The 71,314-nt window shown below is 48.6% G+C and overlaps 1 protein-coding gene across 2 annotated transcripts; it reads left to right on the forward strand.

Annotated features, from left to right (window-relative positions):
• Positions 1 to 21,382: 21,382 nt before the first annotated feature.
• Positions 21,383 to 39,407, forward strand: MEOX1 (mesenchyme homeobox 1). Of its 2 annotated transcripts, XM_081576141.1 has the most exons (4): positions 21,383 to 21,878; positions 35,692 to 35,864; positions 37,313 to 37,431; positions 37,803 to 39,407. In XM_081576141.1, exons 1-4 carry the CDS (start codon positions 21,410 to 21,412, stop codon positions 37,837 to 37,839), a joined length of 798 nt encoding a protein of 265 aa, XP_081432267.1. In that variant the 5' UTR covers positions 21,383 to 21,409; the 3' UTR covers positions 37,840 to 39,407. The 2 variants fall into 2 exon arrangements, with proteins under 2 accessions (XP_081432267.1, XP_081432268.1); XM_081576142.1 differs by lacking the exon at positions 37,803 to 39,407 and having other exon boundaries at positions 37,313 to 37,435.
• Positions 39,408 to 71,314: the final 31,907 nt, after the last annotated feature.

Consider the following 71,314-nt stretch of genomic DNA (forward strand, 5'->3'; position numbering starts at 1 on the left):
TATGATTATTGTATCATTTCATCCTCCAAAACTACCTTGCTCACCCTTTAATATGAAGAAATAAAGGTTCAGGGAGATAAGCTTACCTGCCCAAAGTGATCAGATATCTAAGTGGCAGGGCCAGCTTGTCTGATGTGAGTTGTAGAGGATTTGAGCTAGTACAGATCAGGAAAAACTCCAGATCCTCCAGGAAAAATAATTAACATTCAGTGTGGCTTTCAAGTGCCCTCATAGTCCTTGGTTCTGAAGCCTGCCCAGTCTTCAGAGGCACTGCCAGGACCATGAGAATCCTATCAAGGCAGCTGGCACTGGCTGTGCTGTGCTTCCATGCAGGACAGAGAAGGCTGCAGACACTGAGATTTACGACGGCCATGGCCTTCGTGACTTAATGGTCAGGAGCTGAGCTATTTCATCTCATCACACCGTTTTGCCTAGAAATGGCTGCAAACCTGCATTCCAGGATGGCTTTCAGTCATGAGAGGGTGACCTGTGTATCTACTAAATCATATTAATACTCAGGGCAGCAGGGCTGCACTTCCTTCCCTCTGCAGTATCTTTCACCTTCTGCCAGCCATGTTCTTCTCTGAGGGAGAGTCTCTTTGGACCAGCAATGCTGAGAAATGCAGAGGAGGGGCAGTAAGGCCACTCTGGTGTGACCTAACCTTAGGCTATCAGCCTTCAACACACACAGAGCTAGGGAAACCCTCAAGGAGTAGCAAATTGGCTTGCAACACCCCCCCCCACCTCTCGACCCCCTCAACTCTCTGTCAAAGATTAACATAAATCCCCTCCCCCTTCCCTCCCTTTCCTCCCCCATCCTCCTTTCCCCCTCCCCCAGCCTCACCTAGCTCTTCCCCCTCCCCCTCCAGGCCCTCCCTGGGGTGGGACCACTTGTGGAGCAGTTCAAATGAAGGCATGACCCCTTCATCCCAGGGGGCTCAGTTCTTGAACAAGACCCTCCAGAAGATCTTGTGTATAAGGGGGTTCCCTGTGAAGTGAAACAAGTGAAAGTCGCTCAGTTGTGTCCGACTCTTTGCGATCCCACGGACTATACAGTCCATGGAATTCTCAAGGCCAGAAACTGGAGTGGGTAGCCCTTCCCTTCTCCAGGGGATCTTCCCAACCCAAGGATCGAACCAGGGTCTCCTGCATTGCAGGCAGATTCTTGTCAGGGGGTTCCCTATGTTCCCCTTAAACTCCCTCCCAGGTACTAGCATGAGAACTCTTCTCCACACCTGCCTAGGGGTCCAGAGACTTGCTTTAGCATTCCAGGGGTCCAGGTAATGGGGTGGAGATAGAGTAACTTCCCGTCCTGGGTGCAGCCTGGGAGATCCAATGGCAGGTCCCTGGGCACAGATTGTGAGGCTGTCTCTGCTGTGGACATTGGCTGATGATGACTCTGGTAAACAGTGTCCTCAATGACCCTTTTCACTGTCCACTCAGCAGCACCTCCTGACTCAGGAGGAGCTTCATGAACCCCTTCTCCAGATTTGTCCCTAAATCTGGGGTCCCCTAGCATCTCCTTGCTTATTCCTCCCCTCACTCTCCCCTGGGGTCCCATCTTACACTTGCTCTGTCCTTCACAGAAAAAACTCTCCTTCACTTTTCCTTCATGATATATCTTGATGGCCCATTAAAAGTCAAATCTAAATCAATGGCAACAGACAGCTGTTGTTTTTGTTTAGTTTTACTCAGTTTTGTCCGACCCTTTGCGACCCCATGGATTGTAACCTGCCAGGCTCCTCGGTCCATTGGATTCTCCAGACAAGAATACTGGAGTGAGTTGCCATTTCCTTCTCCAGGGGATCTTCCTGACCCAGGGATTGAACCCACCTCTCCTCCATCGCAGGCAGATTCTTTACTGCTGAGCCACCAGGGAAGACCTGAGACAGACAGTTGCCCTTCTAAAAATAGAGAGGACTGGTCTTCAAATCCTCCCTGGAAGGAGAGAAGCACTTGTAACCAACCTTGTTGGAGTCATGCCCTCCTCTCAACTTCAACCCCCAAAATAATCAGTAAATTAAAGGAAGGAAACTAAAACAGGCCAGTTTCCATAATGAGACAGAGGATGGTTCTCCTGGTACCGGTGGGCACTTCCCGCTGCTTTCTGAGGGGTTTGCACCCAGCAAAGCGTGGGGGAGGGGGTGTAGTTCTGGAGTTGGTCAGCAGGGGGAGGACGGAGCCCGTGGGCGGCCGGCGGGGCTGCAGTGGGACCAGGCGTAGGCTTTCAGCCCCCAGAGCCCCGGACCAATGGGACTCGCGGCTCCTCTCCCTTCAAGGCTCCTTGGAGCCAAAATTTGTGGGCAGGTGGGGGGCCAAACATTGCCAGGGCGTTTCTCTTGCTTCGGGGAACCTGGGAGTCCCTGGACAGCGCCATGGTGCTCAGGCCGACTGCGGAGAACGGGATACCTTCCCTGTGCCTGCCTGCAGAGATCTGGTCCCAGTTGGTGGTGGAAAGGCTGAGTATTTCCTGTTTCCTGATCTGTGAAATCGCAGGGTTAGCACACCTGAGATCCCTGAATCCCTGAAGGCGGTGTGTGTGGAGGGAAGGGTGTTGTCCTCAGCTATCTCAGAAAACCCAATGGAAGAGGTTCATCTACCCTCTAGACAGTTGCCCAGTGACCCACGTGCCAAGGGCTGACCACCTGGCAGACACTGGTGCTTTCTGTGATCCCGAAGTAGGAAAGGTCCCTGATGATCAATACGGGAGAAGAAATTAAATACGAGTACATGTAGCTCCTTTGATAAATGTCAACTCACAGAGTCCATGGGAGTTGGGGGGTGGTGTTAGTGGTCAGCCTTCCCTTCTAGCTCTCCCAGTCCTGCCAGTGTTTCCTGCCCGGCTTACTCCTCTCGCCCTAAGGAGAAATTGTCACGAGTCTCCCTTAGCCTGGTGTTCTGTGTCCTTCCCACTCCTCCCCTGCCAAAGCCATCAAACCTAATTACCAGAAACAGGGCTTTATTTTAAGAATGAAATGGGGCTGAAGGGTGAGGCCTCATAGGTTCTGCTTCCTCTGGAAAATAAAAGTCCGAGTGCTTGGGACACAGTCGCGAGGGCCCCCGTGGCTGTGACTTTGACCAGCCTCCCCTGGTCGAGGAGGGACTCTCTTCGGGGCAGGGACAGGGACCCAGGCCTGGAAGAGGCCAAGTGCACAGTAGTGGGAGCTGGAGGGACCTCGTTGTGGCCTGGGACCTGAGAGCAGTCACCGCAGTGCCCTCCTTTGGCAAGGAAAGAGGCGCAAACGTCCCCCACTGGGCCCTGGGGCAGCTCTGCACGGGCTGCCTGGGGCCTCAAAGCTTCCCTGGAGTTAGGAGGGTGGGGGTGCGACGGTGGGGGAAGCCGCCTGGGAATCCTGTTCACCCCAGGGAAGCAGCAGGTCTCATGACCTCTCACCTTGACCTTTCACCCCAGTCTGACCTCTCTGAGGTGAAAATGAGTGCAGGGGGACAAGGGGTGGGAGTCCCTGTCAGAGGAGAAAGGGTTTTAAACCAGATAAGTCAGAGCCCTGAAGGTAATGTTAGCAGCTGCCTCCTCGAATGGCGGGTGGGCTTACAGGAGCTAGGAGGCTCCGAGGTGACCCCCGTCCCAGAGCAGCAAGGGGGAAAAGCCAGGCCTCAAACCTTCTTTTCTGATCCCCAAGTGAAGAAAGAAAAGCAGGCACATTAGCTGCATCCAGAGAAGCACCAGGCAGACACCCATCCTTGGGGTGGTGGTGGAAGGAGGGTCTGCTCTGCCCTCCAGCCCCTCCTGCCTGAGATCTGACTGCTCTGCAAGTTCAGTGACCTGGTCAGTGACAAACGGCAAGGGGGGCTGGGCTGCTCCCCACAAACACAGGTGTGCCCCACCACTGAATTTATGAGACCCCCAGACTAGGGGGCGGGGGCCTGAGGCACTCATTCAAGGAGCTTTCTGAAGCCGGAGGAGCGTTCCAGCAGCAAATCCCAGAGATCCATTGAAGTCAGAGCTGCTTCCCGTGGGAGCGTGAAAGGACACTGGCCTCCCTGCTGCCATCCCCTCCTGCTCCTGCCACCACCCACCGCCTGGATTCCCCCGTAGCCCAGCCCCCCATCATGCCCCCCACTCTGCCACACACACACACACACACACACACATACACACACACACACACACACAACTTCAGCATCTTCTGCGCCCTCTGACTCCTCCTCCCACCCCCACCCCGAATTCTCCATTCCGACTCTCAGCGACTCTTCCACCATTCTCTCTCCTTGTTTTCCACCAGAACCTTCCCTTCCGGTTTGTTCCTGTTCCCTGTTGCCCTGACTCTAGGATGCCCAGTGCGTATTCTTGTTCTTTTCTGGCCCTCCTGACAGGCAGCCGCACCACTTCCTGCTCACATACTTGCCTCCCTCCTCTGAGCCTCCCTAGTCCTACCCCTGCCTCCTGTCCTGCTCCAACCTCAGCCTCCCTTCACCTTCCCAGGCCAGCCCTGCCCCTCTGAACAAGGGTCCCAGCACCCTTTCCTTCACCCCCTTGGCTCTTCTTCCTCAAGACCTGGCTGGGCCCCCCAAGAACCCCCTGCAGGAGCTCCCAGGCCACGTTCTCTTCTCTGATCTCCTAGGGAGGTGCTCAGCCCCTGTCTGTGGATTGACAAGTCTTCTCTCATTTACAGTCTTCTCTGAGCAGCGCAGGGAGAATGAGATAGGTTCTCTGAAATTTTCACTCTTGAATTTTTGAAAGCACAAGTCTGCTTTGAGAGTGTGTTTCAGGAGAGGCAGGCCCTGTCCTGAGTGTGGCCCCTAGCCCTGTCCTGCTGGGCCGTTTGTGCTTCCACAAGGCCCATTCTGCTCACCTATTCTTAGCAGCAAGTCTCAGTCTCCACCAGAGACTGAATTAAGGCATAATCTGCACTTAACAGAGCTTCCACCTTCCCTCCTCTGGACTATGAACTCCTTCCAGGCAAGCCTCCTTATCCCCACCACAACCCTTGGCCTGTCACTGTGGGCTGCATGTGTGCATTTGGCTTTGATGGTGGTGTAGCTACCATACTGCCTTAAGGTTCAGAGAGGTTTGGGGACTCGCCATGGGTCACCCACCCAGTAAGTGGCTCAACTGGGGAACAGTGCATGGCTCAATAAATACCTGCTAAATAAATGATCAAGACACCATTGCTCCTGAAACATGGCACATTTACTCTCAGAATGACACTTCCTAGCCCCTGCCATCCTTTGCCAGGACTGTAACCCGCTCCTGATTGCACTCTTCCCTGTCTTCCATACGGCCATGCCAGGCTCACACCTCCACAATGACTTCCAGGACCACTCCAGAACCAAATGACCTACCAGGCATCCAGTGCCTATGGATGCCACATGGCTTAGTGTGTGTCTTATATACTTGTGTGTCTTATATCCTTTGTTATTTCTTTAGGTGTATATGTCTCATCTCTGAAATCAGACTTTGTGACAGACAGATGGAGGGACCAGGCTAATCATTTTGTATCATCAAGCGTTCAGGGTGGTACTGAGTCCCGGGCAGCTTCTCCATGGAGAACACCCAGAGCAGCCTTGATTTCCATTTTGGAACAAGACAGGTAGCAGTGTCTAGTGGCCTGCCCTATGTGCTCCTTCTTTCCACCAGCTATGCCCCTGACTGCGTTTCTGGCAGCTCTCCACCTTGCTCACTCTGTTCCAGCCTTCTTACCATTCCTCTCTGTGAGCTCCTCTGCCTCAGGGCATTTGCACAGGCTGTTCTCTTGGCCCTGATTGCTCTTCTCCTGGATATCAAAACCCTCTCTCCCTCTCTCATTTCCATCAGGTCTCTGCTTATATGTCACCTTTTCGGAAAGAGCATCCCTGCCCACCCCTTTGTAAGACAATCAGTCAGTTCAGCCACTCAGTCATGTCTGACTCTTTGCAACCCCATGGACTACAGCACGCCAGGCCTCCCTGTCCATCACCAACTCCTGGAGCTTGCTCAAACTCATGTCCATCGAGTTGGTGATGCCATCCATCCTCTATCATCCCCTTCTCCTCCTGCCTTCAATATTTCCCAGCATCAGGATCTTTTCCAATGAGTCAGTTCTTTGCATCAAGTGGCCAAAGTATTGTAAAACAATACAAGCCCTCAAATGCCTTCCCGAGTAAAAGCAGAGCAAACCCAAAGTTCAGGAGATGCCCCATGGGCTTTCAGTTCAGTTCAGTTCAGTTCAGCCACTCAGTCATGTCCGACTCTTTTCGACCCCGTGAACCGCAGCACGCCAGGCCTCCCTGTCCATCACCAACTTCCAGAGTCCACCCAAACCCATGTCCATCGAGTCAGTGATGTGATCTAACCATCTTATCCTCTATTGTCCCCTTCTCCTCCTGCCCTCAATCTTTCCCAGCATCAGAGTCTCTTTGCATCAGGTGGCCAAAGTATTGGAGTTTCAGCTTCAACATCAGTCCTTCCAATGAACACCCAGGACTGATCTCCTTTAGGATGGACTGGTTGGATCTCCTTGCAATCCAAGGGACTCTCAAGAGTCTTCTCCAACACCACAGTTCAAAAGCATCAATTCTTCAGTGCTCAGCTTTCTTTATAGTCCAGCTCTCACATCCATACATGACCACTGGAAAAACCATAGCCTTGACTAGACGGACCTTTGTTGGCAAAGTAATGTCTCTGCTTTTGAATATGCTATCTAGGCTGGTCATAACTTTCCTTCCAAGAAGTAAGCGTCTTTTAATTTCATGGCTGCAATCACCATCTGCAGTGATTTTGGAGCCCAGAAAAATAAAGTCAGCCACTGTTTCCACTGTTTCCCCATCTATTTGCCATGAAGTGATGGGACTGGATGCCATGATCTTAGTTTTCTGAATGTTGAGCTTTAAGCAAACCTTTTCACTCTCCTCTTTCACTTTCATCAAGAGGCTCTTTAGTTCTTCTTCACTTTCTGCCATAAGGGTGGTGTCATCTGCATATCTGAGGTTATTGATATTTCTCCCGGCAATCTTGATTCCAGCTTGTGCTTCCTCCAGCCCAACGTTTCTCATGATGTACTCTGCATATAAGTAAAATAAGCAGGATGACAATATACAGCCTTGACGTACTCCTTTTCTTATTTGGAACCAGTCTGTTGTTCCATGTCCAGTTCGAACTGTTGCCTCCTGACCTGCATACAAGTTTCTCAAGAGGCAGGTCAGGTGGTCTGGTATGCCCATCTCTTTCAGAATTTTCCACAGTTTATTGTGATCCACACAGTCAAAGGCTTTGGCATAGTCAATAAAGCAGAAATAGATGTTTTTCTGGAACTCTCTTGCTTTTTCAATGATCCAGCGGATGTTGGCAATTTGATCTGTGGTTCCTCTGCCTTTTCTAAATCCAGCCTGAACATCTGGAAGTTCACGGTTCACGTATTGCTGAAGCCTGGCTTGGAGAATTTTGAGCATTACTTTACTAGCGTGTGAGATGAGTGCAATTGTCCAGTAGTTTGAGCATTCTTTGGCATTGCCTTTCTTTGGGATTGGAATGAAAACTGACCTTTTCCAGTCCTGTGGCCACTGTTGAGTTTTCCAGATTTGCTGGCATATTGAGTGCAGCACTTTCACAGCATCATCTTTCAGGATTTGAAATAGCTCACCTGGAATTCCATCACCTCCACTAGCTTTGTTCATAGTGATGCTTTCTAAGGCCCACTTGACTTCACATTCCAGGATGTCTGGCTCTAGGTGAGTGATCACACCATCGTGATTATCTGGGTCGTGAAGATCTTTTTTGTACAGTTCTTCTGTGTATTCTTGCCACCTCTTCTTAATATCTTCTGCTTCTGTTAGGTCCCTACCATTTCTGTCCTTTATCGAGCCCATCTTTGCATGAAATGTTCCCTTGGTATCTCTAATTTTGTTGAAGAGATCTCTAGTCTTTCCCATTCTATTGTTTTCCTCTATTTCTTCACATTGATCGCTGAGGAAGGCTTTCTTATCTCTCCTTGCTATTCTTTGGAACTCTGCATTCAAATGGATATATCTTTCCTTTTCTCCTTTGCTTTTCGCTTCCCTTCTTTTCACAGATATTTCAGGGACAGCTAGAGTGACACCCTGCCTGAAGCCTGTGTGGCCAGTGGGGACAGTGCCTGTGAAACATGGGGAGAAATTGTTCACTTAACCCATGTCTATACCTGCCAGTTGATAAGATCTAAGGAAAACTCTAGAAACAAATAAACACCTTTAAAAAGGAAAAAAACCTCCATAATTGTACACAGTTGGCAGAGCACTTTTACCCACATGATCTAATCTAGGTTTTAGCTGTTATCCCCTTCACTAGACAAGAAAACTGACCTTAAATAGACTAAACCACAAACCCAAGTTCACGTGGCTTGCCTGAGGCAGGCCAAGCACTCGAACACAGGTCGACCTGGCTCCCGGTCTGGTGGCCTGTGCACACTACCTGCGCTGCCCACATTTGCCCTGACGTGCTGACCATCGGGGTGATTAGTTATTTGATCATTTCCGATCCTTAGCTGAATCGGGTCCTGAGAATTCCACACCCTGACACAGAACACTGGACGTGTTGGCTCACAGCCACGTGATGGTTATCATCACCTTGCTGCATGGAAGTGCTCTCGGCAACAGCACCAAAAGGGGTTTTTCCAACACAGCGATCTGACCATGCCACTCCTGTCCTTACAGCCCCTCAGTGGCTCCCTGAGTCCTGCCTGTCCCCTGCCCCCACCCCACCTGGCCCTTGAACCTAGTAGGGTGGGAATTCTTTGCTCTGTATTAGAGACCCCACCTGAGGCAGGTGCTGTGCCAGGTGCTTTGTTGGGGCTGAGCAGGTGAATAAGGCAGACACAGGTCCTGAGAGCATCTGCCTCCCAGCTCTGCCACTGGAAGGGGACACTGTGGGCCTGTAGAGTGGACAACTGTACAGCCCACTGGCTTTCATATACCTTCCATTTAAAATCCAGAAAACAGAAGCTGGGACCTACACAAGCCTGGGGTGCTTTGAAGGGGAGAGGTTCGCTAACCCACGGGGAGCTCTCTTCCCATACTCTCTGTCTTTATGCAGCTGTGCGGCCACAGACACCACAGGGACCATAGACGCTTGACATCCCAACCCTCCCGCACCAATCTAGGGTCAAAAGCAGGTCCTCACACTCTGGAAGAGGTTGAAACTTAAGTTTGAGCTCATTGTAGAATGATCATCCCTCATAGTTCAGTCGGTAAAGAATCTGCGTGCAAGGCAGGAGACCCAGATTCAATTCCTGGGTTGGGAAGATCCCGTGGAGATGGAAATGGCAATCCACTCCAATATTCTTGCCTGGGGAATCCCATGGCCAGAGAAGCCTGGCAGGCTACAGTCCAGAGGGTCACAAGAGTCAGACACGACTAAACCACCATCACCATTGTAGAACGGGGCTTCCTTGGTCGCTCCAAGGTAAAGAATCCGCCTACAATACAGGAGATGCGGGTTCCATCCCTGGGTCAGGAAGATCCTCTGGAGGAGGAAATGGCGACCCACTCCATTATTCTTGCCCAGGAAATCCCATGGACAGAGAAGCCTGGCGGACTACAGCCCAGACTACAGCCCATAGCGTCTGACACGACTGAGCGAACCTTGTAGAATGCACTGCTGCTGCTGCTAAGTCGCTTCAGTCGCGTCCGACTCTGTGCGACCCCATAGACGGCAGCCCACCAAGCTCCGCCGTCCCTAGGATTCTCCAGGCAAGAATACTGGAGTGGGTTGCCATTTCCTTCTCCAATTTAAGCAGAATGAACTGCAGTTCTGCTTAAAACCAGCAGATGGCGCCATAATGACCAGAGTCCGTTCCTCTGCGAAAATGTTTCAACCTTATAAAGCCCTTGAACCAGTTTTTTTTACTTCCTTTCCTTACAGGTGTAAGCTCCTCTGGAGATTATAAGGCAGGACCCTTTGACCCGAGTGTGAGTTGTTCTGAAGGTCTAAGAACTGGGACATTAACTGTCTGCCGAACGTGAGAGTTGGGATGTGGGTTAAGCTGACAGAGGAGATGAGTAGTGTTACTGTCTGAAAATGAAACCAACAAAACTAATTCAAAGGCTGCGGACATGCATCACTGTGTGCTTGTGTGTGTGCACGTGTGTGTGTGTGTGTGACCAGAGAGCCCATGTACTGTGCATTGGAGTTTCAGAGCTCATCTCTGTGTCCAACCGTCTGAGAGCGTGGACTGATAAAACTGTTCCTTAGAGGGGTCGCGGAGGGCGAACATTCACATGTAGAAAGGGAAACAAATGTGGGGACACTTCCATCCTGATGTGCCTTCTAGTGCATCTAGTTGTGTGTGTGTGTGTGTGTGTGTCAGTGGGAGTATCTGGATCAAGTGTTTGTGGCTGCGCTGTGTGTGTCTGTCCCTGCTTTGGTATTTCTGCTCAGATGACGGGGGCTCTGCCCTAAGTGTATGTGTGTGTGTGTGTGTGTGTGTGTGTGTGTGTGTGTTCTCAGTCCCACGTGACTCTTTTTGACCCCATGGACTATAGCCCACCAGGCTCCTCTGTCCATGGGATTTCCCAGGCAAGAATACTGGAGTGGGTTGCCATTTCCTTCTCCAGGGGATCTTCCCGACCCAGGGATCGAACCTGCATCTCTTGTGTCTCCTGCATTGGCAGGTGGATTCTTTACCACTGCGATACCTGGGAAACCCCGTAAGGGCGAGTAGGTATGTCCACTAGCTGCTCTGAGAGCATCTGTCACGAACAAACACACATGCGCTGAGCCACTCTAGATTGGATGTTGTGTGGCAGGTAGCTGCATGTATGTGCTCCTGTCGGGACTCAGGGCCTGAGCAGGAGGTGTGCATGTGTGTCTGCATGTTCATATGTGTGGCGTACCCCCTGTGACCTACCTCTCTTGGGGCTCAGGCCAGGCCAGCTAGCTCTCTGGCCATTTGACTTCTTCATGACACTGTGTCCCCCCGGGCTGCCGCTGTCCTCAGGCAACGTTGCACCTGCCTTTCCCCTTGGCCAAGGATTCCTTAGGGGAGATTGTTTACTTCTTCAATTAAAAGAAGAAGGGCCCTGGGAGACTGCATACTTGAAATTACCAAATTTTAAAATGCTCTGACATTCATGAAACCATAAATCTCACAAGATGATGATGTCTCAGCTACCTCCCCAGCCTAGGTAACTCCCTGCCCTGAACTAAGGAGTTCACTGCCTCCCCAAACTGGGCTGGGGAGATCTGAACTTTTCCTCTCTGTGGCCAAAGAGACCTCATGTGTCTTTGTTTGCAAGTGTGATTAATCTTTCAGTTCCTATAGGTCTTTTCTGCCTCAGTGTGGTATTTGGGAAAGTCTAGGAAGCAGAGAAACCAGATTCCAACACCCCATCCCTGGCTGTGTGATCTTGGACCAGGCCGCTAACCTCTCTGGGTCTCATATTCCTTCATGGTAAAATGAAACTGATGTATCCTATGATAGGAAATGCTTTCCTGCTCTGATGCTGTGAGATCTGAGGTCCTTTCAGTGTGACCTATACAGTGAGTATAGGAGTCAGTATTATCCCCATTTTACAGGTGAAGGGCAGCAAGATCCTTCATGAGTCACTGCTCTTTCCACAAGGCCGCCCCAAAATGGGCAAAGATGAAACAGGAGCAACAGGAACACAGACACATGCTCACCACCATGGGCTGCAATCTTCTAGAACACCCCCAAATAGCCAGGAGGAAATTGATGAGAACTCATCTCACAGCCCTACACGATAATTATTGGTGTTCATAATGATGCCCCAAGGTATTACATTCCCCTGAAATACCTTTGGAATCATCAAAGAAAGATTAAACCTTGCTTGTGTAATTGCTCTCTGAAATATCTTCTGTTTTATTCGCTTGCTTGGAAAATTGATAACCTATGGATTTTCAATTAACTTTAAGTTACGAAGAATATTCCGTTTACCCAAGTATCCCATTCATTTATGGTTCCCTTTTAGGAGTTTATTTTCTATCTCAGGCTGAATTTCACAAATATGACAGAGTTTGGGGGTAGAAAAATCATAGAGGGGTTACTGGAGGCCCTAACCCCAGCCCTTTCTAAGACTGTTGACCTTGCAAGTCACTTAGCCTCTCCCAGCCTCAGTTTCCTCACCTGTAAAAGAAAATGGATTAATGCCAGCCCTGCTCCCTCATGGCCATTGCTAGAATCAAGTAGGTTATGAGTATGTTTGTAAACTTCTGTGCAAATGAGAGATACAAGGGAAGGACTTGAGAATTGCTTGTTAAGACCTCGGGCTCAGCCAACAAATCTGCTATCTTGGGCAAGGAGCACTGGACAGGCTTCCTGGACCCATGGTTTTCCCAACAGTGACCTGTGCAGCCCTGGGCAGGTCACTAGGCCTCTCTGAGCCTCTGCTTCACCATCTGTAAAATGGAGAGCAGGCAGACTTGGAGGAGACCACAGATTGCAAATTGGCAGTTTAAGAACCAAATTGTGCCCACAGGACTTTTTGTTTGTTTGTTTTTTGACCAAATTGCTCAGCTTGCGGGATCTTAGTTCCCCAGCCAGAAACTGAACCTGGGTCATGGCAGTGAAAGTGCTGAGTCCTAACCACTGGACTGCCAGGGAATTCCTGGACTAGGAGTGTTTTAAATTCATCACCAATATTTAAAAACTGAGAGATCATACAACTACCTCATCAAAAAACCCCGAACAACCTTCCCAAAAGTGAGAAGTGGACCTGAATAGACATTTTCCCAAAGAAGACATACAGATGGCAACAAACACATCAAAAGATGTTCAACATCATTAATCAGCAAAGAAATGCAAGTCAAAACCGCGATTAGATACCACTACACACCTGTCTTCCCTGGTGGCTCAGATGGTAAAGAATCCACCTGCAACGCAGGAGACCTGGGTTCAACCCCTGGGTTGGGAAGATCCCCTGGAGAAGGGAACAGCTACCCACTCCAGTGTTCTTGCCTGGAGAATTCCACGGACAGAGGAGGCTGGCAGGCTACAGTCTATGGGGCCGCAAAGAGTCGGACATGACTGAACGACTTTCGCTTCACACACCTGTCAGAATGGTTCTCAACAGGAAGATAAAAAATAACAAGTGCTGGTGAGGGTATGGAGAAAAGGGAACCCTCGTGCACAGTTGATGGAATTGTAAATAGGAACAGCCACTATGGAAAACATTATGGAGATTCCTCAAAAAATTAAAAATAGAACTGCCATATGATCCAGCAATTTCACTTCTGTGTATTTACCTGAAGAAAATGAAAACACTAATTCAAAAAGATATACGCACCCCAGTATTCATTGCAGCATTATTTACAACAGCCAACCTGTGGAAGCAACCAAAGTGTCCATTGATAGACGAATAGATATAGATGTGAAATATATATATACATATATATTCATTCATATAGCTCTTCCCTGGTGGCTCAGTGGTAAAAAATCTGTTTGCGATGCACGAGACACACGTTTGCTCCCTGGATCAGGAAGATCCTGGAGGAGGAAATGGCAACCCATTCCAGTATTCTTGCCTGGGAAATCCCATGGACAGAGGAGCCTGGCAGGCTACAGCCCATGGGGTTGGAAAGAGTTGGATACAACTTTGTGACTAAACAAGCAACAACAAAAACATACGTATATATATGTGTGTGTATACACACAGACAGAGAATATTACTCAGCCATTAAAAATGAAAGCTGGTTGTTTGTGACAACACAGATGGATCTAGAGGGTAAGTCAGACAGAGAAAGACAAAACAGAATCTGTATGCTCTCACCTATATGTAGAATCTAAAGAGCAAAACAAAGAAAACCAGATAAAAAGAACTCACAGATACAGAGAACAAACAGGTGTTTGCCATTTGTTTGAAATAAGTACAGGGGATTAAGAGCTACAAACTTTCAATTATAAAATAAATAAGCCATGGGGATGCAATGCACAGCATAAGGAATATAGTCAATAATATTGTAATAACTTTGTATGGGGCCAGATGGAGACTTATCATGGTGATCATTTCAGAATGTATACAAATGTCAACTCACTATGTAGTGCACCTGAAACTAACATGATATTGTACATCAACTATATTTCCATTCAGTTCAGTTCAGTTGCTCAGTCGTGTCCGACTCTTTGCGACCCCATGAATTGCAGCACGCCAGGCCTCTCTGTCCATCACCAACTCCCGGAGTCTACCCAAACCCATGTCCATCGAGTCGGTGATGCCATCCAACCATCTCATCCTCTGTCGTTCCCTTCTCCTCCCGCCCCCAATCCTACCCAGCATTAGGGTCTTTTCCAATGAGTCAACCCTTCGCATGAGGTGGCCAAAGTATTGGAGTTTCAGCTTCAACATCAGACCTTCCAATGAACACCCAGGATTGATCTCCTTTAGGATGGATTGATTGGATCTCCTTGCAGTCCAAGGGACTCTCAAGAGTCTTCTCCAACACCACAGTTCAAAAGCATCAATTCTGCGGCGCTCAGCTTTCTTCACCGTCCAACTCTCACAACCAAACATGACCACTGGAAAAACCATAGCCTTGACTAGACAGACCTTTATTGGCAAAGTAATGTCTCTGCTTTTAAATATGCTATCTAGGTTGGCCATAACCTTCCTTCAAAATAAATAAATATAGGGACTTCCCTGGTCCGGTGGCTAAGACTCCTCTCTCCCAATGCAGGGGGCCCAGGTTTAATTTCTGGTCAGGGAACTAGATCCCACACGTTGCAACTACAGCCTGGTGCATCCAGATAAATCAATAAGCATTTATAAATAAATAAATATCAATAAAAATTGAGAAATTATCTATAAAATTTAGAATCCTGACTTTAAAAAAAATAATGGAAAGATCTGGTAAAACTAAGCCCAAGTTCTTGCAAGGCAAAATTGGCCAGTGTCAAGCAGCTCTTCCCTGGAGAAAGAAATGGCAACCCACTCCAGTATTCTTGCCTGGAGAATCCCATGGACGGAGGAGCCTGGCGGGCCACTGTCTATGGGGTCGGAAGAGGCGGACATGACTTAGCAACTAAACTACTACTATTAAGCAGCTCTTGGGCCCCCTACATCTCTCATTGTAGCCTGGGTATCCCAGCTGGCTTCCCAAGCTTGTGTTTACTTGCCTGGCCCCTTGAGGGTTCATGACCCCTAGACCCAGAGGTCTCTAAGGCTTCAGGCCTTGACAGTCGCGGTTCCCCCAGGGATGCTGGCCTTTGTCCTAAGGAGAGAGAGTGATCTGGGGCCTGCCCAGGGCTACTCTTCTGCCTGGCCCCAGGCTCTTTAAGGACATATTCCTTTAGCAACTTCTAAGCCGATGCAGAGCAAAGCACCTTTGAGGAGACCCCCTCCACTCTCCTCAGCCCTCAAGGGCCTTGCAGCCAGAGCCAGTAACACAGCTGTGGTTACCCGCGCTGATTTCTGTTTTAAAAAATACTGCTGGATAAACAGTGAGGGAAACCCAAGCTGTTCCCACACCACATAAATCCCCGGTTTGCTGTCCTATCTAGTTAGCTGGTTTTTCCCCCAAATAATGGCCCGGCTGCCTTGCATCAGGGGCTGGAAAGGCGCGCCCAGGGAAGTGGGCCCGGGAGTCTCCCAGGCTGGCGCCCTGCCCAGGCCTCCCTCCTTCTCCCTTTCAGCACTTCCTGCCCAGGGGCACTCACCTTTGTCCTCACTCCTTCCACCTGCACGCCCTTCCTCCTCCTGCCTCCTGTCTGCTTTGTCTCACTCCCAAGGCCTCCACAGGAGAACTTCCTGGGGGACCCTGGGCTCCTCTTGCAACCAGAAAGCTCAAAGACAAAGTAAAACCTGCTCAACTACCACCCTCCCTCTGAAGTTCCCCTTGAGAGTGCCCTTCCAGAGCCTTCTGTCAAAGTGCAGATATCCAGGCTCAGAAAGGAAGGCCAGAGTCTTCTCCATCTTGAAGATTAGTTTTGCCTTGGATGACAGTTTCCAGACTTAGCGGGGGCGGGGGGATGCAGGACAGACACCCAGTTGAGTTTGAATTTCAGATAAATAAAAAATTCCTTTTTAGCTTAAGTGTGTCCTCAGTATTATATCTGAGCGGCTGCGTGGTAGGTGGTGTCTGACTCTTTGCAACCCGATGGACTGTAACCCTCCATGCTCCTCTATCCATGGGATCTTCCAGGCAAGAAGACTGGAGTGGGGTGCCATCTCCTTCTCCAGAGGATCTTCCCAACCCAGGGATCGAACCCACATCTCCTGTGTCTCCTGCATTGGCAGGCGGATTCTTTACCACTGAGCCACCAATATTACACAAATCACACTTAACTGGGCTCCCTGTATTTTTTTTTCCTGGCTGCTCTAACTTTGAGTCTGCCCTTGAGATCCACATGTGTCTACCTTTTTCAGGAACAGAAGCTCTAGAAAGGGCACCTTTACTGAGCACCTACTGAGTGTCTGCGGGTTGTCTATATAGTGAGCTTCTACTTTACAGTTGAGGAGACTGAGGTCAGGTGACCTTCAGGAGCTGGAGTTCAGAACCAGGTGACTCAGTTCCTTATTGTGTTTTCCTGTCTTCTGCCCACAGTCTCAGTGCAGACCAGTGATGGCTGCACCAAAAATTTACACACAAGAGAGGAAACTCATCTGAGGAAATTGTCTGTAATATTAACGCAGTGTTTTCCAGGATTTAAGGCAAGACCCTGTCATTGGGTCTTTGGCGTGGAATGTCCTGCAAGCTTCCTGGGAGCATCTGTCATGAGGACAGTATTCTGTGGCTTATTCAACTGCGATCTGTCCATCGAATTGATTGAGCCTCACAAAAGTCTTAGAGGTCAGTAGTGACCCTGGTACCTGAAGGCCTTCCAAGAAGCAAGGACATATACATTCCAAAAGAATCCCAGGACCAGCCACAAACGTTCTGGTCCAAAATGATTTCCATCCTTGGAAGACAGCTTGTCTGTCTCCCCTCTCATCCCTACATGGTCTTGCTGGAGATCAGGTGTCTTATCTGACTCTTGTTCTACTACGTGAGTGAATGCTAATGGTCTTCTCCCTCTCAAGTGGCCTTTTGAAGTTGTCTTCCAGGTAAAAACCTCAGGTATTTGCATCGTCATCATCCAGACATTACCACTAAACACTGTACACCAAGCTATGGCACGAGATTTCCTACAATACGTCATTCACTTCTCAGCAACCCAACTGAGAAAGAAGGGAAAGAAGAAAAAAATCATTCCCATTTTGCAGATGAAGAAACTGAGGCTCAGGAATTCGCTGGTGGCCCAGTGGTTAGGACTCAGAGCTTTCACTGCTGGGGCCCAGGTTCAATCCCTGGTCAGGGAACTAAGATCCTACCGGCTGCGTGGCACAGCCAAAAAAAGATTAAAAAAAAAAATGAGCCTCAAGCGATAAACTGAGTTACCCAAAGCCATTCAGTTTATTAGTGGCAGAGCCAAGTATGAACCCACACTCTCCTGATTCCCAAGGCCATGACCTTGACCCTCTGTTATGTTACCACAGAAGAAGGTATGGGAGTTAGGGGGCAGCTGGATGTGCTGTCTTCATCCTCTGTGGAGCCGTGACCTGCCCTGTAGTCCAGCAGAGTAAGGAAGGGGGAGATATACTAATTCCCCACATGCATCGCCCTTTATGGTCAGCCAGCTCTTTTCACAGACATCAGATCGTGGATCCTCTTAACAGCCACACGAGGTGAATACTGTCATCTCTGCTTCAACAGCAAGAAAACTGAGGCCCAGAAAAGGGATGTGTCATGCCTAAAGCCACATAGCAGAAGAAAGACAAGGCCACACGTTGAACTCGCGAATCTGCCTCCAGGCCCAGGTTCTCCAATGACACCCAGGCAGTTGCAGGCACAGGTCGGGGGGTGGGGGAGCGGTGGGGGATTCCGAAGCAGGTCTGCGGAAGCCAAGGACTCGCCCACGTGCTGAGCACAATGGGGGAAATTCCGAAAGTTCCTTGGGATGGCTCAGGTGTGGCCAAGCCCACCGTCCTCCTCAGGGACCCTCCTCCTCACGCAGGCTTTTCCTCTTCCTTCTCCAACTCCCTCAACAACCAGAAACGGGGTCCCCTCCCTTCCTGGAAACCCTGCTCCCCTTGGCCGCTCAGGGCTTTTTTCCACAAACAGCCACGTCCATCCATCTCTGTCTTGCGGGCCTTGGGGCCTTGGCGGGGACACGCTGACTTTGAGGAGGTTAAAGGTGCCGGTGCCCGGCCTTCATCTAACAAATGGGTCCCCATGAGGAGAGGACCGTTGTTGTTCTTTCCCGGCCTCAGAAGAGGAGCCTGTCAGGAAGATGGAGAGGCCAGCAGGCCCCCGGCCGCGCCCCGCGGGAGGCTGACAGACGCCGGCAGCTGTGGGGGCACCAGGGTGCCAGGGCCCTGTCTTCTCAGTGCAGAGGGCCCCTGCACCCCTCCCCGAACCCCTCCTGACCTCTCAGCCCCCCTCCACGACCCAGGACCCACCCTTCCAGGGGCAAAGGGCCAGGCCCTGGGCCTCCCTGGGATGGGGTCTCTGGCCAGATGGGGAGGACAGAGCTGGAGTCCGGTTACAGCCTGCGGGCCAGACCCCGGGAAGGTTCCTCTCCCCCCCAGCCTCCTGTGGATTCCTTCCAGAGCCCCCACAGCCTGCAGCCCCTCGAGGGACCTCCATAGGCTGTTCTCTGTGGATTTCCCTCAGTGCCCACCTCCCCAGTCCCATTTGGAATCATCCAGGTACAGGAAAACAAGATGGACTGGGAAGGGAGCCACTTTTATCCATTACCTACTACGCACTTTGCATAAACAATTTCATTTCAAATTCTCCAACGTCTGTGGGGCAGGCATTCTGAGGCAGTGGGGCCAGGCTGCCTGGGTTTAAATCCTGGATCCTCCACTTCCCAGCTGTGTGACCTGGTACAGGTTACGTAGTCTCTCTGTGCTTCCTCCTATAAAAGATGGAGAAGCATTATAAAAGCACTTGCTTCAGTGAGCTTTTGTAGCATCCACTGGGAAACGTGGTGGAGGCGCTAAGATCAGTGGCTGAGTGGAAGCTGTAAGGACCATCCCAGGTTAGGGGAAATGGAAGCTCGGAGAGATGAAGTGACTTGTCCCAGGGCACACAGCTGGGAAGTGGCGGATTTCGGATTTGAACTTTGAACTGTCTAACCCCAAAGTCTGTGCCCCTTCCTCGGCATCAGAGTACTCCAGACTGGACAGCCGGCCACCTGAGGGCGATACCTGCTTCTGCTATTTCTTAGTTGTGTGATTCCGAGCAGCTTACATAATCGGTCTGAGCCTCTGTTTCTTCATGTGTATAAATGTGGAGTGTAATTCTGTCTTTACCCAAAATAGGAGGGTTGTAAGGTTCAGAGGAGAGATGTACATGCAATGGGTTAAGTCCTGGACAAAGTGGAGAAGGCAGTCTGGTTTGTGGCTTTGACCCCATCTCCTCCACCAGCCTGCAACACCCTGGCTGCCTGTTCTGGAAGATGAGATGTCTGTTTAATTAACAGCACGTGTGCCGCCTCCAGGCTTCAGACTTCAGATCTGAGACCCATGGCCCCTCCTCGGGGAACCTTGGGCATCTTTGGAACCAGCCAGCATATACACTGTTCTTACCGTCCATTCCCATTTCAGCCGCAATCCTGCTGCACTAGACCATATAAATAATTCATTCAGTGGGCAAGGAGCTCTGACCCTATGTGCTTGGAATGTCATTCTCCAAGAAATTATATTAACCCTCCAGAGAGACCAGCAGGCCATGGGGACTGAGTAGACTGGCCAGTTGAAATGGCAATGGATCCTCCTGGGATGGGCACCAGCCTGTAAGACCATGAGAAAGTGAAAGTCCCTCAGTTGTGTCCTACTCTTTGTGACCCCATGGACTTTAGCCTGCCAGGCTCCTCTGTCCATGGAATTCTCCAGGCAAGAAAACTGGAGTGGGTTGCCATTTCCTTCTCCAGGGGATCTTCCCAACCTGGGGATGGAACCCTGGTCTCCTGCTTTCATTGCAGGCGGATTCTTTACCCTCTGAGCCACCAGGGAAGCTCTTAGACCATGAGACTGTTTGCCAAAGAGAACCCTTTGGGGACTTCCCTGGTGGTCCAGTGGCTAAGACTCCAACGCTCCCAATGCAGGGGCCCCGGGGTTCAATCCCTGGTCAAGGAACTAGATCCCATGTGCTGCAATGAAAATCGAAGATCTCCCGTGCTGCAGCTAAGATTCGGTGCAGCCAAGTAAATAAATATTTTTAAAAAGAGAGAGAGAACTCTTTGGGGAACGAGAAGCTCCTGATTCCTATTTCCATGCACAGACTCCATGGAAAACTTGGCCCCTGGGGGTGGGGAAGACAAAGCAGGTGGGCGAAGGTTACAGGGCCAGAGAGCAGGTGGGGGAAGCCTGGAGAAACTTCAAGGAACCTACCTAAGTGTCTTTCCTTTGCCTTGGAGAAAAATGACTTGAAACCCCACTAGCCAAGAGTGTGGCTAATTGACATGTAAGTTGGGGGTTAAAGAGCGGAAGGAAGAATCTGATTGTTTTTTTAAGTTACTGAGAAAGTGAGAATGTCACTGTGGGCCGGGAGAAATAATTTTTTTTCTGGAGTGTGTCTCTCTTTCTATTACAGACTGTAGTGGGCCACTGAGACTTGCAAAAAAAGATTTAATCCACCCTCCTTTTTGCAAGCAGCAGTAGAAGGGCTTTTAAATCAAATGCAATCAGCAAACTTGTCTCTTGCACTTATTCCTCGCTTCACTCCCTGGAATCTGGCACTTGATGGTTTCTGGATCTGACTTAAGGTTTTTTCAAATCCAAGACTTGGGGAATTTTGTTAACAGTGCAATAAAATAACTTCATAGTGTTATAGGAGGCACATTAAAGAAAATGTGTGTGTGCTGGTCTCTTTCCTTAAAAAAAAATACAGACAATGTTTCTTTAAAAGACTCCATCTGCAAATCCCATTAGATGTGCATATAAGGTTTCTGATGATTAATAGTTGCCTGCTCGGGTTTTGGTTGGAGGGGATCGTGTGTGTGCTGGTTAACCCCTCCCTCTCCTCTCTCACATTTCACTTCAGAAATTTGTCACTCTCTCCCCACCGCAGGATTTAAAAGTGTGTCTCAGCAGCCCTGGACTAGCTCTTTGCAGGCATTTGCTGCAGGCTCCAGGACAAGCCCTCGTCAGCCGGTGCGTCTGGGCTGGGACAGTGAAAATGTTTAGTGTCATCGGCGACAAATACACGTATAGGGGACCCCACTAGGCAGGCTGGTGGGTCAGGGGGAACAGGAAGCCAGGAGTCAAATCCATCATAGGTGTGGGCACACGTATGTGTGGCCACTCACACGTGTGCGTACTCTGAGGAGGAACTTTCGTTTTGGTTTTTGTTTTGGTTCCTGGGGCAAGTTTTCTATTGAACACTTTTGCTCTCCTGTTAAAAAAAAAAATTTTTTTTTTTTTTGCATTTTTGACAATTTGAATATAAAAGTGTAAGAATCCAACCTTTGAAAGGATTGAGGCGGGCAGCAGACAGCAGATGGATCCAGCGGCCAGCAGCTGCATGAGGGGCCCCCACCCCCCGGCCCCTGTCTGGGGCTGCCTTCGAAACCCCCACACGGAAGGCACTGGGGCCTCAGGGCTCCCCCACTACCCGCCAACCCCATTCTCCTTCCACCAGAAACCAGACTTCCCAGCGACAGCAACAGCTGCGTACCCCGACTTCTCAGCCTCCTGCCTGGCGGCCACCCCACACAGCCTGCCCCGGGAGGAGCGAGGCTTCACTGAGCAGCACCCTGCCTTCCCACAGCCCCCCGACTGGCACTTCCCTGTCTCGGAGGCCCGGCGTAGGCTCAACCCAGGCCCCGTGGGGGGCTCCAAGGAGATAGGAGCCAGCAGCCCAGGCCTGGTGGACACCACGGGAGGCCCAGGTGAGGACTATGAGGTCCTTGGGAGCACTGCCAACGAGACGGATAAGAAGTCAACCAGACGGAAAAAGGAGAATTCAGGTAGGTGGCTGAGGAACAGCTGACTGTTCCTTTACTGTGTGACCTTGAGGAAGTTGCTTGCCCTCTCTGAGCTTTGGTAGCCTGGGTGTGAATGGGGGATAATATGATCTAACCTCCCCAAAAGCAGGAGACTTAAACCAGTTACCTTTGGGGCTATTTCTGCTCAGAATTCTAGGATTCTCTGGTGATGGGGGCTATGTCTGTCTCCTCACCTCTCCTGGGTTCCAGGAAGGATGTGGTGGAAAGAGAATGAAACAGGATCCACAAAGATTTGGAGGGCAGGTGGGATGGAACCTCCAGGTACAGGTTGGCAAAGGCTAGAGGGGGCTTTTCTGAACTGGACCGCATCTGGGTTACACTTCTCCCCAGTATGCCCCAGCCAGTTCCAAATGGCCTCTAGAGCCCCAGGGCTTACTCCCCAGGAGAGTTAGCTTACTCTCCAAGGCTCAGAGGGCTAGGACCAAGGCTGGGACCCTGGGCAGTCAAACAGAACCAGGACTCTGTGTCTCTGGGAGTCTAGAGGCAGCAAAACAGACATAGGGCAGGGATGCAAGAGGCAAACGCTAAGGTTTGGGGCAGACTGCCCGTGAGGAATGCACTGCCCTGCTGGGCTGTGTGCATAGGCCGAGGGGCAGCACAATCTGCTAAGGTCTGGGTGATCTCCCAAAGGCCACTCCTCAGAGGAACCCTCCTGAGGAGTCACCAATCTTGGGGAGAGTCAGAGAGGCAAGCAGCAGAGGGTAAGCACTGGTGGAGTCTCAGAGGCCAGAGGATGGAGCTGACCTGCTTGTTCAGACCCCAGTTAATGTCTATCTCCTCCTGGTAGTGGGGACTGTTGTTTCTTCATCTCCCCGTGGGACCTCCCAGCTTCTCTCACCACCCATTCACCTTTTGTCTGGTTCCCCGTCTCTATCTTGACCAGAACAAGACAGTGCCCTTGCCTCTTGCACCCACTGCCCGACTGTGTCTTCCTAACGGCTGCCCTCAGGGTACATCTATCTGTCTGAACCTACAGAAGAGTTTTCATGGGGCTAACGAGGGGCAGGCAGCAAATGAGAAGACCAACCAAAGAGAACACTCTCTGCTTTAGTTTACGAAGCGCTTTCAAAGTAGCCCAGATTTCCCGAGCATCTTCTGTTTGCCGAGTTTTGGCAGAGGTCCTGGGGCTGCAGGGATGAATAAGGTGGTCTCGTCCCTAAACAGTTCAAACTGAGAGGGAGAGGAGGCCAGTAGATGCCACTGGCAGTGGATGTGCTATGACTGAGGGGGTTCAAGGTGCTGTAAGAAACACACGATAGTTCTGAGTCGCACAGGTTCGAGTTTGCTCCATCAGGTATTATCAGTTCCTTGATTCTTTACCCATGGAAAAGAAGAGACTGAAAAGCTTGAGAGGAGCTCTGCTAGCACGGAGTTAAAAGAGAGTGACCCACTCATCCCAATGTACCCAGCACTTTCCTGGTTTTAGCATTGAAAGTCCAGTGTCCCCAGGACAGTTGGTCACCCTAGAAGAAAGCTCAAATCCCAGACTTTAGACCCCAAATCCCACACCCTTCAGTAGATCTCAAACACAGTCCTCATTTTGAAATATCTGGTCTCCATGCTCGAAGAATGTGTGCTCACAGTGGATGATAGAAACCACAGTCCCTAGTGGTCCAGTGGTTAAGACCCTGTGCTTCCCCTGCAGGGGGCAAGGGTTCGATACCTGGTCAGGAAACTAAGATCCCAAGTGCTATGCTTCAAGACCAATAAGTAAAATAAAATAATAGTTTCCGTGATTTAAAAACAAAGCAAAACAAAACATAGCCCTCTTGGATGCTATGAATAGAAGGGCTCTTTAAGTCCTCAGCTGGTTAAACCCTGAACTGTTCCTAGGCCTGGCTGGAGATGTGCCGAGAATGGGACACTTTCTGCTTCTCCTCTCCAAGGAACTCTCAGCTCCTTGGCTCTGCGCCTATTTGAAGAGCTTGCCCCTCTACAACGCCTGCCACTGTAACTCCTCCATCTCTGCCCACACCCACCTAGGCTGCATCCAGCCACTTTCCAGGGAGCTGAGCCAAGGGTACTGCGAAGGCATGGACAAAGCCAAGGGCCAGGCATAGACAAGGTCATTCCATGTTTCAGCTGTACCCAAATTCACCATCTTTCCTTTTGATGAGTAGCCCGTGGATGGTGCTGCTCACGTGCCAAGCAGCTGGCCACCCCAGGGCACAGTTCTCATAAGGTCAACTTCTGGTCAGGAGAGGTTCCCACCCAGGAGGGGCCCTGAGCTCTCCCTCGAGGTCCTCTCAGAAGCAGCATTGGCAGCCGCAGTCACACAAGGCAGGGCACAGCTAGCTGACTCTCATTCATTCTCTGGGGTTCCAGACCCTCTCTGGTCAACATGGAAATCTTTATCCCCCAGTGGCTTGCATCGTCCTTTGGGATTTAATTAAAGAGGCAGGAAAGATCAGCTTTGTAAGAACCTAAAGGAAAGGGAAAGTGATGGGCAGGGCTCACAACTCCAGGAGTCTGGAATTCAGATCACAAGAGACAAATCCACAAAGAATCACCACCCTGGGACTTCCCTGGTGGTCCAGTGGCTAAGACGCCACACTCCCAATGCAAGGGGCCGGGGTTCGATCTCTGGTCAGGGAACTGGATCCTGCATGTCCCAACTAAGACCTGGCACAGCCAGAATAAATGTTGAAAAACAAAACAAAGAACCCCCACCCACCCTATCAATCCTGATCCACTGGTTGGACTATTTTACACTTTGACATCCTGTTCATCGTGGACTTTTTGTAAGAATTTTTATTTTTTTAAACATTGCATTAAAATATTCTTTCTCTTCATTACTGTGGTTTTTGGCACCCCTTGCATGTTGTACTCAACATGAGTGTCTCACCCTGGCGGCCCCTGCTAGGCCATCGCTGGAAGGTTAACCAGCACTGATCAGAAATGTGTTTTCTATTGTGTTTCACAATCAGGCAGACAGGTCATGGGTCAGCACTGCCGCTTCCCACTGCTTGACGTTGGGAAAGTTCTTAATTTCTCCGAGCCTCTGTCTCCCCAACTGTAAAATGGGACTATAACAGTATCACCCTCCACATAGAGTCCCTGTGAAGGTTAAACGCTGTGATCCGTGAGATGAACCCTGTGCCTGGCATGTGAGTTTGATAAATAGTGGCTATGAATGGTATCAGGCCTGTCTTTACAGAACTAGTCTCCAGAACATAGAACTGACAAATAGCCCTTTGTTTGGGGGGACAGTGGAATTGAACATTTCAAATATGCTGTCTCAGAAATTCCTGAGCCTGTGGTATAAAATGTGGAAACTTCTCAAAATCATTGTTGGTCCTGAAATCCAGTTGCCATCAATTAGGAGCCTGAAACTCAGGGATCCACCAGAGAAGCTGGGGGAGGGAGTGAGTCGTGCCTGGTAAACATGTCCCATGCTGGCTGGCCTGGCCAGGAAGGGTCTAGTAACAGAAAGTTACTGAAAGTTCGTTTTGAAAGGAACGTTCTCTGCTCCCCAGTCTCCTTCAAAGCTCTGCCAGTCCCAGCTGCTTTCCCATCACTTGCCATCACTGGAAGTGGAGCTGATTTGCTCAAGGAAATGGTCAGGAAAGCAGGGCTCCCTGGACCCCACTCTGAAACTTTCTGTTGGTTCACAGCACAAAGCTGATTTAGGAGTTGGCTGTGTTGTTAACTTGCCCTAACCACTCCCGCTCCGGGGGTCCAGTGGGCGTTAAAGACCCCTGCTGGCAAGGACAGCTGCCACTCCTGTTTGCCCCCCAATCTGTCATGGCTACCATGGTCGTCTTTAATTTATGGGAATGAAGGATTTCACGGTGATTTCCTGACAGAGTTCAAGGGAAGGTCGCGTGTGATCAGCCCGGCGGCAACAGGTGAATCTGATCAGCCGCCTGGGAGGGCCTCCGTGCCTGGAATCCCTGCTGCTGGCTGATGCTCACACATACTCATTCTGTCTTCATCAGACTTGCTTTGTCCTCCACCTCATGCTCCTGAAGCTCTGACATGTGTGCCTCCCAGGGCTCCTCCTTCCCTGTTTTCTCCCCTGTAAGATCTGATGTCCACCTGCCCTGCCCCTGCCCAGCTACACATACTCTCAATTTCCCCTGAGGTTGAAAAACCCTCCACAAAGTGGCCTCTTTCCCACCTGATTTCCCTCTACAGCCCACCCCTCCCACTTCTATCTCCACTCAACAAGCCACCAAGCCAATTTAGTTGCCTTGCAAAGGCATCTTGCTTTTTCTCCCCACCACCCCAATTTGTTCAGTGCTTCCCCTTGCCTCAACACCCTTCTCTTCCCACACTCTTCTGCCTTATTTTAACATCCAGCTTGAAAGCCATCTACTCCAAGGATCCTTCTCTCGTCCATCCTTCCTTCATGATTCCACTTGTACATGGCATCGTTTCAGTGCAAGTTACAGTTTAGAAGTTTCAAATGACAGTATCACTAGAACCTGCGGCTGATTTTATAAATACAGTTTGTAACTTCATAAAGGAGCTCTCCTGAGGTTTCTTACCATCAAACATCTAATATTTGGAATCTGTTTTTTCTTTATTGTGATCAAAAACACATCATGTAAGCTTGACCATCATAACCACTTTTAAGTGTGCAGTTCAGTAGCATTAACTATATATATATATATATATATATATATATTTGTGCAACAGATCTCTAGAACTTTTTCATCTTATACAATGAAATTCTACATCCATTGAAAAACAGTTCCTTTTACCCTCTTCCCCGCACCCCCCACCCCAGGCCCTGGCAACCAGCCTTCTACTTTCTGTTTCTAAGAATTTGATTACTTCAGATACCTCATATATGTGGAATCAAGCAGTATCTGTCTTTTCATGATCAGTTTAGTTTACTTAGCTCAATGTCTTCAAGCCTCATCTGTGTTGTAGCATATGACAGAATTTATTTATTTTTTTAAAGGCTGAATAATATTCTGCTGTGTGTACATGCACATTTTCTTTATTCATTCATCTGTAATGGACACTTGGGTTGCTTCAACCTCTTGATTATTATGAATGATTCTGCAGTGGACATGGATGTGCAAATCTCTTTAAGATCCTGCTGTGAATTCTTTCGGATATATACCCAGAAGTAGAACTGTTGGGTCATATGGTAACTGTTTTGATCTTTTGAGGAAGCACTATACTGTTTTCCCTATGGAATGCTTTTGTCGACCATACTTTTGGTATCATATCCAAGAAATCATTGCCAAATGCATTCTCTCCATGTTTTCTTCCAGGAGTTTTTTAGTTTTAGGTCTTGCATTTTTAGGCCTTTAATGTATTTTGAGTTAATTTTTATGTGTGGTGTACAGAAAAGATCCAACTTTATCTTTTTGCTTGTGGAGATCCTGTTTTCCCAGCACCGTTTGTTTAAGATTGTTCCTTCCCCATTGTGTAGCCTTGGCACCTTTACTGAAGATCATTTGATCATTTATGTGAAGGCTTACTGGGCTCTCTATTCTGTTCCATTGATGCATGTGTCTGCTCTTATGCCGGTAGCACACTGTTTTGATTATTGTTGCTTTGTAATGTGTTTTAAAATCAGGAAGCAGGAAGTCTACAGCTTTGTTTTTCTTTCTCAAGACTGTTTTGACTATTCAGGGTTCTTTCAGATTTCCTAAGAATTTTAGGATGATTTTTTTCTACTCTTGCAAAAAATGCCATTGGGATTTTTATAGAGATTGCATTGAGTTTGTAGATCATTTTGTGTAGTATGGACATTTTAACAATATTGCCTTTCAAAATCCATGAACACAGGATGTGTTTCTTTTCATTTGTGTCTTTAATTTCTTTTAGCAATGTTTTGTCATTTTCATTGTACAAGTCTTTTGCCTCCTTAGTTAAATTTATTCCTAAGTATTTTATTCTTTTTGATGGCATTGTAAATGGGATTATTTTCTTAATTTCCCTTTTGGATTGTTTATTGTTCATTATAGAAACACAACTGACTTGTGCATGTTGATTCTGTATCCTGCAACCTTGCTGAATGTATTACTTCTTAAAGCCTTTTGTGGAATCTTTGGGGTTTTCCACATGCAAGATTATACTATCTACAAAGAGAGATCATTTTATTTCTTCCTTTCTGACTTAGATGCCTCTTAACTTCTTTTTCTGGTCTGATTGCTCTGGCTAGGACTTCCAGCATTATATCAAATGGAAATAGTAAGAATGGGCATCCTTGTCTAGTTCCTGATGTTAGAGAAAACTATTTTAGTTTTTCAGCACTGAGTATATTAGCTACAGGCTTTTCATATATGGCCTTTATTACGTTGAGGTAATTTCCTTCTCTTCCTGGTTTGTTGAGTGTCCAAGAATCCTTTTGTGACCCCTCTCTCCAAACACTCCGCTCTCCAATAGAGAATGCCCTGTTGACAACTCCATTTTAGCATCAAACCACAGTTGGCTTATATCCAGAGTTATAGATGCCTACAGCGGCCTTTTTCCTTAAAACAGAAGTGTCTAGATGGCTGGAATGCTATCTGATTCACCTGTGCAGTATCACTAGTACCTACTGTAACATTTGTACACAGAAGCTGTGTGTCTGGCCAATAGCCTCTACTGTAATCTGGCATTCACTCATTCATTTTCTCACTTTCTGAGAGTGGCTCCACCGCCTGGCATGGGGTTTTCACCATGTGTGATGTGCTTCTGTAAAATGCATCAGGACTTTCATAGTCTCACTCATGAAACAGTGTGCAGAGAACCAGACTTCAATCATAAAACCAGCGCAAGGTCAGGGTGAGTGCTGGGGTCAGAAAGATGTGTAAACATCCACATGCAGGCTGGGCTGACTCACAGGAATCCCCTGCAGGGCACTGGGGTTGGGTCCAGCAAGGGGAGCTGCTATGGCTGAGCAGTAAAGGGGACCTACCATGGTCAGGCACTTAGGGGGGGCTCCTGGCTGGGCAGTTAGAGGGCCCAACTGCTGCGTGAACAAGTGGCTGTGCTCGCCAGTCTAGAGGAAAGCACGCCTTTTTCTAATCTGCAGGGAGGTCCCTATGGTCTTGCGTCAGCTTTGTACCCAGCATGGCCTTGCTCCCTCTCTCTCCTCAGTGGTAAGCACAGCTGTAGGGAGTTAGGTGGGGGGCATCTTGGCTCGCTTGGACTGCCATAATAACTACCATAGACTGGGTAGCTTAAACAACAGACATTTATTTTCCCACAGTTCTGGAACCTGGAAGTCAAAGGTCAAGATGTTGGCAGGTTCGGTTTCTCCGGAGGCTTCTCTCTTTGGCTGGCAAACGGCCACCTTCTTGTCATGTCCGTACTTGGTCATTCTGTTCGTGGTCATTCTCTGTGTCCTCATCTCTTCTTATGAAGACACAAGTCAGACTGGATTAGGGCTCACGCTAACAGCCTTCCTGGAGAAGGGAACAGCTACCCACTCCAGTGTTCTGGCCTGGAGAACCCCATGGACTGTATAGAACATGTGGTCACAAAGAGTCGGACATGACTGAGCCACTTTCACTTCTGTGAAAGTACTTAACAGCCTCATTTTAACTTTATCACCTCTTGAAAGACCCTATCTCAAACCAGTCGCATTCGGAGGTACTGAGGGTTAGAATTTCAACATATTAATTGATAGAGGGGACACGATTCGGCCCATAAACAGAGGAAACAGGGACAAGATTCTAGCAGTGGCACAAATGCTCCAGTTATAAACCCCTTTGGCAGGACCTCAGAGCCGCCCTAGCCTGGGGTCCAGGGTCTGTTGGCCACTAGAGCTTTTCCATTCCTATAAGGTGTTGCTTCTGGCCACAAGGAGATCCTGCATTCTTTTTTAAGTTTTGTTTGTTTGTTTGTTTGTTTATGTGGACCGTTGTGTAAAGTCTTTATTGAATTTGTCACGATATTGCTTCGGTTTTATGTTTTGGTCTTTTGGTCACAAGGCATGTGGGACCCTAGTGCCCCGACCAGGGATCAAACCTGCATCTCTTACATTGGGAGGTAAAGTGTTAACCACTAGACCACCAGGGAAGTCCCAATCCTGGCATTCTTATCTTTTTCCCACAAAGAGAGAAGAAAAAGTGGAGACTGTTTTGGGAATGAATCCCTAAAGAAGCAGGGTGTTTGACAGACAAAGAAGGAAAGGACATGATAACAAAATAAATGGACAACCTCAATAAGTGTCACCTGGGTCATGAGCATGACTCTTGAGTATCACGCCCAGTGATCGCAAATCCACATCCACCTCTGAGGGGCAAGACTCGAGGCCCCTGGAGACCCCTAGAGCCAGCTTCCTCAATGCCCACTCTGCCCACTGAATCAGGCTGCCCTGGCCTCTCCCAGCTCCCACCCCCACTCCAGCCTTTTCTATTTCATGTTTTCCCATTTTCCTTGAATTCAATGATGAAGGAACCGTGTGAGCAGTGGGGCCTCGGTCCTGAAGCCTACACTTCCTTTGGTGACAGCTGAGGGTAACATCTGGAACTTATAAACACAAAGCCCAGCGCTGCCCATGCCTTCCCCAACCATCTCAGAAGCTCACTGCAGCTCCTACGTCTCATTTCCACTGCCTCTCCCCCCTCCAATTCTCTGCTGCAATCCTCCATGGTCCCCACACCCCATCTCCTCACTCAGCCCATTCCATTCTCCCTCATCAGAGCCCACCCTCACTGCCTGCCCACCCCCCCAACCTGGGACTCTCAGCAAACACAACTCTAGCCCTAGGCATTCCCATTGCAGAGAACGTAGCCTAAATTCCCCAGGCCTGCTGCTGGGCTCCTCAAAGAGGCTGGGAGCCCTACCATGTCTCTTCAGGCCCCCATGGGAGAGAGAAAGAGTCTAGACATTGAGGTGAGGCAGGGCCCAGAGAGAGAGGCTGGCCAGTCCAAGGAAGCCAGAGAGGTCTGGATGCAAATGCACCTGGGGAATGGGTCCATCCAGGTCTTGTCTATTTTGAGGGCTTTCACTCCTCCCTCTGAAGCTGAAAGTATCAAAACTAATGAGCAGGGGATTTCCCTGGTGGTCCAGTGGTTAAGACTCCACGCTTCCAATGCAGGAGACGTGGGTTCAATCCCTGGTCAGGGAACTAAGATCCCACATGCTGCACAGTGTGGTCAAATTTAAAAAAAAGCAAAAACAACAGCTAATGAGCACATTAAAGGTCTGGTCTGTAGCCCAGGAAACTACAGGCACCATTTTCAGAGGATTTGCCAAGGTCTCACCTATGGAAGTCCCTGGGAGGCCGACCTGGACCCAGATTCAGATTGCCATCCTTGGAGTAACCACATCTCCATACTCATTGTCCCCACAGCCCTGTCCCCACAGGCTAGGGTGACCTAGCCTGGATGGGTCCCAGGGGACTTTGGGCAAGCCATTTAGGCTCTGGGTCTCAATTTCCTCATTTGTTCTTTGGTCTAATGTGTACCTTACCTACCTCACAGAATAATTAAGAGGATCTAATAGGAAGCAGCTAAATAGCAAGGAAATAGCTTCCTCTCAAGGAAATCTGGGTTCTCAGCTCACTTCTGCCACTAACTTGCTATATGTCTTTAGGCAAGTTTCTTACCTTAACCTGTAAGGTAAAAAGGCCACATCAGATCATCTCTAAGTCCCCTTCTAGGTCTGCTATTCTAAGATTCTATAGTACAGAGGAAAGCACAACAGAAGTTTATCTCTGGGGGAAAGAAACCCATTGTCAATTGTCAACTGCAGTGTGCTATTTGAACATGGGGCATGTGACCATCTATCTGGTCTTGGATAGAAATTTATGTTAAATGGCTGTGAGAGTTGGGGAGTAGGAATGCAGGACTCCAAAAAAGGCACATTCCCCAAAGTCTGTCTGAGCCTCCCTCTAGTCCTGATAAAGCTGTCTGCTGACTTTAAGAAGGCCTGCCAAACGTGACAGCTATTTATGAAATAATTTACCTTGGATGATGTAAAAGCTCATGGTGGAAACCGCAATATCACACACACACATCCTGTTTGCATTTCTCTGGGCACTCTGGATCATTCCATCATGGCCCTGCTCCCTCTGAGGGTGTGCAGAGGATGGGGCGGGGCCACGTGGCTCCTCCACAGACACAGAGGCAGCCTGCTGAACGCCAGCCTCCTCCCTCTGCTGTCGTGGAAGAGGCAGTCTTTGGCCCCGAGGAAGAATCAGGACCAGGAGGACTGATGTGGATCCTCACGCAGATCAATTCTAGTTACTGTGCCTGGAAGCAATAGTGACACAGATTCAAGTACAGATATGCAAAAGTACTGGGAGAAGGGAAAACAGTTACAAGGCCAGACGTTGAAAAGGCGTCCTTTCGCACAGTTCTTGAGACGTGGTACCCCGAGAAGCATCGTGTTTTACCTCTGCCTGTGCTACCTCTCCAACTTCATCCCCAGTAGAACCTCTTCTGGTGGTTCTTTCAAAGGAGTCTCAGCTGAATGTCACGCACTGTGCTGTGTTAACACACGTTTCCCATCTCATTTTACCTTCGAAGCAGCCTTTTGATCACAGAGGGTGCGAGAGCTAACTTGATATACTTCTGGCCCTTTTGTCATTTCTAACATTTCTAAAGGGTTCTTACGCCTGTGGGAAGCTGATGAGGGACAAAGGTCCTCCTGGTGCCATCCTGTTTAGCCAAATGTTGCCTTGAACTTCACATATGGGTTCAGACACTGGGTTCCCAGCCTCTCCTGAGGCTCCAGTGCCCAAATCAGGATAGTAAGAGATGAGAGAGGAGAGTGGATACGGAGAGGTTGCCCTGGTTGTTGTCCCCCTAACCAGTCCAAGACCAGCTACAAAGGGCTCATCTCCCGATCTCCCCTCTTCTCTCTAAGAAGGATTATGTGCAGGACTCTGTATGTGTGTGTAGGGTGGGTATTACTGGGTGGGAGGTGTCCATAGGGCACCTATGCACACCTAAGCAGGCCTGGGAGAAGGAGAGGGTGGGGTGTGAGCATCAACCCAGGACAAGGCTTCTGGGATCCCTGGAGGTGGAGATGCACAGAGCTGCCATAGTCCAGGTCCAGCCCCCAGCCAGCCAGACACAAGATGGAGAACCTGACACCAGGGCTGATGATGGCCACGGCTCTGATCAGCTGGATCTGGATTCAAATCTCAGTTCCGCTGCCCCAAAGCTGCCCGGCCAAGTTCCTGGGCCTCTCTGAGGTTGCTTCTGCCTCTGTATACTGAGCAGGATTTAGCAAACATTTAGCAAGTACCTCCTATGTGCCAGGTTCAGTAGCAAGTGAGAAAAGCAGTTACATCCCTGGGGAGAGAGAGCTATTAATCAAATTATCACACAAATCCACATGATAAAGATAAAGGGATAATAATACTGCCTACTCCTTCCGGTGTTATGTGTGGACGATTAAAGCCAGTGACTGCATCTTAGCACAGGGAAGACTTTAAGAAGTGACAGCTGCTATTACCCCAGGCCCTCAGATGGCAGCTCAAGGAACTGAAGAATCAGAAGAACACTATATATTCGTTCCAGTGCTTTGAAGTTTTAAAAGCATTTTCCACCTACAGCAGCTTGTCCAGGCTTCCCAATAACGCTGGGAGGTAGATTTCTGGGGGAGGCTGAAGCCCAGAAAGGTTAAGCGACTTCCTGAGAGGCTCCAGCAAGAAGATCCAGGATGCAAACCTCGGCGCAAGTCCTCTGGTTTGACACACCCGCTGCTGTGAAAGGAAAGGACTGGGAAACACTGAGACCTCTGGGCAGGAGCGGATGGGAACCGCGCCAGGCTTCGCGGCCTCCCTCCGGACGCGCGGGCGGGGACGTGCTCCGGGAGCGGCGTCCCTCCGCGGCGTGACCGTGACCGCCCTTCCCTCCCTGGGTCGCGACGGCCAAGGCTAAGGACTCCTGGGGGACCCCGGCCGGGCAGCGCATCCTTTCCCTCCAGCCCCCGCTAGGCTTCCGGAGAGGCCCGGGCAAGCAGCCCGGCCGGAGAACTCGCCCCCTTCCTTCCCGGCCCCCGGGCGCGCCCTGTGGGCGGCCCACCCGGACCCGGCGCGGACAGCCGGGCATCGGGGTTGCAGGGAGTCCAGGAATCGGGGCTGTGGGGACCCCCGAGGGCGGCCCTCCTCTGCTTTCTCCGCTTCCCCAGGACGCCGGGCCGGGATGGGAGGCGCCCCCATCTCTGTCCCGCGCGCCTCCCCGCGCCTGAGCCGCCTCTCCCCGCCCTTCTCCCGGGCTCCCGGCGGGGCACTCGCCGACTGAAATACAAGGGACTGCGTGGAAAGCACTAGAAAGAACCGGCAGGCCGAAGTTCCCAACGGAACGCGGAGTGGACGAGGGGCCTCTGTATCCCGACCCCGCTTGGCTATCTGGCGGGTTGGCCAGCTTCCCAGTCTGGAAGGACAGTGAGTTGAAAGACTTATAATTTTTAGAGCCCTGCGTAAAACGTGCTTCCTGGAGCCCTTTCCCAGCCACGTGGCACGCGTTGGTAGTTCATTGTGTGGGTGTGTTGGCCTCCTTCCTGTACGCCTCTCCACCCACCACGCCTCTTACCCTGCTCAGGAAGTCACGATACAGTCCCTTCTATGTATACAGCACTTAACAGTTTGTAAAGCCCTCCTACATGTATTTCATTAGAACAGTGTGAGAGTCAAACTGCCTGAGTGGATTCCAGCCCCTCCACTCACTGGCCAAGTGAACAATTTACTTCACTTCTCTGTGCTTAGTTTTCTGGTCTGTAAAATGGGTTTCGTCCTAGAACTCACCTGGCTGAATTACTGTGAATATTAAGTGGCTGATACACCTAAAGTGCCTGGTCCCTGCACCCCTGTTAGCAGCTGTGATTGAGCCCCTGCTATGTCTAACTCAGAGCCTCTTTCATAAATGAACTTTCCAGACTGGGCCCCTCCTGGTGTCAAAGGTAGCACCTGGTAGGTCTTGGAAGCCAGGAAGAAACTTAAAGCAGCATCTCTCAATTTACATGTGCATACAACTCCTAAGGTGAGTGATAGTGTTAGTCGTTCAGTCATGTGCCGGACTCTTTGCAACCTCATGAACTGTAGCCTGCCAGGCTCCTCTGTCCATGGCATTCTCCAGGCAAGAATACTGGAGTGGGTTGCCATGCCCTTCTCCAGGGGATCTTCCCCATCCAGGGAGCGAACCTGGGTCTCCTGCATTGCAGGCTGTCTTTACCGTCTGAGCCACAAGGGAAGCCCTAACTCCTAAGGGGATAGTGCTAAAATGCAGATTCTGACTCAGTAGATCTGAGGGTGGGAGGTGGGCAGCAGGAGATCTTGCAAGTCTGGTCAGCACCCAGGCTCTGCTGCTGCTGCCACCAGACCACCCTTTGAGAAGCCAGGTCTTAGAGCAGTGCTTTGTAACCCTGACCCTGTGTCTGAATCAGCGGAAGCCTTGTTAAAACAGATCACTGGGTCCTACTCCCAGAGTTCTTCATTCAGCAGGTGTGTGTGTGGTAATGCCCAAGGATTTGCATTCATAATGAGTTCCTAGATGGGGCTGATCTCCCTGAGGACAGAGAACCTCAGTTTTAAAGCTTCTTGCCCCACAAGCTTACGGCCACTACCAATGTCAAGTTGAGGGTGGCTCAGGGGGCAGAGGTCATTTAGCAGCCAAGGGCAGCTTCTTGTGCTCTGGAAGTTAAAAATAGTTGTTTGAGGGGCAGAGCACTTGAGGTTGGGATCCTAAATTCGTTCCATTTCTCTGAGGTTTAAGACATTAGAAGGAATGATAAAGGGGGTGGGATCTTTCTCAGCATCCTTTAAAACTAAAAGCGACAGGGAAAGGCTGCGCCTCTGCTTGAAGACAAAAGAAAGGGAGCCAAGGTCCCTGCGGTTCATGTCTTCCTGTTTGGGGTCCTCTCTCCCCAGACAACCAGGAGAATCGAGCGAAGCCAGAGGGCGCCAGCAAGGCCCGCAAGGAGCGGACGGCCTTCACCAAGGAGCAGCTGCGGGAGCTCGAGGCTGAGTTTGCTCATCACAACTACCTGACCCGGCTCCGCAGATATGAGATCGCGGTAAACCTGGACCTCTCCGAGCGGCAGGTGCGACATGGAGGAACCCCTCCTCTTCTGGCCATCCCTCCCTTCCTGTGCTCTCTCATCCCCCCCTTCCCTGCCCCCTTCTTCTGGAACCTTCTCCTTCCTCCTCTCCCTCCGCCCAATCTAGACATTCTGGTTGTACCTGACAATCACCTGCGGAGATTCTAACAAGGCCAATGTACGGAGCTCACCCCTAGATTGTTTTCACTGGTCTGGGGTGGAGTCCAGGCACCAGAATTCTTCAAAGGTCCCCCAGGTTGGGACTTCCCTGGTGGTCCAGTGGTTAAGACTTCTGTTCCCAATGCAGGTAGCTAGGTTCAGTTTCTGGTCAGGGAACTAGAGCTCACATGAGGCAACTAAGACTGGTGCAGCCAAATAAATAAATATTAAAAAAAATAAAAAGTCCTCCAGGTGATTCTCACATGCAGCCAGGGTTGAAACCTCTGCTCTGCTTATCCCCAAACATGCATGTGCAGTGGAATCACCCAGGCCCTTGTTTAAAATGCAGATTTCAGGGTTCCACAGTGTGATAGTGCAGTAATAAGAGTAATAGAGGGAATCTGCATTTCTAGTATTGGAGAAGGAGATGGCAACCCACTCCAGTGTTTTTGCCTGGAGAATCCCAGGGACGGGGGAGCCTGGTGGGCTGCCATCTATGGGGTCGCACAGAGTTGGACACGACTGAAGCGACTTAGCAGCAGCAGCAGCATTTCTAATAGGTTCTACAGGTGATTTGGACATGCAGCTGATTCCTGGGCACACTCTGAGAAAAACTTCCTTGCCCTTTGTTTTGGCCTTTTCTTCGGAGCATTCCACCCATACTCATGCTCTGATGTGGAATAAAATATAAGAATAGTTGATAGCAGCTTTCAGTTGAGAAAGCGACCTGCTGGAGTGCTGGATTTAGAATCAGAGGATTTAGATTCAAATCTTGCTTCTACCTCTTCATAGCCCTGGGACCTCTGGATCACATCTTCTCCTAACCTCTCTGGTCTCCATTTGAAAAACTGGGTCATAACCCCACCCTGAAGCTCAGATGAGAAAATGCCCAGACCAGAGCTAAGCTGAAAAATGCTTTCCAAATGTGCCTAAGGGAGAGGCTGGTGGTTCTGTGTTCCCAGATCCTTGGGTAATAGAAGCTTGAGGGAGGGGTGGCCACACAAGAGGGGTGGGGCTTGTGAAGGGGGTGGGGCCAATGCAAAGTGACATTTAGTACCAGTTCTTCTGTCTGTGAGGTTTTCTTCATCTGGAGACATGAGACAGGTCTTTGAGCAAATTGATGAGTCTTCCCTTTGGTCTCAATACTTGGAGCCTTTGGAGGCATGGGGACAGGCAAGCAGAGTTTTGAGCTGGGCTCCCTGGAGCTGCACCCCAGGTACCTTGAGCGTCAGTATTGGTGAGGTGGTCATACCTACCCTGAAATGACTGGGCTCCTCTGCTTCCTTCATCAGGTCAAAGTGTGGTTCCAGAACCGAAGGATGAAGTGGAAGCGCGTGAAGGGGGGTCAGCCCATCTCCCCCCACGGGCAGGACCCCGAGGATGGGGACTCTGCCGCCTCTCCAAGTTCAGAGTGAGATTCTCCAGGGAGAAAAAAAAAAAAAAGACTGAGGACTGAGCCCCCTACCAATGACCCCCCACCCCAATCCCACCTTAACCTTCTCCCACTCTCCCAGGGCAGCCTCTCCACACCTCACAGTGATTCCTGGATAGAAAGCTGCCCAGGATTCCTGGGAGCCTTGAAGTTTCTAGAAAGTTTTGTCCAGCATTACTCTGTCTTTAGCAGCCCCTTCCCCAGGGCCTTCGCTTCCCACGATTCTCATGGAGTCAATCATATAGTGGCCAGATCTGACCCAAGTGAATTCGGAGAATAGCTCCAGGGACACTGTTTCTTCGGGTCTAAACTGCCACCCACGCCTCCTTCTCACCACCTTCCTCCCACAGTGGCCAGACCTCCTCCAGTTCTGGACACCTGGCCTGATGAGAGAGGAGCCTTGAGACCAGCTGGTGAGTCACAAAAGCAGATGCCCCCAACACACACACACACACACACACCCTAGACCACCTCTCCTTTCTGGGTTTAGTTCTGAGGCTTTGGGGGACCTCAGTTGTCCCAAAACCCCAGGGAAAATCAGTGTGAAGAAGTCTGAAGACAGAAACGTAGCTGCTACAAATCAGAAGCCATCCATGGATCCAAATTGACTGGCTCCGTGGGCAAGTTCATGAGCACTGGCTGGAAGCAGACAGTCAAGAGAGCAGCTTGGTCCCCACACAGGCCTTTGATGCTGGCTTGACTAGGTGGGTGAGAAGGGACCCAGGACAGCACCTGCTTCTTCAAAATCAATTCAGGGACATACCTGGGATTGTTGAGCCGGATCCCAGATCACTGGAACAGCTATTCCTTTTAAATCTGTAATTTCTGGATGGAAAAACTATCCAGATGCTCACATTATTGAAGTGAGGGCTGGAGAGGGTCCCTGTGTTCTGAGGATGCAGCAGCCTCCTAGGGCCGTTTACTGGGTAAGGGCCTAGAAATGTGGGACCCTGGCGTGGTTTCTTTCTCTGGCTGCAGGGTCTTGTGCTTTCAAAGAACTCTGGCTGCAAAAGGACCAAGAAAATGTCCTACTTTCTCCATGGGATGCATCTGAGGCCCTCCGAAGTGTGCATTCCACAAATGCTGTTATGACAGGAGGAGCTGCCACATTTATGTGTGTGGACTGCCCAACCACCACCCCCCCCAGGACTGTTGGCCCAGCAACCTGGGGCTACTACACCGTGAGAGAGGCCCCTGCCTGCCTCAGTGCTTTGTCCCCCAACACCAGCTGGTGTTGCAGAGGGAGGTCAGCAAGAGTTTGAGTTCTTGTATGCAGATGTAATCATTCATGTGTAAAAAAAATACAAAAACAAAAAACCCACCTCCCTATCGTGAAAGGACAGACTCTGTGGAAAATGATTGCCAAGTGAGATGGCTGGTTAGAGCATGTGTAATTTTTTCTAAAGTATACTTCATCTATTTTCTTTAGATTACATCAAGTTAACTGTGTAAGATCAATTCACTTAGTAAGAAAATTCTTCGAGAAATAAAATCAATAAAAAGAAAAAAAAAAAAGAGCAGAGTTTCTAGGTCTTTTTTCCTGGAAGAGCTAAGAATCACATGTCTGTATGTAGTCCTCTGATACTCATGTGATCATCAGCCAGACAGGATCTAGAAACAACAAAAAAACAGAAATCCTCTAAACCAAGATATCTCTTGGTTCTTCAAAACTTAGGGGTGCAAATATAATGGATATTTAAAAAAAAAAAAGTCTTGTCTTCCTTGCAACTGTATTGTCTTCATTTCCCACTGAAAAATTTTAGCTTTCAGTTTCCCTAACCTGTGGCTTATCAAATAGACAAAGTTCCGTAAACAAAAAGTGAACTCCTTTGTTAATAAAGGAAACTTGACCATAAATCTAACCATCCCTAATTTTTAAATTCAATGTTTGGAGGTTTTTGTTTTTCACGGTGCAACAGTATACACCAACAGTAATAAAAATGACATGAGAAAAAGTGTCCTCAATTCTGTGTCTTTTTAATTACAAGGGATTTGTCTCACCAAGATGTCACCAATGGACAAAATAGGCCTGGCTGGACAGAGAGGAGGGAGGGAGCTTGGAGGAGAGTCCTGGCCAGGGTTTGGCTCTGAGGCTGTCTGGGCCCGGTGTGGGCAGTAACCAGAAATGACATCATCAGGAGCTGGCGGAAGAAAGCAGACCCACCAAAATCAAGGTGCCAAAGGGAAGGTTCAGGTTCAAAGCCAAGCAAAGCAGACACCCCAGGCATTCCAACACCCGCTGCTAACTCAATTCCTGTGGCTTCAGAGGACATCAACCTCTCTCTTGGTTTTCTTGTCTGTCTAGAATGTTCCTTCTCTGTTTCCCATGCAGACTTAATTTCCCTTTCTCACTGCTTTTGCCTGCATTCCTAGTTCCAAGATTTTCTCGTTCTGTCCACTTCCGTTTTCTCCTTCTTCTTACCTTCCCCAGATGATCCCATTTACCTACATTTGGTTAAATTGTGGTAAAATGCCCCCAACATAAATTTTAAACCATTTTCAGGTGTACAATTCTGTGGCATTAAGTACTTTCACACTGTTGTGCAACCATTGCCACTGTCTCCAGAGCTTTTTCATCTTTCCAAACTGAACTGCTACCCATTAAACAGTAACCCTGCCTTCCCTCTTCCTTCCATCCACCTACATTTAAACAGCATTTACTCTCTGTCAGGCACTGTTCTTTCTATCTCTTTCTCTCTTTTTTAAATATTTGTTTATTTATTGGCTGTGCCAGATCTTAGCTGTGGCATGTGGGATCTAGTTCCTCGATCAGGGATTGAACCCAGGCCCCCTGCACTGGGAGCTCGGAGTCTTAGCCACTGGACCATAAGGGAAGTCATTTGGGCACTGTTCTAAGTGCTTTACATGGACAAATTAAATTATTAATTAATAATTCTCTTAATAATCTGGAGAGGTAGTACTTCTATTCCTGTCTTACAGATAAGGTTAGCAAAACAGAGAAGTTGAGTCAGTCCCCCAAGGTTTACAGCCCATTAGTGGTCATCACAGATCATATGTGTGCTGTGCTTAGTCGCTCAGTTGTGTCTGACTCTCTGCAACCCCGTGGACTGTAGCCCGCCAGGTTCCTGTCCATGGGGATTCTCCAGGCAAGAATACTGGAGTGGGTTACCATGCTCTCCTCCAGCAGATCTTCCCAACCCAGAGATCGAACCCAGGTCTCCCACATTGCAGGTGGATTCTTTACCCTCTGAGCCACCAGGGAAGCCCATTATTATATGAAAGTGAAAGTGGCTCAGTTGTGTTCGACTCTGCAACCCCCTGGACTACTGTATATTCCACGGAATTCTCCAGGCCAGAATATTGGAGTGAGTAGCCATTTCTTTCTCCAGGGGATCTTCCCAACACAGGGATTGAACCCAGGTTTCCCGCATTGGAGGCAGACTCTTTACCAACTGAGCCACCAGGGAAGCCCCCATAATCATATGGTTGGGTCCCAATTTTTTTTTCCTCTCCTGTAGATGAATATGGCTCCCTGACCATCGCCGTGTGCTGTACTCTTGTGGAAGCAGTGTGTGGCCCCTCCCCATTGACTTCAGTCTTGTGCATATGACCTGCTCCAGCCAATAGAATGTTCCCTGCTGGGTGCCCTGTTGCTGCAGAAGATTGAGAGTCATCACGTGGCTCTGTCATTGCTATTTTCCTTCTGCTCGAGGCTGAGATGGGGATTCCACCATTACCTCGGGTTCCAGAATGAGAAAGACATAGAGCAAAGCCAAAGCCAGCCCATAACCTTCATCTCTGTCAGTGAGGTTATGAAAGTTGGCTGTTGTAAGCCACTGGGATTTGAGGATCATTTGTCACTGGGGCACCACCTCATGGAAACCAACCACTCCACTGATGACACTGAGATTTGCATCCTGGCATTCTGGCACCAGACCAACATTCCCCACCCCTGCACTGGGAGCTTCATGGTTCATATTCTGCTGTCAACTGCCCTTTGCCACATACAGGTTCCTCAGACTCAAAATACCTGAAGGGGAAACCTCAGATTAGGCTGGCTCCTCTGCCTGCATTCTGAATCATGTACTTTAGTTGGCAACACCACAACCTACCCATTCACTCATGCTACATACCTGGGACACATCCTTGAAAATAACATCTTTACTCTGCAGAACCAATCATTACCTGATCCTGTTGATTTCACTTCACATGTAGATTCTCTTACACCTGTGCATGCTTTGCCTTCCAGCCACCATTGCCTTTGTTCAGGCTGTCAACATCTCCCAGTTGAATTAGAGCCTCTAGTAGCTCTCAAAGTCCATCCCCTAAGGAACTGCACACATAGAAATTCAACCTTGTTACTTCTGATTTAAAATCTATCAATGACTTCCTATCACTGACAAAATTAATTCAAAACCCTTTGTATGCCTTCAGGGTTCCTGTGCTCTGGCCCCCGCATGTCTCTACAATCTCATCGTACCCCGTGCCACAGAATCCGTGCTCTAGCAATCCCAAATCACTGACTCTTCCTTATGCATGCACATGCAATGTGATTTCTCGCCTATATCCACTTCTCATTCCTTTCTGTTTGGAAAGATCTCCTGGACTTGGACCCCATAAGGACTTAGGTATTCTACTAGCACTTAACAGCACAGCTTGAAAGGAACACAGAGGAAGTTTTAATGGAACAGTTGGAGAAGGCAATGGCACCCCACTCCAGCACTCTTGCCTGGGAAACCCCATGGACGGAGGAGCCTGGTAGGCTGCAGCCCATGGGGTCGCGAAGAGTCAGACACGACTGAGCGACTTCACTTTCACTTTTCACTTTCATGCACTGGAGGAGGACATGGCAACCCACTCCAGTATTCTTGCCTGGAGAATCCCAGGGACGGAGGAGCCTGGTGGGCTGCCGTCTGTGGGTCGCACAGAGTCGGACACGACTGACACGACTTAGCAGCAGCATGGCCCAATTTTCAACAGGAAGCTGATGCTTGACATCAGGCAGCAACATTATCCAATTTCTAAAGTCAATAGAAGAAAATCTCTTTTGATATGAGAATTTTAATTTCTTTAATAATAGTTAATAAATCCGTTGAAGAGAATCTAATCATGAAATTAAAGGTGCAGACACACATCAGAATATTCATTGGAAGGACTGATGCTGAAGCTGAAGCTCCAATACTTTGGCCACCTGATGAGAAGAGCCAGCTTATTGGAAAAGACCCTGCTGCTTGGAAAGATTGAAGGCAAGAGGAGAAGGGGGCAACAGAGGATGAGATGGTTGGATGGCATCATCGGCTCAATGGATATGAGTTTGAGCAAACCCCAGGAGATAGTGAAGGACAGGGAAGCCTGGTGTGCTTCAGTCCATGGAGTCGCAAAGAGTCGAAGACGACTGAGCGACTGAACAGCAACAACCACACACGTCAGACAAGTTTTCTGGTTTCTTCTGAACACTCCCTGACTCCTCTCACTCTTCAGCGTTGGTGTTTGATTGGCCAGTGCTGGATGAACAGTGGTTGGGACCAACTGCTCCACAAGTTGGTAAAAACTTTCTGCTTTTTTCTCGAGTGCAAAGCTATACGAGGGAAGCAAGACCACCCACTGGCGACTCCCTGATGGGAACCAGTGACTGTGACAAGAGATGGTGGCTTGGTAGGAATCCAAACAACCAAGAATTCTCTGAGAGTAACTCTTCAGTAATGGGTTTCTCCATCCTTCAGAGAGCATCAAGGACAGGCAAATGTGTGACTGCCCTTTGGAGAGAGGGAGAGAGAAGAAAGCAAGATAGAAGGATCTATTTCCAAATGAAAGAGCTTGAAAGGACTCAGGCCTTCAGAAATCTACCCACCTGCCTAGGACAAACCCTGTGATGGATGCATTCCTAACAGTTCTTCTATTCAAAGAGGAGAACCAGTATCAGGCAGGAATCCCTTCTTTCCTGTCTGGAACCCCAAAGTGCCACAGCTCCAGTAAACAAGAAAGCCCATGGTGGGTGACTTTCTTTCCTTATATTGAGTAGAAATATTTTCCACTAAGAGCTATATATTCCCCAGCCAGGCAGAGGGGCCTGTGCCAACTAACCCCATACAACTACTAAGGTAGTGATTGCAAATGGTGTCCTCTCTTGGCCACCATAGCACTGGGCTCTCATCATGTTCCTTCTCTCATTGGTTGTGACTTCTCAGTCCCATTTGCTACAAACCCTGAATATAACTTCAAAAAATATCTCACATCCATGCCCTTCTCTAATGCCACCATCATCTCTGGCCACCACTGTCCTTTGATCTGTGTCTTCTCAGCTTATGTGTGTACCTTTATAGCTGTTACCACAATTTATAATTCTTTTACTTGTTGTTTGTTTATTCACCTGTGGTCTGTATTCCAAGCTAGAGGAAAGAAAATGAATTATGTTTCTCTGATCACTTATTCCCACCTACTAGCATGATGCCTGAAACATAATAAATGTTCAAGAGATACTGCATGAGTGGACAAGGTGGATGGATGGATGCAGGGATGGGTGGATTGATGCAGGGAGGCAGGGATGCAGGGATGGATGGATGGATGCAGGCATGGATGGATGGATGACTGGCTGGGTGGACAGAGGGCTCACTGGCTAGCTGGATGGATGAATGGACGGATGCATGGGTGAATTGTTAAATTAGTGGTGTCTACTAGCTTCTCAGCTCACAAGTACCCATTGCTGGCCACATGGACCACATAGCACAATCTCCGGCCAAGATGCTGGTTAAACCAGCTGGCTTGATGCAGTCCAGACCTTTAGCACCCACCAAGTCTGGCAGGCAATACCCTTGCCCAAAAGGGGGACAGTAGACACCCACCCTGTTCCTGAAGCTCAAGGGAACTGATCTGGCCACAGGACCAAATCCTCTGTCACTCACTCCCCTACTCCCTGCCCTGAGCCCTGAGATCTAAAAGAGCCGCTTCCTTTGACCTGCAGTGGACAAAGAAACAGTGTCCAGGGCCAACCCCTGACAACAGCAAGACTCAGAAGCACGCCTGATAAGAGGTCTGTGAGCAGCTAATGTGAGCCTCTGAGGGTGATGCTTAATAGCTTGAAAGTGACATCAGGGTCGGGACTAATATCCGATTGAAAAGAAAGAGACATGACCTAACTCGTCTCTCACCATGGGCCTGGTTGCAAGAGATTCACTTTCTTTTTTAATTTCCTAACTGGAGCTCCTGGCTCGGGACTCCACTCTGTCCCCAGAGTTGGGGCCTGTGGCTGGGCTGAACTCCGGCATCACTGGAAAAGGAGCAGGCTCAGCTGGGTCTGAGAGCCCCCCTGAAGGGCGTCTACCATCGAGCCTGTGCTCATCTGGCCCAGAGCCTGATGCTGGGTTTTCTCTCCCATCCAGCACATTTACCATGCTTTGAGAAAAGCCAGTCAAGCGATTTTAAGTCCCTGAAGAATTCTTGATGGTACCGAAGAAAACATGGCTGCAGCCTCCTATCAAGCTGCAGGCTTCCCCAGCGCCTGTAAAGGATGGTTTCTATTTGCTTTTTTAAAAATGATTTAAAACCAGTTTTCCAGGAACACAAATCCTTTCTAAGGCACCCAGCACACCTGGCCAGGGAGCTGCAGACCTGTGTCTGAGCTGGCCAGCTGCCTGTCTGCTGGGACCAGGCTTTCTTCAGGCTGTTTTCTTCTAATATGCTCTGCATTTCAGGAGAAGAAATCCCTTACTCCTTACCACCTCTCTTCCCCAAGCTTCACCTCCCCTCCCCAACATGCCACACACACACACACACACACCACGTTCTAGACAGAGTTTCCTTCTATTTCTATGGGGACACTGCAACCCAGCAACATTAAAAGCACAGAGCAAGGAGAAGGAGGCCTGGGTTTTAGCATCTGCTGTCCTACTCATTTGCTGTGTGACTTTAGGCAAGCCACTTACCCACTCTGGGCCAATTTCCAGGTCTGAAAAAAACAAAACAATCTTATACCTTGCTCTGAGTACAAAAGATAAACAGATACCACAGGCAGAAAGTTTTCAAAGCACCAAGGTTTCCAGATAAGAAGCACTGCTGAGAGACAGTAGGGGATAGCAATGAAGGTCAAGCGTTTACAGGATGCTGGGTCTAGATTTGATTCTGATACGTTGGCCCAGAACAGAACCCCTGCCCACTGCCATGTTATGACTACACACATCAGCCCCCAGCAAACCCTGTGATAGCAATTTCGTTATTAAAGCATCCTTCCCCTCACCTCCCCTCACCAGCAGAGGCATCACTCAGATCTTGATCCAATAGCCTGGCACCTGGGGAAAAGCAGCTTCTTCAGAGGTTCTTTTGAGGGAATTAGAAAATGAATGCCCAGTGCCCTGCTGGACAGAATTCTCCTGGGAAACCTTTTTTTTTTTTGGCCATCCCCACAGCATGCAGAATGCTGAATCTTAGTTCCCTGACCAGGGATCGAACCCGTGCCCCCTGTAGGGGAAGCATGGAGTCCTAACCACTGAACTGCCAGAGAAGTCCTTCTCCCGGGAAGTCTTGCGAAGGCTCTCAGCCCCACTGTCCTCTCTCACCAGCCCACTCTCCCTTCATTCTGTCTTCCCTTGACACTGCCCACAAGGACCCACTTTCCCTCCCCAGAATGTCCAACCCATGGGAGGTCTAGAGCAGAAAAAATACAAGCACAGCTGCCTCTTCCCAGACTGCCTGGCCTTCTCTTCACTGAGAAGGGAGACCAAAGGCTAAGGGCATTTCTTCTGGGAGAAGATGGTGTTCCAGTCCCCTTAAACGCCTTTTCATCCTCAGTCACCACTCCTTCAGTGTTTTCCTTGCCCACCTCTTCCCTGAAAGGCCTGAGGAGCAGCTATTCCAGAGGCTTGGCGGGGAAGCGTGGGGAGGGGGCGCATCTGGGAGGATGCTGCAGAGGCTGAGGCCTGTGAGGCTAGGGGACCTCTCAGCTAGGACTAGGTTCTCTCTGCCCAAGAATTTGTGGCTGGACTTCTCTGGTGGTCCAGTGGTTAAAAATGCGCTTGCCAGTGCGGGGGACATGGGTTCCATCCCTGGTCCAGGAAGATTCTACCTGCTGTGGAGCAACTGAGCCCATGAGCCACAACTACTGAAGCCTGCGCACCCTACAGCCCATTCTCTGCAACAAGAGAAGCCACCGCAGTGAGACGCCGCACACCACAACTGGAGAGTAGCCCCTGATCACTGCAACAAGAGAAAGGCTTGCGCACAGCAACGAAGACCCAGGGGAGCCAAAAATATAAATAAAAAGCTTTAAAAAACAATTTGTGGTCCTTCTGTGGGCTGCAGCTCAGGATGCAGTGCCTTCATCCCGCAAATCCCCTCTGAGCACCCCCCTCCCCACGTCGGATCTCTGCAGAGCAGATGCCAGGGGTGGGAGGACGATACAATGGCCCTCTTTGTGGGGGGATCTGGGCCAGCAGGCAGGGGAGGAAATTAGACAGCGCTCCTGACAGCAGGCTCTGTCTGGGGTGTCTGTGAAATATGGGCCAGAGGGGCTCCTTTCCCGAGGCCAGTTCAAGGCTGACGAACACCCCACCCCCGCTTCGGGCAGAGGACACTGCCTGCTCCGAAAGAAAAGATATACGACACCCAGCTTCCTTCCCTCCGCCCCCGAGGGGCTTAAGGGAGCCCCACGGTCTCTCCTGGGAGGTGTGGATGTGCATGTGTGTACACACATGCTTGGGTGTATGTGAATATATGTGTGCACATGTATATGGGTGCATAAGTGTGTGCATTGTTTGTATGTTTTCTCTATATGTGTGTGTGTGTCTACTCACTCCATGGCCAGAGGAAAAAGAGCTCAAAATGCTGCCACCCATCCCCACCTCCAGCCAAAAAAAAAAAAACTAGCCAAACAAAATGCTGGCCAAGATGGCACCCTAATTTAGCATGCCTGCCTTTGCCCAGGCTAGGATGAGGGCCCTTAGGAACAAACTTTTTTCTTTTGGCTGAGCTGCAAGGCATGTGGGATTTTAGTTCCCCTACCAGGGATTGAACCTGTGGCCCCTGTGAGGGGAAGGGCAGGCACCTGAGCCCCTGCCCTCTGAGTTCATCCTCCAAGTAGCCACCTCACATACAGGAACTGTTTCCAGGATAAGCACAGTGCCCGCCTCACGGGGGCTCCTCACGGGGGCTCCGGGGAGGCTCCCAAGGCAGCCATAGCCGACAGGGCCTTCATGGCCCCTGAGCCATTCGTCTTCAGCGGGAGGAAATGGGAGGGTGTCCCCACCCACCCACCCACCTTCTTTGTGGCCAGCCAGGCCTCTACATCTGGGCCACAGCTGGCTGCCCTTACAGGTCTACTCTCTCCAAATGACAAGAAGACAGAGCGCTGTCAGCAGAGGGCTCTGAAAGTCACCACGACCCCTCAGGCAGCTGGGAGCCATAAAAGTGTAGCCCCAGTTTCCCCACCTGTAAACTGGGGCTGAGGGCAAAGCAGCCCTGCCCTCTGAAAGGTCGGTTGGGAAAATTAAAGAAGTTAAAGTGTGGGGACTTCCCTGGCTGTCCAGGGATTAAGGCTCTGCACTCCCAATGCAGGGGGCGTGCGTTTGAACCCTGGTTGGGGAGCTCATATCCCACATGATGCACGACGTGGCCAAAAAAATAAATAAAATAAAGAATATAAGGTGTGGAAGTATTTAGCAAACTCCAAACATTTTCCAAAGAATGGTGACTAATTTCCACCCAAAAGATAACCTGCCAGGCGTGAGCTACGGGTGTCCCTATGATGGGGGTTGTGAGAGAGGAAGAAAGATGGTATATTTTACATCAGAGCCACTGAGGTGGCTCTTTTCATGTTGCTGCCAGTGGAGGTGAGTGGGGGATCTTATGCCCATTGTGCAGAAGAGGAAACCAAAGTTCTGATTGTTGGAAGAATCACCCAAGGGCACACGGCTACTTTGTGTTGGGAAAGATGGGACCTGGCCTTGTGTCATTTGGGGTTGTTGTGTGGGACTCATTCTAGAGCCTTCTCTGGCAAGCCAAACTGGTCAGTGAAGCTGGCCATGACTTGAGATGGGGAATGGAACAGGTGTAAAGTCATGTGTAGAGAGCCTGAGGCTCAAGTTCACCGCTGTCACAGTCCCAACTGTTTCTGAGGCTTGAGCACATCCTTTCCCCTTCTGCTGTGTGCCAGGGACTTAGGTCTTCAGAGCAAGGCTCCATGTTTGCCTGCTCTGCCATTCTCCCTCATTGTCCTCAAGGCACCTGCAGCCTCGCCCAGGAAGAACCCAGATGGCTAAGTGACACAAGAAGGTATCATATGGGACTTCCCTGGTGGTCTAGTGGTTAAAAATCTGCCTGCCAATGCAGGGGACATGGGTTCTATTGCTGGTCCAGGAAGATTCCATATGCCGCGGGGCAACAGAGCCGGTGCAGCCCTAGCGCCCATTCTCCCCAGCAAGAGAAGCCACCACAATGAGAGACCCGTGCACCTCAACGAAGAGTAGCTCCTGCTCACCTCAGCTAGAGAAAGCCTTCATGCAGCAACAAAGACCCAGCACAGCCGAAAATAAATGCATCTTTTAAAAAGAGAAAGTGTTGTATGGTGCAGTGGAGAGAATCTGGCCTTTTGCGTCAAACACACCTGGTCTGAATCCTGGCTCCACCTCTTTCTGGGTGGGAGCTTGCCAAGTCATGGCTTCTTCTTTTTTTTAATAGTTATTTATATTTGTTTATTTGTCTGTGCCAGGTCTTGGTGGCAGTACACGGGATCTTCGATATTTGTTGCAGCATGTGGGATCTAGTTCCCTGACCAAGGGTCAAACTCAGTCCTCCTGCATTGGGAGCACTTGGTCTTAGCCACTAAATAACCAGGGAAGTCTCCCAAGCCATAGTTTCTAAGTCTCGGTTTACCCATCTGAAATGAGACTCATCCGTGGCTCTGAGCTGCTGTGAAAATTAAATGAGCTGACATATGAAAGAGCCCAGCCCAGCTTAGTCAGTGCTTAGGAAGAATGGATAGCTCTCTTTCCCCAGGGAAAAAGTGGCAAAAGAGAGACAAGACTCGTGAGTCCAGGGAAGGTGGCAGGTGAGACCTCATTAGTTCTTCCAACCAAAGGGAGAGGACCAGAGAAAGGAAAAGGAGTGATGTTTCAGTGAAAAGATGGCAGAGAAGACTTCTAACTGATGCTGTGAGTCACTGGGAGAAACAGAACGTCTGTTTCCTCTCTATTGGAGGAATCCTATGAACAAACATCACCATATGGCAGGGTTGACAAGGACTCGGAGACTAGTTCTTCCAGCTCCTTTGATCCACAGGGAAACTGAGGCCCAGAGAGAAAGGACTAGTTCAGGGTCATGAAAGCCTTTTGTGATAGACTCCTGACGCCCTCCGGTGCTCAGCTCACTTCCCAGGAGACCTGAGTGAGGCCTGGGGAGATAACCTGCTATTGTGAGTTGGCAGTCAAGAAGGAGAGGAGGAAGAGCTAGACCAGAGACAAGAGCCAAAGCCTGGGCTCCTGCCTTTCTGTCCAGGGCCTGATGTCCTCTCCACGGGTCAGATCTGCCCACGGAAGCTGGCTGGCCAGCCCTGGAGGTCCCTATCTGTCTAGACTGCCTGCTGGCCCATCCTACCGAGAAACTCAACTCAAGGCAGGCTGGGGCGAGTGGGATGGCCTTGGAGGTCCCCGACAGCTCCGGAAGTCTGCACACAGAGTCTCTGGAAGACTGAGAGGTGTTGTCTCTGCAGAAAAGCCGTTGGACATTTCTGTGTGACGGTGACACAAACCATTCCTTCCTCCGTAATCACCCTCGCTGCAGTGCTGGCTCAGGGCAGACAGCCTGCTGTGCACGGGCTTTACTTTCAAATCCCTCTTGCTTTTTGTTAAATCCCTGTGAATGCCTGAACGCCCAGGCAGAGGAAAGCACTCAAATCTGTCCTTGAGTGTGCTGGTGGTGATGTGATGGTTGAGACGGGACCCTCCGAGCTCTGCGGCAGGAACAAACCCCGTGCTGATGTAATTTAAAAGAATAACCTCCTAATTTTCTCATCTCCCTTGGCTGGATACACCTTATCAAATGACAAGAGAAGCCAATGTTTGGTTAAATGGTTCAGAGGTTAATACTCAACAGATGGAAGACTTTTTTTTTTCCTTTCTTTTCCCCTCTTCCAGGAGATCTGGTCTGCTCCTCTTGCTGGATATATGAAGCAGGGAGGGACCCAGGGGCATTCCTCCCATCATGCCCTTCAAGGGACCCCATCTCCTCCCAGCTGCTGCTGGTCCTCTGAGCATCTCAGTCTGTGTCCACAGCCTCCACAGGGTCTCACCCAGGGGCAGGGCCAGCCCGAGGCTGAATTGTCTACCCTGTGAGGCAGCAAGATGGGACACAGGACAAGAAACAAACCCAGCTCCCCGCCACCACGGGAACACTGTTCTCCTGGTTTAAAACAGATAAATAAAAAAGTCCAGGGTGGGTTGAAACAGGCAGGGGAGAACATTCATCTCCTGCATTGGGTTCTGCTCCGGGCCTGTCGGCAAGCCTCAGGCCAGCTTTGCACCCCAACATCCCTTCTATGGAATCGGAAGAAAAACACCTCCTTTTCTTCCTGGCTTCACTAAAGTGGAGAATGAAAGAAGCCCCTGTTTGGGGCCTTGTTCACCCAGAAGCAGACCCTAGAATAAGGCTTTGAGGGCAAATGGTTTATTTGGGAAGTGAGGCCAGGAAGTACCAGTAGGGGAGAGAAGACTGAGCTAAGGAAGAGAAAGGGGTCCCTGAAGGATTTGTGTCCCCTGAAGGGCACACAATATGGTGCCCACTGTAGGCAACTGAGGTCCACTCACACAAGGGACACAGAGAGACTTGTTTAGATCGTAGCAACAAAGTGGTGTAAAATGTGTTAGTCGCTCAGTCATGTCCGATTCTTTGTGACCCCATAGACTGTAGCCTGCCAGACTCCTCTGTCTGTGGAATTTTCCGGGCAAGAATACTGGAGTGGGGTGCCATACCCTTCTCCAAGGGGATCTCCCCTACCCAAGGATCGAATCCGAGTCTCACGCATTGCAGGCGGATTCTTTACTTCTGAGCCACGAGGGAATGAATCCCAGCAACAAAGCCATACGTCTGGCCATTGTGACTACTGGGGACCTGAAACATGGCTAGTCTGAATTAGGAGGTGCTGCATCAAATACACACCAATTCAGAGACTAAGGACAGAGAAAGGATACCTACTATCTCATTAATAATTTATTTTATTGTTTACACATTGAATTAATAATACTTTAAATCAATAAAATATCTTATTAAAATTAATTTCACCAGTTTAGTCTTACTTTTTTCATGTGGCTACTATAAAACTTACAAAAGCCATTTGGCAGGCTGCTATTTCCCTGTCGGTTACCACAGAAACAGTAATGGCTGAGTTAGGGGGGTTGGGCATTAAATAATAGGAAGTTTGTGATACACTGGAGGTTTAGATGCCAAAAACCTTGTTTTCTAGAAAATTACCCATGCATAAGCGCTATCCTTTATCAACTGAATCCTGAAAATGTGAGGGGCTTCCCTGGTGGCTCAGTCAATAAAGAATCTGCCTGCAATGCAGAAGACCTGGGTTCGATCCCTTAGTTGGGAAGATCCTCTGGAGGAGGGCATGGCAACCCACTCCAGTATTCTTGCCTGGAGAATTCCCATGTACAGAGGAGCCTGGCAGGCTACAGTCTATGGGGCTGCAAAGAGTCGGACATGACTGAGCGACTAAACATTACTTCTCTTGATCAGAGCTGATACAGAACAGGCCTCAGGGTTATCCCCCATGAACTCCAATTCAGAGCTCTGATTCTAAAAATAGTGATAAATCTAAAAATAAGGGTATGAAAATGTACACGTTGATAACTAGAGTTAATACCACTGTATGATATTTTTGAATATTGCTGAGAGAACAGAGCCTAAAAGTTCTCATCACAAGGAAAAAATAATTTTTCTTTCTTCTATTCTGGGGGGGTGGGCAGTATCTATACGAGATACGTGCTTGTATTCAGTCAGTTCAGTCGTGTCTGACTCTTTGCAACTCTATGGACCATAGCCCTCCAGGCTTCCCTGTCAATGGGACTTTCCCAGACAAGAATACTGGAGCAGGTTGCCATGCCCTTCTCCAGGGGATCTTCATGACCCAGGGATGGAACCCACATCTCCTGCATGTCCTGCCTTGCAGGTGGCTTCTTTACCGCTGAGCCACTGAGGAGGCCCAAAGTTAAACATACCCTTACCGTATGATCAGTCTGATAACTGCACCCCAGCTTCTATTCTAGGTTTCTCTTACCCTAGAGAAAGGAAATCTTTCGTTCACAAGTAAACCTTTACAAGATGTTTCTAGTAGCTCCATTCCTGATTGCCAAACCCTAGAAACAACCCAAATATCCTTCAAGAGGTGAATGAATAAACAAAGTGTGGTACATCCATACAATGGAGGACTATTCAGCAATAAAAAGGGAAAAGCTACTGACATATTCAAACACTTGGATAAGCTCAAAGATATTGTGCTGAGTGCCAGGAGCCAGTTTCAAAAAGTCACATAGTATATGTTTCCATTGACACAATATTCTCAAAAAGACAAAACTGTATGGACGAAACAGTGACTGCCAGAGCTTATCAATGGGGGAAGAGGGGATATCTATTCAGGGGTGATGCCAAGGGGCAGGGTTTGAGGTGATGGAACTGTTGTGTATCCTGATTGCAATGTGGTTACACAAATCAATATATGTGCTAAAACTCATAGAACTGTACACCCAAATTATTTAAAATCTATCTAGCTATCTAGAGATGGGTTACTCTGGTGGCTCGGTGGGAAAGAATCAGCCTCAATGCACGAGACTCAGGTTCAATCTCTGAGTCAGGAAGATCCCCTGGAGAAGGAAATGGCAACCCACTGCACTATTCTTACCTAGGAAATCCCAGGGACAGAGGAGCCGGGGAGGCTACAGTCCATGGGGTCACAAAAGAGTCGAATACAACTCCGCAACTCAAGAACAACAAGCTACCTATAGAGAGAGAAAAAAAGACAGTGAATGTGGCAAAATGCTGACTGCTGTCAGGTCCAAGTGGTGGGATACTAGTTGTATTGTACTAGTCTTTTCATTTTTCTGTACATTTGTTATTTTTCATAATACAGAGGAAGAAGAGGTGGAAAGTTCTCTCTGAAGAGCCAGGCTGGCTGGATCTGGGCCTCTGAAGCACTGTGTTCCTCTCCCCCTGGAACACAAGGGAGGCAGCCACTCTGCCCAAGACATGAGGTCTCCCTAACCCCAACTCAGGTCACAGCCCACATTAGAGGTGAGAAAGCAAGCTTTTCTGTCAAGGGCCAGATAGTAAATATTGTAGGCTTATGAGCCACAGAGTCTTTGGTACAACCGCTCTGCCCTCCTAGCACAGAAAGCAGCTCTAGACAATTATATAAACAAATGACTGCTTGTGTGCCAATAAAACTTTATTGATGAATGTTAAAATTTGAATTCATGTAATTTTTGCATGTCATGAAATCTTTTTTGACTTACAGAAAAAACACTTTAAAATGTAAAAGCCATTCTTAATAGGGACAGAAAGTAGATTAGTGATCGCTTAGGACAGGGAAATGGGAGAGTTGGGGGGAAGGGAGTGACAGTGAAAGGGTATAGGGTTTCTTTTTGTAGTGATGCAAATATTCTAAAATTGACCGTGGTGATGGCTGCATATATCTGTGACAATACATACCCTTCAAATGGGTGAATTATATAGTACATGAATGATACCTCAATAAAGCTGTTAAAGTGTTAGTTGCTCAGTTGTGTTGGACTCTTTGCGACCCCACAAACTGTAGCCCACCAGGCTCCTCAGTCCACAGAATTCTCCAGGCAAGAATACTGGAGTGGGTAGCCATTCCCTTCTCCAAAGGATCTTCCTGACCCAGGGATTGAACCCAGGTCTCCTGTATCGCAGGCAGATTATTTACTATCTGAGCCACCCAGGAAGCCCCCTCCCCAAAAAAGCTGTTAAAATACACATCTGTTTTTAGCTCCTAGACTGTACAGTAACAGACAGCAGGTTAGATTTGTCTCCTGATGTAGCTTGCTGATAGATAGGAAAGATTTAACCTAACAAGATTTAAATGCTCTGAATAATAAGGAAACACTTCAGGATGGGGTCCTGGGGGTAGGTGGAGAGAAGATGAGAGGAAAGGTCTGGAAGAGACAACTTGAAGACAGACCAATGTCTACACCTAAAAGTAGTGAGGGAGGCAGGGAATGGCTGATGTATGTCTAGGCCAGGGTCACAACCTATGGTCCATGGGCCAAACCTCACCTACCATCTGTATTTGTAAGGCTTGTGAGCTAAAACTGTTTTTCACAGATGCTCATTTGCAGTCAATTTGATGATAAGTCAATTTGGGCTTCCCTGGTGGCTCAGACAGTAAAGTGTCTGCCTATAATGTGGGAGACCCAGGTTCGATCCCTGGGTCGGGAAGATCCCCTGGAGAAGGAAATGGCAACCCACTCCAGTACTCTTGCTTGGAAAATCCCATGGATGGAGGAGCCTGGTGGGCTACAGTCCATGGGTTTGCAAAGAGTCGGACACGACTGAGCAACTTCACTGATGATAAGAAACATTAACTTTGAACCAACTAAACAAAATGTTATATCTCCCAAAATAATTCCATTTGTCTCCTTGCGTTCGTGCATGCTAAGTCGCTTCAGTCATGTCCCTTTGAGACCCTATGGACTGTAGTCTGCCAGGCTCTTTGGTCCATGGGATTCTCCAGGCAAAAATACTGGAATAGGTTGCCATGCCCTTCTCTAGGTAATCTTCCGGACCCAGGGATCAAACTTGCATCTCTTTAAGTCTCCTGCACTGGCAGGCGGATTCTTTAACACTAGCACCATCTGGGAAGCCCCTCTGTCTCCTTAGTAAAGCTGTATTACAAAGAAATGTATTCTATTATTACTATACTTTGAATTTCATTAATGAAAAATTTATGGAACTTTGTTTCCTCTGTTGTTAATACAAGCATATATTTAATATGCTTGACTTTGCTTGTCGGTCCACAAGCCTCAAATATTTATTATTTGGCCTTTAACAGAAAAAGTTTGTTGACACCTGGTCTAGCAATAGATAATTTTCAATTTCAAGTTGCTACCTGTCTGGAAACCCCATATTATCTTAAACCTGGAGTGAAAATCTGTAAAACACACAAGCCTGTTAGGGGAGCTCTGATGACCAGCAGCAAGTTGTACAAGGCCCCAGAGAGAACTGAGCAAGTTCAGGGAGGTGGAGCCAGGTGAGAGCTGAGACAGAAGATACACAGAGAACTGAATGGCCCAGGAGTCCAAGGAGACAGCACTCTTTCCCTGAATATTCTAGAATATTCTAAAGGAAGGTGGTTCTGGAGAGAGGAAAGGAAAGGGCTAGATCCTTCTGTTACCTGAATGAACACAGACAGTTAATTACGTTCCTACCAGGAGGTCAGTCCCCTGAGGGTGAGAACTGTGTCTTACTCATCTTTATTTCTACCCTACACCCAGACTAGCATTTAATAAACATTTGATAAATGAATGAATGATCAGACTTAGCTGGCCTGAGTGAAAAGGTTGCTCGAAGGGTGACTTGCACTAACCTCTGATATGTGCTCCTATCACCAGCCAGTGGCACTCCTTGACCTTTCTCAATCAATAGAAACTGACTAGAGGCCAGATGGGAAATTCAGGCAAGGCTTGATGGGAGCCCCTGCTGCAGCAGGGGAGGAGTGAAAACAAGCAACAAGACATCTTGCTTGCTCCCTGAAAGGATATGGGGAGCTGGTTCCTTATATGGGGTGAGGGTAGGGTTGTATCATCCTGGAGTGTAAAGTCAAGTGGGCCTTAAGAAGCATTCTTTACTATGAACAAAGTTAATGGAGGTGATGGAATTCCAGCTAAGCTATTTCAAATCCTAAAAGATGATGTTGTTAAAGTGCTGCACTCAATATGCCAGCAAATTTGGAAGATTCAGCAGTGGCCACAAGACTGGAAAATGTCAGTTTTCATTCCAATCCCAAGAAAAAGCAGTGCTGGATAATGTTCAAACTACCATACCATTGCACTCATTTCACATGCTAGCAAGGTAATGCTCAAAATCCTTCAAGCTAGGCTTCAGCAGTATGTGAACCAAGTACATCTAGATGCACAAGCTGAATTTAGAAAAGGCAGAGGAACCAGATATCAAATTGCCAATATCCACTGGATCATAGAGAAAGCAAGGGAATTCCAGAAAAACATCTATTTCTGCTTCATTGACTATGCTAAAGCCTTTAACTGTGTGGATCAAAACAAACTGGAAAATTCTTAAAGAGATGGGAATATCAGACCACCTTATCTGCCTCCTCAGAAACCTGTGAGCACGACAAGAAGCAAAAGTTAGAACTGGACATGGAACAATGGACTGGTTCAAAATTGGGAATGGAATATGACAAGATTGTATATTGTCACCCTGCTTATTTAACTTATATGCAGAGTACATCATGCAAAATGCCAGGCTGGATGAAGCACAAGCTGGAATCAAGATTGCTGGGAGAAATTTCAACAACCTTAGACATGCAGATGATACCACTCTAATGGCAGAAAGCAAAAAGGAACCAAAGAGCCTCTTGATGAGGGTGGAAGAGAATAAAAAAGCTTGCTTAAAACTCAACATTCAAAAACCTAAGATCATGGAATCTGGTCCCATCACTTCATGGCAAACAGATGGGGAAAAAGTGGAAACAGTGACAGATTTTCTTTTCTTGGGCTCCAAATTCACTGCAGATGGTGACTGCAGCCATGAAATCAAAAGATGCTTGCTCCTTGGAAGAAAAGCTGTGACAAACCTAGACAGCATATTCAAATGCAGAGATATCACTTTGCTGACAAAGATCCACATAGTCAAAGATCCATATGGTTTTTCCAGTAGTCATGTACAGATGTGAAAGTTGGACCATAAAGAAGGCTGAGTGCCAAAGAATTGATGCTTTTGAATTGTAGTGCTGGAGAAGACTCTTCAGAGTCCCTTGGATGGCAAGAAGATCAAACCAGTCAATTCTAAAGGAAATCAGTCCTGAATATTTATTGGAAGGACTGATGCTAAAGCTGAAGCTCCAATACTTTGGCTACTTGATGCAAAGAGCCAACATATTGGAAAAGACTCTGATGCTGGGGAAGATTGAGGGCAGGAGGAGAAGGGGATGACAGAGGATGAGATGGTTGGATGGCATCACTGACTCAACAGACATGAGTTTGAGCAAACTCCAGGAGATAGAGAAGGACAGGAAAGCCTGGCATGCCACAGTCCTAGGGTCGTAAAGAGTCGGACACGACTTAGCAACTGAACAACAACAACAAAAGTTGATATGTGTGTATTAATTTGCCTTTTGGGGCGGGGGGCACACAGCCCAGCTTGAGGAATCTTAATTTCCCAACCAGGGGTCAAACTTGGGTCCTGACAATGAAAGCCACCAAGTCCTAACCACTGGATCACCATGGAATTCCCTCGTTTGCCATCTTCAAACAAAAGAAAAGAAGAGCTCTGCTGTGGGGTCGTGTCAGGCACCAGGAAAAGACAGGGAGCAGGTAAATGAGAGACAGGATTTGGGAGTAGAGGGTTTGCCTGGCTTCCTTGAATGAGAGGATACGGCTGACTGGCCAGGAGCTTTGCTACGGTCTGGGAAAGCAAAAAAAATATAGAGAAGATCCTTTCTTCAAGAGACTTAGTGGATGAGAGGTAAGTAGATGACTTAAAAAAAGGAAAAGGTGGTAGGACACTGTGACAACTGAGGTTGGAGAGGATGCAGGGGAGGACAGGAGTTCTCTTTGTTGGTATCACCTGGGAGCTTGGGCTTTATCCTGGGAATTATATGGAGCCTCTGAGGCTCACTTGGGCAGCTGACTGGAGGATGGACCCAAGGCAAACGGCACTGGAGTCTGGGAGGCCACTCGAGCAGCTGTTGCAAAATCTGGTAAGGAAAGATAAAGCTTGAGCTCAGGCAGGCAGCGAGTTCGTGATGGATCACTGAGGACAGAGTCAAGGAGGTGAACTCAGTGGCTCGTGGGCTGGGGCGGAGGGAAGGGGAGGGTGACCTCCTGGAAGTCTCCCAGGTTTCCAGCTTTTGTTGGCAGCTGGGGGAGGGGATGGACTATCCCTTCCAGCTCCCCTCCCTCCTGCCCAAAGCCCAGAATGTTCCCCCCAGACCATGAAAAGAGTGTTGGCTTCCCTCCCTGCCCCACCTTCCCTCCCCCAACTGTTTGCCTGGAGTCCCCAGGGAGGAGAGAGAGAAGGAGATGAAATCATGGAACAAAGAGGATTAGAGACGCATTTCTTCCCTTCTCCACAATGGAAAACTCTCGGTGTGTTGGGAGAGGGGAGACTTTAGGGGGGCAGAGGGGGGAGCCTGATGAGGTTATGGTTTTGAAATAGGAGCTGCCGGGGACCTGCCAATCTGACAGGCGACAAGGTTCTCATTTTTCTTTCTTCTAAGTAGGCACTCCAGTTGCTTGACCCCAGTTTATAGCTGCCTCTGCTGGGATGAGTCTGCAGCCTCCAAGTGCCCCCTTCCACCTGGCTCACCACGGCCTGGGCACCCACCAAGGAGCAAGATACCACCTCCCAAAAGAGAAGAGACTCCCCATGGCAGGGAGGGGATTCAGGGAGTAGGAAGAGCCAGACGTGGGGTTGGGGGGCTTGATTTCACGTCTAGGTTCTGCCGCTTTCCAGCTATGCAGACTCAAGCTGGTGTCTTAGTTTCCTTGAGCCTCAGAGTCTTCATTTGGAAGTGAAAATGATCAGCCCCAGCTCACAGGCTAGGAGGGGATCAGAGGTGTTTTGGGAACCAGGCCCCCCCACAGCTACGGCGGGGCCTGGGGCCACAGTACAGATGCCGGCTCATCTGCGTGTGTCTAAATCCTTGAGTTAAAAACCAAGTCTAACAAACTCTTAAGCGAAATATGTTTTATCGTCCAATCTTGACAAATATTTCATCCTAACATTTAATATAATATCGTAACCTGGAAAGCTGGGTCTGCGTTCAGAGTTCCTGGACTCCTTGGGGTGAAACTTGGAACCGCACAGCATGGGGAAGCCGGCCACAGTCCACAGCCCACAGCCTCTGTCCTTTCCCACTGAGGCTCCATCCTGCTCAGTGAGGGCTTCATGAAGATGCTTGAGGACAGCCTAGTGCCAGCCTCTAACCTATACACACACACACACACATATACACTGCAAATAGCTGGGAACATAGAGGTTCACACTCGGAGAGAGTCTAGGGAGAATGTATTTGGGGAAGCCTGTGCAGATCCTGGGAGAGTACCTTGGACTCGGGTCTCAGGTACGCCCACCGTGGTGTAGAAGGGGAGCATTGACACCAATGGGCACACCCCTTTGGCCATGCCCACTGCTCACCCCCATGGAGAAGGGTGTGGCTGGAGGAAGCTGAGCACACAGATCAGGGGCCCCTTTTGCCTGATCTAAGGTGCTAGGTGCTGCTCTAAACTCTAAAGCAATCACAAGTTAGGAGGAATGATCTCTCCCCCAGGTCTTCCTCTGTCTCTCTCTGATTCCCCATACCTTGCTTTTCTATTGTCCTTGCGAAGAACTGGGGGATAATTTACACGCCAGCTGGTCAGAGAAGTGGGAGAGTAGATGCCTTAGGGGACAGGTGAACCAGGATGCCAGGAACTCTTGGGTAAGGTCCAAAGCTTCCTCCGGCCTCGGTGTTGCTGAGTTTCTCCCTTCCCACATCTCTGGACGACTTAGACGCTTGTAATTTATTGTCTGAAAACAGAGAATCTTTAGAGCCTTAAAAAAGAGCATGGCCAAAAACCTAGGGGAGAAAAACTGCTCCAAGCACTCACCAAACACCATAAAATATGGAGTGTTGAATGAGGACATTTGGAGAGACTCTCTGACGCCCACCTGGACAGGAGATCCAGCGGGGAGGCTGAAGCTCAAAGCCTTCCTGTCTCTGTTCTCACATCAGGTGAGCTGGTACACCCAGGCCCTGGGGAGCCTGGAGTCGAGAGGAAAAAGCCACAGGGAGCAACACAGGAAGAACTGAAGTCTGGACCTAGAGTCAAGAACCAGGTGCTGGGCCTGGATGAAGGGCTGGTGGGTGTTCTGGGGAAGAAGAACACAGACCCTCAAGACCCCAGATCTATAGCAGCTCTGCTAATCCCACTGACCAGCAAAGTCTCTTCCCTCTCTGAGCCTCAACTTCCTCATTTGTAAAATGGGGTTAAGGGTGTTTTCATCACAGAGTAGCAATGAGGATTTAATTAAAGCCTGAGATATGCTTAGCTCTGTGCCTGGAATGGAGAAAGGATCAGCACATGTTAACCATGTGATTGTTACTGTGATCACGGTGCCTGGAAAACGTCATTCAAAATGCTAGTTGAGAACTTCCCTGGTGGTTCAGAGGCTAAGACTCTGTGCTCCCAATGCAGGGGGCCCAGGTTCAAACTCTAGTCAGGAAACTAGATCAGACCCCACTTGCTGCAACTGGGATCCAATGCAGTCAAATAAATAAATATATACATTTTCCAAAAAATGCTAGTTGAACTGGTGTGACTTTCAGCAGATCATGTCCCATTTACAGGTCACAGTTTCCTCAACTGAAGAATTTCTTTTCTTCTCTAGAAACATCTCACTGTTAAAGCCCAGAGCTCCCTTGACACTAAGAATAGCTATACTTGCAGAACACTTGCTGAAGGCCTGGCACTGTCCAAAGCTCTTCACACATGTGACATCATTTCATTCCCACAATCCCCATTGAGGGGGTCTTCCATTATTTTCCATTCGGCAAATGAGGAATCCGGGACATAGGAGGGTTGGGGAATTTCACCCAGCAAGATCCAGGCCGACTGGCCATACGGTCCACCCTCTGGATGGCTCCCTGGCCAGATGGGGGCCGTGCCCCTGCTGGAGCCATCAGGCGGTGTGTTTTGACTGATCCTGCCAGTCATTCCAGCCAGCTCACTGGTTTGGCTGGTATTCCCCACACCGCACTAGTTATGGGGCCAAATTAGTCATGTTGGCCCTTGAGTCAGTGATCATGCTTCAACATGTTTAGACTTTCTGAGAGTGACATGGACCTCTGCCTCTGGGTTTAAAAGAAGCAGTGGTAGGAAATATAGATTTTGACTAAAAACGGGAAGATGACCATGGGATCGTTTACATCCTATCCAAGGATAATGAGCCATTGTCTCTTGGGGGACTCACCATCATTCGGTGAGATACACAGGTTGGGACTGTCACCCCATTGCACTGGTGAGGAAACCCAGCTGGGGCAGAGGAATGCAATTGCCTGGAAGGGCACAGCCTGCTGGCAGTGGGGGTCAGAGGTGGGATTTGAACCCATGTCTCCTGATGCAGCATCCAGCATATACCCTGCTGCCTGGACATTCTGCTGGTAACACTCTCTGCAGGCTCCAGTGCCCCCAGCCATTTGCAGCATCAGCCTGAAGGGTGGGAATGGCCGCAGACCATTTGGCCGGGCCTCTGCCATTTGCTCTGCCTTTTGGCAGTGAGCTGTAGGGCTACATTAAGCGTTCTTTTCTGAGTTGTTTGTGGGCAGGAGAAGCCTGGAAATTACAAGGAATGAAGGCACCTGGCTCCCTGGGGATGATTTTGGAGTCCATCTCCCCACCTTGTTTATTTGTAAAATGGGAACGCAGACACAACGGGTGTATGTTTTACATTAAACCAAAGAGGAGCTTGTGGCACTCCTGTCTGCACTTGAGACATGTTTATACTGTTGGGTCCATTATGAATCTGTTTAATATCCTCCGAATTCTCTGAGTCCTTCCATCCCTGCAGCCAGGAAGTGGGTATAATGTGCACATAGAGAAGAAATTTCCAGGCGCTCAGGCCTTTAGGTGAGGACTCTCTCTCTCTTTTTTAAGGAGGAAAAAGCCTGGTACAGAAAAATTAAATTCTTCCTGTTCGAAATTATTTTTCCAATGATCCCTTCCTTGTAGGAAATCGCTGAGGTCCTGAAGACATGCCAGGGAAGCCACCGGCTAGGGGAGTGTGTGGCCCACGCTGGTTAGAGCAGCATGCTTTTGCCCTGGAGAGCCAGGGATGGGGACCTGAAGATAAATGACCTCCCCCAGGACTGAGAAAGATAGCAGGGATCTGCAGCCAGAAGCTCAAGGTCGCCTGAGGGCTGCCTTACCTGCTGGGGGAGCTCATAGGACTCCAGCATCAGACTAATCCTGCCGGACTGGGAACAGGCTTCCCACAGGACTGCTGGCAGGAGCAGTTCCCTGCTTGCTGGCAGAACAGAGAGGTATTATTTTAGGGAGAAAAATGAGAATCCTGTTATTGCTTTATTCCTCCTGCAGAAATGTTGGTGTGGCTCATCCAGGGCCAAGATGGGATGCGAGTCGGTGCCAACAGAAGGGTGAGCTCATCGCATGCGGGGATGTGAGGTGTTTCCAGCAAGGCACAGTATGGAAAAAAAGGCTCCCTGCCCGGAATCCCAAATCCCTTGTCAAAGCAGAACCCTTTGACCCTCCCATCACCTCCCTCCTCCATCATTAGCCTGTCACCTTCCCTCTCCATCAGCTCCCTCCTCCACTGTCTGAGTCCACTCCCATTCTATCCCTCTATCGTCCTGCATCTGTGACCGAATACCCATCAACAGCCTTGAGCATCTGTGCACGCTCTTGTTTGCTGCATGAGGGAAGAGCCCAGGCTTTGGAATCTGAGAGAGCTCAGCTCAAATCCCATGGTGATATGGTGTTGGACAAGGCCTCCTCTGGGCCTCCGTGATCTCATCTGTTACCATGCTAGATGGGAAAGTACCTAGCATATAGTAGATGTTCATTTATTTACTTCCTCCCTCCTTCCTATGGATGCAAAGGATATTGTATAATTAAAGTAAGACTTTGGGGTTTACAAATATCAAATTCCCACAACTCTGGGAAATAAGGGGTCACCGGTCATTTGTCATTTTCATCACCAGAGTCCTGACATAGCCTAGGGTTAAAACAAGTCACTCTAAACAAAACCAAGAATTGAGAAGAGGGGTTTCAAATGTTCATAGCAGCACTATTTACAATAACCAAAACACTGAAGCAACTAAGTGTTCATTGACAGATGAATGGATAAAGAAGATATGCTGAATATATAAAATGGAATATTACTCAGCCCTGAAAAAGAATGAAATAATGTCATTTGCAGTAGCATGGACGAATCTAGAGATTACCATATTAAGTGAAGTAAGTCAGACAGAGGAAGTGAAATCTTTTGCGATATCACTTACATGTGGAATCTTAAAAAGAGATATAAATGAACTTATTTACAACACAGAAATAGACTCACAGACATAGAAAACAAACTATCATTACCAAAGGGGATGGTAGAGAGGAATGAATTAGGAGTTTGGGATTAACATATACACACTACTATGTATAAAATAGATCATCTGGAGCTTCCCTGGTGGTCCAGTGGTTAAGAATCTGCCTTGCAAAGCAAGGGATACAGGTTCAATCTTTGGTCCAGGAAAATCCCACATGCTGCAGGACAACTAAGCCTGTTTACCACAGCTACTGAGCCCATGCTCTAGAGCCCAAGAGCTGTAACTACTGAAGCCCATGAACCCTAGAGCTTTGCTCCACAACAAGAGAAGCCACCACCATGAGAAGTCTGCACACCACACCTAGAGGGTAGCCCCCACTCACCACAAGTAGAGAAAGCCTGCATGTAGCCACAAAGACCCAGCACAGTCAAAAATAAAAATAAATAATTAAATAATTTTTACAAAAACAGATCATCAATGAGGACCCACTGTATAGCACAGGGAACTCTACTCAATATTCTGTAATCAACTTTCTTGGAAAAGAATCTGAAAAAGAATGGGTATATGTATATACATATATACACATATATGTGTATGAATCACTTTGCCATACACCTGAAACTAACAACATTATAAATTAACTATCCTTCCAATTTTTTTAATGGTTAAAAGAAGAGAAGAAGAGCAGGGATTTCAAGGGGCTAGAGGGAACTTTCCTGGTCTTGGACAAGAAAGAAACGATGTGGCCAGAAGCCAAGGCCAGAGAAGGCAGGAAAGATGATGCTGGCTGGATAGAAGCAAACTGAAGTTTAGGGAATAAGAGACTCCATAAAGTGGCCACAAAGTTGTACTAGGTGGAAACTCTGAAAGGCAAGGGTGAAAAGGTACAGGGCCGGTGGAGTGAGTCACCTCTGGTAGGACACTAACTGGCACTTTGGCTGCTTCAGGCTAGGTCTAAAACACATAGTCAAGCCAGCTTTCATTTTCCATCTATGAATCACGAAGGGGGTATCATTAATAATGGGCCTCTAGAAGCTTCCTATGAAGAGTCAAATCCCTTTGTTTCTGTGTCACTGAAGAAGCACATGTGCTATCAGTATGTATATTGCACAACATTTAAAATTTTATCACCTTCTGGAACTATAGTGTTAAATTTCACATCCTCTAAATTTCCAGCCCCACAGGCAAAAACCTCAGTCAGTCTGCCCTGGTCATGGCTGTGGTTGGGTCAGGTATCTCTTGTGATAGAAACTAGATTGGTTTATGCTTCGCTTCCTGGATTTTGTTTCTCCTTCAACTTCTCTTTATTTCATGAAATCCCTTTAAAAAAAAAATCCATCCTGTCTCAGTTTTGCCAAGGAAAATTAAAAAAAGGGATATGAGTTCACATTTTGGTGAATGAAGGACAAAGAGTAGACCAGAGGCCTTTAGAGGCCAAGTTGGGGAGTAGGGGAGAATTGATGGCAAGCAAGTGATCTTGTATGGATTAAGGTACAGGCTGAGATTCTGGAGAAAACAAAAATATGGCATTTCATTCTTCTCCCATGCTGTGGAATCATAGTGGATTGGCTCAGATGGTAAACAATCTGCCCACCAATGCAGGAGACCCAGGTTCAGGAGACCCAGGCAATGGCAACCCACTCCAGTATTCTTGCTTGGAGAATTCCATGGACAGAGGAGCCTGGCAGCCTACAGTCCACAGGGTCGCAAAGAGTCTGATATGACTGAGTGACTAACACATATACTGTGGAACAGGGCTAGGCAGGCAGACAGGGTCAACTCCTAAAGGTTACCCGGACATCCAGATTCCTTTTCTTGTGTTGCCCTGTCATTCCCTAGGGTGTTGTCATCCAGGTGAGTCTACCTTCCAGCCCAAGGCAGTGGGAAGAGAGAAGGAGAAGGCAAGTAGCATTCTCATACAGAATGCTTGTAGCTTTTCTGCTTCATCACATTGGCCACAGCTTAGTCACATGACCATGTCTAGTTGCAAAGGAGGCTGGGAAATGTGGCCTCCTGTGGGTGCCATGTGCCCAACTAAACCTTGGGGCATCCTATTACTAAAAAAGAAGAAAGGGGCAGTGAATAATGGGGATAATTGTCACTTTCTGCCGTAAGCCCCAAGGAAAGTGGTATCAGGGCTACAGGGGGAACTCTGGGACCAGTAGGGACTCTTCTAGAGATTCTCCCCAAGGAATAAAGAAGGTTCAGGGCTTTGTTTTAAGCAAGGCTATGGTAGATTGTCCTTCAGCTCCTCATTCTCACCTACCTTGTGACCTTGGGGCAGGAGAATGGGCAAAATATATTTCTCAATATTGAGCTTGGCCATTTGTCCAGTTTTAGTCAATGGGATGTGAGCAGAAATGGCAGTGTGCCAATTCCAAGCCAAAGTCTAAAGGGCGCCATAAATTTCTGCTCCTGCCATTTCACCACAAGGATATGTCCCAAACAGCAACTTGCCCAGGAAAGTGAAGAAACATGTGAAATGTACCTGAGTACAAGCCTGGAGCCAGGACAGCTGAGCCCAGCAGAGCCAGGCAACCCCAGGACTCGTGAGTAGGGAAACAGATGAACACTGGCTACTGGAAGCCAGTGTTTGGAGATGCCCCATCATGGAGAGTTATTGCAGCAAAACTGACCAATACAGAGGGCTATGGCACCTCTAATCCCTGGTCCTGTCCCCATCCATCCTTCTCTCCACTCTCACTTTTCCAGTTCATTAGCTGGCTTAGTCAACAGTCATTTATAAGTTGTCTGTCCTGTGCCAGGCACTGGTCCAAGTGCTGTGGCTACAGAAATCCTAAAGCACTTCCAGGCTAAGGAGAGGGACAGATTTATAAATAAATGATGACACTCTAACACAATATGATAGTGTGATTTACAATTATATATATATATTTGGTCTTTATCTCCTTCTTGGCATGGAGATCTTAAAACCCTTGGAATTTCCTAAGTGAGGAGAGTGGTCAATGTGTCTTTTGTTACATTAATGAAGTGATTTTTGAGAAGCCCCTGGTTCACCTAAGGATGAGGGCTGGTCCCCAAAGGAAGCAGTCTTGTGATTGGAGAACTGGAGCTTTCATCCCACATCCCCTGACCTCTGGAAAGGGGAGAGGGGCTGGAGATTGAGTTCAATCACCAATGGCCAATGATGTAACCAATCGTGCCCATGTAATAAAGCAGCCATAAAACATAAAAAAAAGGACAGAATTAGGAGAGTTTCTGGTTGGTGAACGCATGGAGATGGAGGGAGAGCGGAGCACACTCAGCAGAGAAGTTCTGTGCCCTTTCCCCAAGCCTTGCCCTAGGCATTTCTTTCATCTGGCTGTTCTTGAGTTACATCCTCTTATAACAAACCAGTCGTTGAATAAGTGAAATGTTTCTGAGTTCTGTGAGCCACCCTAGCAAATTAGCAAATTAGCAAGCCCAAGGACAGGGTCATTGAAACCTCCAATCTATGGCCAGTCAGTCGTACCTGTGACAACCAGGACTTTCGATCGGCATCTGGAGGTGGAGGGGTTGGAAGCCTTGTTGGACTGGGATCTGATGCTGTCTCCAGGTAGACAGTTTCAGAATCTAGTCAAATGTCCTCAGAGAATTATTATTATGTATTTCATTATGGTAAGTGCTATGGTCAGGGTCTCTGCAAGCTGCTGGGTGAGGGGGAAGCTCTGAGAATGGGAAAGCCAGATACCCTCTGCTTTGCTGCCTTTTGCTCCCAGCCCCAGCCCACAGCCCTCTTGGCCATCCAAAAACTTGATGGTCCACAGCAAGTGCAAGACTCCAGGACGAGCTACAGAAACAGCTGTGAGTCACAGATGGTTCCTGTCCTTTCACAACAGCCAATATTTATTGGGTACTCACTAGGTGCTTCAGTGCCAGAGTCACATACCCTGCTGTCAGTTTCATCTGTTCCCCTGATGATGACACTCAGCTGACAAGTGGTAATAATCAGACACAATCTAAAAGTACATCTGTGGCTCGGGGGATAACTTACCTGCTCTGAGCCTCAGTTTCCTCATCTGTAAAACAACATCCAACTCACAGTGCTTGGTGAGGATTTGGGAGCACAAATATAGGCTTGCCTGGCACAGTTTCCAGCACAAAGCAAACCAGCAATCAATAGAAGGCATTCTTATTTACTGACTTACTTCGCTTAGTATGATAGTCTCCAGGTCCACCCATGTTGCTACAAATGGTATTATTTCATTCTTTTTTATGGCTCAGTAATATGCCACTGGGGCTTCCCAGGTGGTACTAGTGGTAAAGAACCTGCCTGCCAATGCGGGAGACGTAAGAGAGTTGAGTTTGCTCTTGGAGTTCTATCCTTGGGTAGGGAGGATTCCCTGGAGGAGGGCATGGCAACCCACTCCAGTATTCTTGCCTGGAGAATCCCACGGACAGAGGAGGCTGGCAGGCTACAGTCCACAGGGTCACAAAGAGTCAGACACAACTGAAGGTGACTTAGCACGCAATATTCCATTGTATATAATATGTATCACATCTTCTTTATCCATTCCTCTGTCAATGGACATGCAGGTTTAAGTAAGTCAGACAGAAAAGGATAAATATCATATGATATCACTTATATGTGGAATCTAAAAAGATGATACAAATGAACTTATTTACAAAACAGAAATAGACTGACAGACTTAGAAAATAAATTTATGGTTATCAAAAGGGAAAGGAGGGGAGGAGGAGGGATAAATTAGGAGTTTGAAATTAACACATACACACTACTATATATAAAATAGATTATCAACAAGGACCTACTGTGTAGCACAGAAAACTCTACTCAGTATTCTGTAATAACCTATGTGGGAAAAGAATCTCAAAAAGAATGGATATATGCATAACTGAATCACTTTGCTATACACTTGAAACTAACACGATGTTGTAAATCAACTGTTCTGCTTAGTTGCTTCAGTCATGTCCAACTCTTTGCAACCCCGTGGACCACAGCCCACCAGGTCCTCTGTCCATGGGATTCTTCAGGCAAGAATACTAGAGTGGGTTGCCATGCCTCCTCCACAGTATAAAATAAAAATTCAATTTAAAAAGTAAATAAAATAAATTGGAAAAATAGAAGGCACCCTTAGCTAACTAGTGTAAGGCAAGTGGTAAAATGAGGCATCTGCATCACACATGGGGCTTCCCAGGTGGCTCAATGGTAAAGAATCCACCTGCCAATGCAGGAGACTCAGGCTTGATCCCTGGGTTGGGAAGATCTCCTAGAGAAGGAAATGGCAACCCACTCTTGTATTCTTGCCTGGAAAATCCCAAGGACAGAGGAGCCTGGCGGGCTCCATGGGGTCGCTTAAAGTTAGACATGACTGAGCAGCTGAGCACGCCGCTCACATGCACCCCATACACGAGGTAATCCTAAGGGACACGCAGGGCACATGTTGACTATTCTCATCATTGGACTCTTGCGATACTGCTTCTTGATGTCACTACCGTACCAGTGAACACCTTCCTGCCTGCAGTGTTTTTCTTCTTCTAAATTATTTCCTTGGGACAAATTCAAAATTCTTTCTCCAACCCTTTCTGCATTTGTCAGATCCAAAAAAAGCAGGTAGCAGTAAATCCTGCAGCAGCTGAGGCCTGGGACCAAGTCACGGCAGCTCCCCTGCTAAGAGCTGCCAGCAGCGGGTGACCCACAGCTGCTCATTCTCGCTGAGGCTCCTGTGCCAGAGATGACGTCATCAAGGAAGAAGGGTTCTTCACAGAGGGAACGGAAGGGGTAAGGGGTTTTTTTGTCTCCATTTTTTGGTCTCCTGGGATTGCTACCTCTTCCTGCGGGGGGAAGAAAACTGGTGCCAATGCAGGACATAGGCTTGCCCAGTAGTCCTTTGACCATAGTCCAGAAAATTCCCATGGAAGTGTAAGTGTCACGTCGGAGTGGACTTACATGGAGCTGACTGTTGGGGTTGGAGCCTCAGCTTTGGAATCTGCTGCACCAGAGGAAATGCATGAGTAAGTGTGGAGGAAGGAAATAAAGTCCAGAAGAAGAGGCCAGGTCTGAGATGGGGGTGTCTCCAATGGATGGGTTTCAGGGGAGCCTGCATCCTCAGAATTGTATGTGATATTTTAGGGGTATGTGTGTAATCCAGATGTCAGCTAAAACACCGGATCCTTTGAGTTCCAATAAAATCAGTGCTGGAATTCCCCAGCAGTCCAGTGGTTAAGACTCCGCCTTCCAATAAAGGGAATGTGGGTTCCATCCCTGGTCTGGGAACTAAGATCCCATATGCTGCAAGATATAGCAAAAAAAAAAAAAAAAGACAAAATCTTTAAAAAAAATAAATAAAAAAGGAAGAAAGAAATAATAAAATAAAATCAGTGCCTACCCTCTCCCACACACACCCCTCCCAGCCCCTCCAGGAATTCTGGGATCTGGATAATGACTTTTCTGTTTATCACTGGCTCTATGGTCTTCTAATTTAGTTCAGTCTGTGGAGTATCTCACCACCCTGCAGGTATTGCCCTTGTTCTCCTCTGGATTGACGTGGACAGAGAAATCAGCCCCTCTCTGTGACTTCAGTACACACACAAAAGTCCCTCATATCCAAGTATGGCATTATTTTGCTTTGATGGTGTTTGTGCATGTGTTGTGTGTTTTTGATCTGCCGAGTGTCTCTTTCACCATCTGGTAAAAACAGATAACTGCTTTTCCCCAATTCTTTGTTTCTGGTTGGTGGTGGTTTGTTTAGGCGCTAAATTGCATCTGACTCTTTGCAACACTGTGAACTGTAGCCTGCCAGGCTCCTCTGTCCGTGGGATTTCCCAGGCAAGAATACAGGAGTGGGTTCCCATCTCCTTCTCCAGGGGATCTTCCCGAACCAGGGATTGAACCCGGGTCTCCTGCTTGGGAGGTGGATTCTTTACCACTGAGCTACCTGGGAAGCCCCCTATGTTTCTGGAGGTGTTGCCATAGACAATATTCCAGCCCACCAGCCACCAAACTGAGCACATGACCCAGGCCTGGCCCAATCCAATTAAGGGACCCCATCCCCAAGGTGACTGAGCTGATTCAAGTAGGCCTGGGGCTTCTGGAACCATTTTCCCAACTCTGAGGAAGAGGCTTCTCTACAGGAAAGAGAATGAAGCCAAGACCAAAAGATGCCATGCCAAGAGAGACAAGGGGACAAGAAGGGAGGTGTCCTTTGAGTCCCTGGATTCACTTGAGCTGCCACAACGTGAACAGTGCCCCCTTGAGGTGTACCACTCAGGGGGGCCATGGCTCCACCTGTCAACTTCCCAGCTAGGCAAGCCAACACATTTCATTTTTCCTGTTGTTTTTCCTTAAGAAATTTGAGTTGAGGTTTAATCACTTGCTACCAAAAGTATGACTATAGAGAGGGTTTCCATCTACCCTACCTTGCTGGTCCTCAAAACTCTGGCCAAGTCTGCGATGCACTTTTTCGTATTGAAGTCATGGGGAGGGACTGATTTCCAGTCTGGGTCAACCCAGAGCAGTACCTGCAGGGCGGTGAGACTCTCTGCAAAGAGAGTCAATGGTTCTTCCCCAAAGAACCATTTTCTTATACAGCACAGTTAGTCATTCCTTTGTTAAGGGCACCCCTTTCATGCCCCACTCTGGGATCTGTAGCACCATCAAGTCAT

This window comes from Giraffa tippelskirchi, chromosome 3, assembly GCF_054371585.1.
Source record: "Giraffa tippelskirchi isolate mGirTip1 chromosome 3, T2T-mGirTip1v1.2.pri, whole genome shotgun sequence".
In the NCBI taxonomy this organism is placed as follows: domain Eukaryota; kingdom Metazoa; phylum Chordata; class Mammalia; order Artiodactyla; family Giraffidae; genus Giraffa; species Giraffa tippelskirchi.

Coding starts and splice junctions, on each gene's coding strand:
- MEOX1 (XM_081576141.1), top strand. CDS start 21,410: ATGGATCCAGCGGCCAGCAGCTGCATGAGGGGCCCCCACCCCCCGGCC. Junction 21,879..35,691: donor ACGGAAAAAGGAGAATTCAG/GTAGGTGGCTGA, acceptor CTCTCTCCCCAG/ACAACCAGGAGAATCGAGCG. Junction 37,432..37,802: donor GCCGCCTCTCCAAGTTCAGA/GTGAGATTCTCC, acceptor TTCCTCCCACAG/TGGCCAGACCTCCTCCAGTT.